The sequence below is a fragment of the Dermacentor andersoni genome, chromosome 6 (genome assembly GCF_023375885.2).
Source record: "Dermacentor andersoni chromosome 6, qqDerAnde1_hic_scaffold, whole genome shotgun sequence".
In the NCBI taxonomy this organism is placed as follows: Eukaryota; Metazoa; Arthropoda; class Arachnida; order Ixodida; family Ixodidae; genus Dermacentor; species Dermacentor andersoni.
This window is the reverse complement of record NC_092819.1, coordinates 151,839,920-151,911,420: the sequence shown is the minus strand read 5'-3', so window position 1 is coordinate 151,911,420 and position 71,501 is coordinate 151,839,920. Positions and strand designations below refer to the sequence as shown.

At 47.2% G+C, this 71,501-nt stretch overlaps 3 protein-coding genes across 4 annotated transcripts; 1 reads left to right on the top strand and 2 right to left on the bottom strand.

The window, feature by feature from the left end:
- The first annotated feature begins 18,870 nt into the window (after positions 1 to 18,870).
- On the top strand, positions 18,871 to 22,990 carry LOC126524327 (uncharacterized). The gene is made up of 6 exons (XM_050172662.3): positions 18,871 to 19,433; positions 19,501 to 19,664; positions 19,775 to 19,904; positions 20,844 to 20,987; positions 21,568 to 21,875; positions 22,342 to 22,990. The coding sequence occupies exons 1-6, from the start codon at positions 19,302 to 19,304 to the stop codon at positions 22,718 to 22,720; spliced, it is 1,257 nt and encodes a 418-aa protein (XP_050028619.2). The 5' UTR covers positions 18,871 to 19,301; the 3' UTR covers positions 22,721 to 22,990.
- Positions 22,991 to 24,744: 1,754 nt separating this feature from the next.
- Positions 24,745 to 26,473, bottom strand: LOC126524715 (uncharacterized). The gene is made up of 3 exons (XM_072288859.1): positions 26,030 to 26,473; positions 25,523 to 25,694; positions 24,745 to 25,236 (listed from the first exon to the last, which is right to left on the bottom strand). Exons 1-3 carry the CDS (start codon positions 26,184 to 26,186, stop codon positions 24,846 to 24,848), a joined length of 720 nt encoding a protein of 239 aa, XP_072144960.1. The 5' UTR covers positions 26,187 to 26,473; the 3' UTR covers positions 24,745 to 24,845.
- Positions 26,474 to 38,095: 11,622 nt separating this feature from the next.
- Positions 38,096 to 66,735, bottom strand: LOC129382727 (uncharacterized). Of its 2 annotated transcripts, none has more exons than XM_072288561.1 (3): positions 65,933 to 66,735; positions 57,355 to 57,460; positions 38,096 to 38,358 (listed from the first exon to the last, which is right to left on the bottom strand). In XM_072288561.1, the coding sequence occupies exons 1-3, from the start codon at positions 66,500 to 66,502 to the stop codon at positions 38,195 to 38,197; spliced, it is 840 nt and encodes a 279-aa protein (XP_072144662.1). In that variant the 5' UTR covers positions 66,503 to 66,735; the 3' UTR covers positions 38,096 to 38,194. The 2 variants fall into 2 exon arrangements, with proteins under 2 accessions (XP_072144662.1, XP_054922856.2); XM_055066881.2 differs by having other exon boundaries at positions 57,355 to 57,520; positions 65,933 to 66,568.
- Between the last annotated feature and the right edge of the window lie 4,766 nt (positions 66,736 to 71,501).

Sequence of the window (71,501 nt, the reverse complement as noted above, 5' to 3'; positions counted from 1 at the left end):
AATAATAAATATATATGCCTAACCGTAAGGAAAAAGAATTTGGCCTTTACTTTTGTGGGCGCCTACCTATCTCCGTCAAGTCGATTTGATTACAAAAGACTACAAGACATCCTTTCCTCAACATCCAATTCCTGGGTCATCATTGGAGATTTCAACGCCCATCATACACTCTGGGGAAGTCCGATGATCAACGCAAGAGGCAGAGCTCTGGTATCTTTCGCCTCCAGTAATGAACTTTGGCTGCTGAATGATGGAAGTTCTACCTTCTTACGTGGCTCCACGTACAGCAGCTGTCTTGACTTGGCTTTCGTCTCACGAAGCCTTGTCAGACGTGCAGGGTGGTTTGCGGACATAGAGACGCACGGAAGCGACCATATCCCCACGTACATCAAGATCAGAGGATTGTCCCCTTCCAAAATACGGGATACGATCAAAAGAGTGGACTGGCCTAAATTTCAATCTATTATGGAAGAACACTGCGACGCCAATCCACCTTTCGACTTGGAAGAGGCAATCAAGAGCGCAGTGCGAGACACTATGCGTACTCTCACATGCTCTTCGAAACTGAATGAATTTGATGTGGAACTAGAAGGACTTCGAGCAATCCGACGGCGTGCTGAACGAAGATACCGATGTACGAAGACAATGGACGATTTACGTACCGCCAGGCGCACGCAAAAGATGATACAGCGCTGGTTAGACAAGCACGAATCGCAACGTTGGACTGCCTTCTGTGAGTCACTAGATCCACGCAAGCCTTTATCGCAACTATGGAGAACGGTGCGCGGGCTCCGGACACTCCCCGTACAGCGATTCCCATTCAAGGCTCTTGCCCTCTCTCAAAAGAGATCGGAGATTGACGTGGCAGAGGATTTTTGCGCCAGGTTATCCGGCCAACTCACAGCTACCAACATTCCATCGCCTTCGAGTAGCGGTCCGCCACCACGTGATCACCGGATGGATATACCATTCTCAATCCACGAACTTAAGTCAGCATTTAGCTTTGTGTAGCCGCACATCAGAGCCAGGACCTGACGGAATTTCCTACCGAGCTTTGTGTCACCTGGGGGAGCGAGCGAGAGGAGTTCTCCTTGAGGTGTACAATGAATCTTGGAAAGATGGCACACTACCAACAACCTGGAAGACAAGTCGCTTTGTTCCACTGCTGAAGCCTGGCAAGTCGCCGTTGAAACTCTCATCATATAGCCCAATCGCTTTGGCGAGCTGTGTGTGCAAAGTAATGGAGAGGATGGTCCTAGGACGCCTGGAGTGGTACTTGGAGTACCACAACACCTACCCGGATGCCATGGCGGGCTTCCGACGCGGTCGATCATCGATCGATAACGTCGTCGACCTGGTCACCTACATTCAACATGAGAAATGCCGTAAGCGTCTCTACGCTTCTTTATTTCTCGACGTTAAAGGGGCATATGACAACGTTACGCATGAAGCCATCCTCTCTGCTCTCGCAGAGGTAGGTGTGGGTGGTCGGATGTTTCAGTGGATACGGAACTATCTATACATGCGATCCTTTCTTGTAAGCACCGAGGAAGGCCATACTTGTCTACATTATAGCTACCGCGGCGTCCCCCAGAGCGGTGTACTTAGCTCTGTGTTATTTAATCTAACGCTAATTGCTCTCCTTGAGCACGTGCCAACTACAGTCAGGCTATCAATGTACGCGGATGACATCTGCATATGGACGCCTGCAGTAACACGCCTACAGTTTCGAGCGAGAATTCAGAGAGCCGCCACACAAACTGTTGTCTACCTCCGTAAACGAGGCCTGGAAATTTCCTCCGAGAAATGCGCACTAGTGCCATTTACGCGCAAACCCATCGCAAACTACAGTGTAATGATAAATGACCAAATCATACGACGGGTTCGATCGTACAAGTTTCTAGGTGTCATAATCGACAGGGACTTGTCATGGAGCCCACACGTATCATACGTGAAAAAACGGTTGACAGGCATCTGTCACCTGTTCAAGTTTTTCGCTGGTGAGACCTGGGGAATGTCGCCAAGCGCCATGTTGCAACTGTACAGGGTGCTTTTTCTAGGATTTCTGCGATACGGCTTGCCAGCAATAAACAACACAGGTAAAACAAATCTACGCACAATACAAAGTCTTCAGGGTCAAATGCTCCGGATTGTCTTGGCCTGCCTCAGACTGCTTCAACAGTGGCTACGATAGCAATCGCTGCAGACCACTTTGTCAGGACCCACATTGAAATTAAAGTACTCTGTACCCATACAAGGCATCTGGCCAGGACTCCTCGCCACCACTTGGCCTCCCTAACAGCGGACAGACCACACACATCTTTCAGCCAAACGATAACCGCATATGATAAATCATTGCCAGCTTGTTTCACTCCGGCTGCGAGACCTTTGATTCCTCCGAGGTGCCTCGCTCAGCCAAAAATCAACCTCACAATACCTGGTATCTCGAAAAAAGCTGATCTATCATCGCCAGCTCACGCTACTATATTTGTACGAGAACTACCGTAACTCTACGCATATTTACACTGATGGATCTGTGCTTCCAAGCAGCTCCGCGGCGGCAATCGTCATACCAGCGAAAGCCACAACAATCAAATTTAAGACGTCCCACGCGACAACATCGACGGCAGCAGAGCTCGCAGCGCTCTTTACTGCCCTTCATCACATTGGTGATGAACCACCACACAAGTGGACAATATTCTGCGATTCAAAGGCGGCACTGCAGTCTCTACTGTCTACTTTACGACGCGGACCGCACCAACAACTAATATTCCATATTACAGAGACGTTACAACATATAAATGATGCCGGCCATGAAATAACCTTTCAGTGGCTTCCAAGTCACTGCGGGATTATCGGCAATGAACGGACGGATCACGCTGTCCGCTCAGCCCATACTGAGGAGCGCCACGTCCCAATTCCTCTTTCTAGAACTGACGCAGCACGGAAGCTCCGCCTACTTGCTCGGCAGCGCACCGCGTCGCAATGGAATGAGCCACATTTAAGAAATACGCGACTGTACTCACTTGATACCACACTAAGTCTTCGAGCGCGATCACAGCTTCGCCGTAGAGACGCCACGCTTTTATATCGACTTTGGTTGGGCGTTGCCTTTACCAAAGCCTATGCATTCCGCATAGGGATGACCGACCGTCCAACCTGTGACCACTGCGGCCATGAAGAATCAATTGGCCATATATTGTGCGCCTGCCCGCGGTACAGTCCACAGAGGGCATGCCTTCGCCGCGAACTTGACCAACTGCACGACCAACCGCTATTCGAAAAAAGAATTCTACAACATCGAAAGGACCTACCGTCACAGAAGAAGGCGGTGCAAGCGCTATTGCGCTTTTTGCGATCTACCGGCCTGTGTGAACGACTTTAACTGGAACGCCTTTTGTGTGTGTGTGTCCATGTGTGCGTGTTTTTTTTTTCTTTTTTTAGCGTTTTCCTCTCTGTCATGTTTCTAACCCCTATACCCTATCCCCAGTGTAGAGCAGCAAACCGGAGACTCATATCTGGTTAACCTCCCTGACTTTCCTCTTCATTCTCTCTCTCTCTCTCTCTCTTAACATCCACCTAAATTTAAGTATACGCGGGCGTTTTCGCACTTCGCCCCCATCGAATCGCGGCCGCTGTGGCCGGGATTTAGTCCCCCGACCTGGTGCCTAGCAGCGCAACACCAGAGCCACTAAGCAACCACGGCGGGTTGGAGATTTGATCGTGCCGCTGCAGTTAGGTGAAGGATGTATTGCGCATCTGGAAAACTGATATATAGAATCAGATCACGTATATATATATATATATATATATATATATATATATATATATATATATATATATATATATATATATATATATATATATATATATATATATATATATATATAGATATATTGCTACGGCATGAACCGGGCGAGGAGAGTTAGCTGGTGCAGCCTCGGGACGCCATCTTGACTTCACCATCAATCTCGTCCCTTAAATAAAGCCGGTTTAACGTTAACCGCAACAGGTGCTGGGTACTTCGACCAAGACGACGGAGCAGCTGCAGCAAGAGCCACGCCGGAGCCGACGCCTCGCTCGACTGCCTCCAACACCGCTTGAGATCCCGATGTCCCACAGCGGCGACCAACAGCCTTCTCTGACTGCTCCAGTGCGAACAACCGGCGCCTGGATGCATCAGATGGAGCCCCGCCCTTTCTCAGGAAAATTCGGTGAGGACGTGGAGGAATGGCTCACCCACTACAAGCGTGTGAGCAAGGACAACAGCTGGAACTCCACGGCTCAGCTCGACAATGTGGCTCTGTTCCTCACAGACACTGCGCTAGTGTGGTTCGAGAACCATGAAGATACCTGCACAACGTGGGACAGCTTCGTTACTCACCTCACAGAGTGCTTCGGCGATTCCACCACGAAAAGGAAGCGGGCGGAGAAGACATTGCTTCAGCGCGCTCAAGTACCAGGTGAGACCGGTACTACGTACATAGAGGCAATCCTGAAGCTTTGCAGAACGGTCAATCCTCGAATGTCCGAAGAGGACAAGGTTCAAAGACAAGGACCTCAAAGGCATAGCCGAGGATGTTTATAATTATTTAATTGGAAAGGAGAGTCTCGCCTCGGTCGCCGACCTCATCAAGCATTGCCGCACATTTGAGGCCTTGAAGCTGCGCCGTATCACGCCAAAGTTCGGCAGGTTAGCAAATGTCTCAACGGTGGCAAGCGTTGACGAAAGCGAATACTACGGTTTTCAATTTGACCTTACGTCAACTATAAGGCAAATTGTCCGCGAAGAACTTGAACGACACACCAAAGGGGCGGATGTCGAACAGCTTGGTTGTGCTTCCAACCAACCTCAAGCACATGCATCTGCTGTGTCCGCATTGTCTGCCATGCCAGGCGTTGCAGACTGTCGAGTCGATCAGCTGCGACAGCACCGACGTACCTTTCCCAACGACATGACGCACGATCAACAAACTCGTCGAGCTACCACCACGAATCGGAATTCGGAAGATCGCGTTTATTATTCGCAGCGTCCCAGGGTTGACCCCCAGGCTTACAACGTTGGTCGCGCATCGCCTGTTTGTTACAGCTGTGGCGCCTCAGGATACATTGCTCGTTTTTGTCGCCGGCGCCGACAGACAACAACATATGGCCCACCACCAACTTGGCCGAACTTCGAACGTGACAGTTATGACGACCGCTGGCCGACACACCCTGATACTGCCAACACCACAGGCGCGCCACCCCGGAATACCTTCCGTCAATATAGTAGAAGGAGTGGCTCGCCAGCTTCAGACCGCAGCCTGACGCCCCAACCAGTCGCCAACGCCGTTCACCGTCACCACGGCGACGTGCTACGTCTCCACCGCCATCGGGAAACTAGCCGGAGCGGCCGATGGAGGTAAGGTCGCCGGACAGTCTGCGTCTCTGCGAAATACTCCTCTGCCTATTATTATGGTGAGGAACAAATTGCGCGTATTAATTGATAGTATACCTTCAAAAGCATTAGTGGATACTGGTGCTACCGTTTCCGTCATGAATGTGACTTTCAAAGAGAGGCTGGGTCGGAAAGTTATGTTCCCGTGGAATGATGGTGTGACGTTTCGTGGTGTCAGTGGAGAGTGCCTAGTCCCCCCCGGTATTTGTGTTGCAAGTGTTTTATTCGGAGGAAAAGATCTTAAAACAGAATTTCTCGTATTACCGCGGTGTACTCACGATGTGATTCTCAGGATTGACTTTCGTCAGGATTGTGGTGCCTCCGTTAACTGTGGCACAGGCGAAATTACCTTGAATAGCGTGCTTCTCGCCACCCTTGCCGACACATCCTTACCAGTGAAAAACTATTGTGTTGTTTCGAACGATTTGCTGCTGCCGCCTTGGTCGCTGTCACGTATCCCGGTCAATTTCGCTGCTACCGACCTTTCATCGTTTGACGCGCAAGTCCAGCCACTTACGTCGAGCTGCGCAAAGAAAGATGTACTTGTACCACGCTCTGTCGTGAGAGTAGTGAATGGCGCCTCAAATTTGTGGGCTTTCAATTGTTCTTGCGTCCCTGCTGTTCTCCCGCGCGATATGAAGCTCGCTGAATTCGACGAGATTACTTACAGCTCCATTACAGTTCTAAGCGAGGAGGAGCAGTCTCATACTAGCGATCCCCACCGAAGCACTTCTGAAGAGCAGATCCTACGGATGATCAACAAGCCGCTACCCTCACATGAGTGTCACGCTCTCGCACAAGTTTTGTGGGCACACCTTTCTGTGTTTGATTTTACACAAGGCGACCAGTAGGCTTCACTGCCGCGTTCTCGTGCTCGCCACAGAATTGACACCGGATCTGCGCACCCCATTCGGCAAAAGCCTTACCGCGTTTCTTCAATAGAGAGGACAGTTATTGCTGAACAGGTGAAAGACATGTTGCGGAAAAGTGTTGTTCAAGAGTCTTCTAGTCCGTGGGCAGCACCAGTCATCTTAGTAAAGAAGAAGGATGGATAGTGGCGGTTTTGCGTTGATTACAGGAAACTGAATGCGGTCACCAAAAAGGATGTGTATCCGCTTCCTAGAATTGATGATGTCATCGATTGTCTACATTCCGCTGCCTACTTTTCATCACTGGATTTGCGATCAGGGTATTGGCAGATACCCATGCACCCAGACGATAAGGAGAAAACGGCCTTCGTGACACCAGACGGTCTTTATGAATTTAACGTTATGGCGTTCAGCCTTTGTAACGTGCCAGCAACATTCAAACGATTCATGGATACTATGCTCCGAGGTCTTAAATGGGAAATTTGTTTGTGCTACCTCGATGATGTGGTTATTTTTGGCAGCACATTGAGTGAGCATAACAGCCGTCTCAATCTTGATCTGGATTGTGTCAAACAAGCCGGCTTCATCCTAAATTCCAAGAAATGTCCTTTCGGAGAAACCGAGACGTTAGTACTTGGGCATCTGGTCGACAAAAACGGTGTGAGGCCAGATCCACGGAAGATTGAGGCAGTCAGCTTCTTCGAAGCACCGAAGTCAGTGCGGGAGTTAAGGAGTTTCTTGGGCCTGTGCTCGTATTTTCGTCGCTTCGTCCCAAGATTCGCCGACGTGGTGTACCCCTAACATGTCTTCTCCAAAAAGCCGTCCCTTTCAACTGGACATCGGCTTGCGACGACGCGTTCCGCCAGCTAAAATTTCTGCTAACATCAGGGCCCATATTGCGTCACTTCGATGCATCCGCACCTACGGAAGTGCACGCTGACGTCAGTGGCATCGGCATCGGTGCTGTACTAGTGCAACGTCATCAAGGAGCTGAACACGTTGTGGCTTACGCTAGTCGCTCTTTGACCAAGGCGGAACGCAATTACACTGTCACCGAGCAAGAATGCTTGGCAGCTGTTTTCGCTGTCCACAAATTTCGGCCTTATATCTACGGACGCCCGTTCACTACCGTTACTGACCACCACGCGTTATGCTGGTTGGTGAATCTCCGTGACCCGAGTGGTCGACTGGCACGTTGGGCTCTTCGACTGCAGGAGTACGACTTCGTTATTTCCTACAAGTCCGGGCGTCGCCACGCAGATGCGGACTGTCTCTCCCGCCTTCCTCTGACGACGACGGAATGTGACGAAGACAATTTTGATGACTGTTTTGCTCCCATTTCTTCTACATTCCCAGACTCGATGACTTTCAAAGCAGAGCAGGAATATGATATTAGTTTGGCACCTCTATTTGTAGCCGCATAGCGTCCTGGAGTCACTGGTCGATTTTGTGTCCGTGACGGCTTGCTTTACAAGACCAATTATTCGGCTACAGGCGCACGCTTCCTTCTGGTGGTGCCGCAGAGTCTGCGAACGGACATACTGAGAGCCATGCACGGCGATGTGACCTCTGGCCATTTAGGATTCATCAGAACATTGAACCGGACACAGGAGCGTTTTTACTGGCCTGAAGGCAAACGAAGGAGGAGGAGGAGGAGAAACATTTATTAAAAAGAAGAAAGGAAAAGCAGGTGTCTTTCTTCTTGTGCGGGAGGCGTCTTTAGTCCAGGGCTCCTGCGCCTGCGGCTCTTGCTTGTCTCCCGGGCCCGCCGCACCAGTTGCTGCTGGTTACGAGGGTCCGAACTAGTCAGCACGGCCTCGCACTGCTCGGGTGTGGGGTTGGGTATTTGCGGGGCCGCTTTCACGTTGGGCCACGCCCATGTGGTGTGATATAGGGAGGCGTAATCATTACAAAGGGGACATTTGTATGAATATAGTATAGGGTGTATTGCGTGTAGTCTGTTTAAAGGGGGGTATGTGTTGGTTTGTAGTTGTCGCCATGTTACGGCGTCTTCACGTGAGAGGGTCTTGTGTGGAGGCGGGTATTGTCGTCTGTTCAATCTGTGGTGTTGTAGTACGGCGTTGTATTGTAAAGGTACGGGCTCCATGGATGCAGGCGTATCCCTCTCTTGTGGCGCCCGGGAGGCATGAGCTCGGGCTACAGCGTGCGCACGCTGATTTCCACGGAGGGACTCGTGTCCTGGAGTCCAAACTATTTCAACGTCCGGGAATTGGGAGGCTTGTTTGAGGAGTCGGTGGGCGATTGAAGATATTCTGCCTCTCGCGTAGCTACGGCAAGCTGCCTGGGAGTCAGTAATAATTGTGACGTACTCGTTGGTCAGACTAGAGGTGATGGCCAAGGCGATGGCTGTCTCCTCCGCTACGAGGGCGCTGGCGGTGTGGACCGTCATCGAGACCACCTCTTGTAGGTTATAGTCGACAACGCTGGCCGTCATGGCTGCTTTTCGGGGGTACTGTGCGGCATCTGTGTATAGTGTGGTGGGGAGACTGCCCTATTTTGTCTGTAGAGTTTTTGCGCGAGCTTGGCGACGATCGGCATGATGTTCCGGGTGCATGCTTCTGGGGATAGGGTCTACATTGATGTGCTCCCGAAAGTTGGGGGCCAGATGTATTGCTTGTTCGTGGCCATTGCCGTGTCTGGGATAGCCTAGGCGCGCTAGGACTGTTCTTCCTGTTGGCGTGAGGGCTAGTCGTTCTCGTTGGCTTGTGAGTTGGGCGTCTATAATTTCTGTTATAGTATTATGGACTCCTAGGGCTTCAAGCTTGAGTGTCGCTGTTCCCGGTGGTAGGCCGAGCGCTTGCTTGTAGGCTTTCCGAAGAAGTACGTCTATTTGATCTATCTCCTTGGGAGTGAGGGGCAAGTACGGGGCAGCGTAGGCAATGCGGCTGATTATCAGGGCCTGGACGAGCTGTATTATGTCGTCTTCTTTCAGTCCGTATTGTTTGGTGGTGATACGGCTGATCATTCGCATGATTTAGAAGGTGCTCTGCTTGAGACGTTGGATGGTGTATGCGCCTCCGCCGTCCTGTTGTATGTGGAGTCCGAGAATGCGGACGCGGTTTACTGTGGGTATTTCTTTGTCGTCGAGGGTGAGTGTGATGTGGCGTAGTTCATTGAGTTTTCTTCATGACTTCTGTCGAACGACTAGTAGTTCTGAGTTCTCGGGGGAGCACCGGAGACCACTTGTTTTTGCATATTGCTGGACGACGTCGGTCGCTTGTTGAAGGGCGTCTTGCATCTCTCCTCCGGAACCAGTGGTGGCCCAGATAGTGAAGTCATCGGCGTATATTGCATGTCTGAATCCTGGTATTGCGTTGAGTTTGTCAGGTAATTCCATCATAGCAATATTGCAAAGGGTGGGTCATATAACAGCCCCTTGTGGCGTTCCTTTGTTGCGGGTAGGTAACGTCGGGGTTCTGAGTGAGCCAATGCCTATTGTGGCCGTGCGGTTGCTTAGAAAGGCGCGTATATAATTGTAAGTATTACGACCCCAGTTCGTGAGGCTTAGGTTTGTAAGGATGGTATGGTGAGCCACATTGTCAAAAGCGCCTTTCAGAGCGAGTGCTAAAATTGCTCCGGTGTTGTGCGATGAGATGTGTTCAAGGACTTGTTCCTTCAGCTGAAGAAGGATGTCGTGGGTAGAGAGGTGGGGCCGCAATCCGAACATTGTTTCGGGAAAGAGGTCGCTGAATTCTAGGTAAGGTTGAAGCCGGTTCAGAATGACATGTTCCAGAAGCTTGCCTAGGCATGAAGTCAGTGAGACTGGTCTGATATTTTCTAAGCTGGAGAGTTTGCCTGGCTTCGGAATGAGTATGATGTCCGCGTGCTTCCAGTCTGCTGGTAGCGTACCCGCTTCCCAGTGATTAAAGAGGTCAGTGAGAGATTGAATGGTGCCATCATCCAGATTGCGCAGGAGCTTATTTATTTTGTCCTTGCCTGGGCTGGTGTTTCGTGTGAGTGCATGGAGTACTTGTTGTACCTCAGTGATAGTGATCGGCTTGTCGAGGTCGTAATTGTCGCTCCCGCTGTAGGTTGGAGGTTGTCCTAGTGCGGGTTCGAAATCCCCTATGTGCCGCGCCCGCAACTTCTCCAGGATTTCGTCATCAGAACCCGCATGGCTGTGGAGGGTACGTTGAATTGTTTGCAGGCTAATTGCCTTGCTTTGTGTGGGATCAAGAAGATGGCGTAGCAGCGACCATGTTTTAGCCATGCCAAGATTACCCTGCAACTTGTTGCATAGTTGTCGCCAGTTGTGACGGGTGAGCTCCCCAGCATAAAATTCCGCGGTTGCCGTGAGTTTCGCTACACGTAGTTTCAATTTACAATTATGTTTTCGGCGCTTCCATCTCCTAACAAGGCCTCCACGTGCTTCCCAGGGGTGAAGAAGGCACGGGTCTACGGCCGGTATGTCTGTGGTGAGTGTGATCTGTTTTAAATATCTGGCTACGTCTTGTTGGAGCTGTCGTACCCACTGCTCGAGATCCGTAATACCCGTTGAGGAGTCATCCGCTCGCTCTTTGCGAAAAGCTGTCCAATCTGTGAGTGTTGTCTATCTTATCGGGTGGCGTGCATGCGTAACGTTCAATGTGGTGGCAAGTATGCAGTGGTCACTGCCCAGAGTTTCCTCCGTGTTGTGCCAGGCAGCTTGTTGGATCCCTTTAGTGAGGGTGAGGTCAGGGCATGTATCTCGGGAGACGCTGTTTCCTAGACGTGTGGGGTATGCGGGGTCTGTGAGGATGGTGAGACGGTGCTGCTGTATCGTGTACTGGAGTGCAGTGCCTTTTGATGTGGCTGTCGTGTAGCCCCATGCCTGGTGAGCCGCATTGAAGTCGCCTACAATCAGCATATTATTATTTTTGGCTATGCCAATCGCTTTAGTGATCAAGTAGTCGAACTTGGCCTGCTTCTGTTTGGGTGGGCTGTATATATTCAGTATGAAAAGGCTCTTTCGTCCTCATTGGAACGGCAGGATCTCAATTAGGTTATGATCGACGTCACTGCCATCTATTATGTGTTGTGTGCTTGTGAGTGTTTTAGCTGTAAGTGTGGCCACGCGGTTTTCAGGCGTGGTGGTATGTGTGTTGTAGCCAGTTTGAGTTGGGTGTGTGCCTGTTTCCTGTAGTGCGATTACGCTTGGTGTCGTTTTGGCGTTACTTATGTACTGTCTAAGTGATCCTTGCTTGCGTTGTAGCTGCGACAATTCCATTGCCAGATTATGAGTGGGTTTTCTTTCCTGTGGTTAGTTTTGCTATTCGTCCTGGCTGACGGGTGGATCGGCAGGGTGTCCCTGCTCTACTTCCTGTTGTACTAGTGTTCTAACTTTCTTGCGTCGTTGATCTTTTGCGAGCCGTGTTTCTTCAATAACACTTGCCAGTTGATGGATGCTTTGTTGCATTGCTAGAAGCTGCCGTTGCAGTACATCAACTTTCTCTTCGACTTGTGCGATTTCTGTCGGTTTTGCTGATTCCACGAGAATCATGGTTTCAGAACGTTCCGAAGATGATGGCATTGAGGGTGCGGTTATTGGTGTGGAATGCTGAGTGGCAGTGCGAGTGGCGTATACTTCTGCAATCTGCGTGCGGAGTTTGTTGTTTTCTTCATGAAGGCGTTTGTTTTCTTCTCTGATGGCCTTTAGTTCAGCTAGAATTTGCGGTTGAACATCAGCATTGTGCATGGTTGAAGAATTGTGTGGGGTGGGTGCTGTGTGTAGACGCGATGAGTGGGTGCTGTCTTGGTGGACTGTGTGAGAGGGGAAAAGCCGTGCTGACCAGCTCACCGCTTGTGATCCCGGTACAGCAGGTCCGGTGAGGTTCCGGGTCCCTCCTTGTTGGTTCCGCGAGCAGGAGTGAGATCTGGAGCGGGAACCCTTCCGTTGCTGGTCTGTACGTAACCGAGACTTCGACCGTGAGTAGTCCCTGCGGCTGGTCCTTTAGGATGCTGAAGATGCCTTCTTCAGTCGATCAGGACACTCCTTGGAAGCCGTAGGTTAAGGCCTCTGGCATAAGGCGCACCGGGGGTGACAGGGGTGGTCCTGAGAGGGGTTCCCTGTACCACACAGGGGGCATGCGTTTACTTCTGGAGTTGGGCATACATCGTTCCGGTGGGCGACTTCGTGGCAGATGCGGCAGAAATGAATGGTTGGTCGGTATGGTTTGCATCCTACTTCACCGCTTTAGTATCGCACGTAGAAGGGTACTACCTTGCCAGTGAATGTGATCACTGCCGCAGCGGTTTGTCCGAGCATACGGGCATGCAAGATTTCTCGGCCAGGTGCATAGAGCCCGTTAAGGAGGACTTCTGTGGGAGTTCCTGTGGGAATGCCGTGAATGACCCCTTTGACGGAGCTGTCGGGTGCCGCCACGTAGGCCGTGACTGCAAATTCTCGACCGCCCATGTGAATTGTAGTGATGCGACGGATGCTCATAGCTAGCTCTTCGTTTGGTGTGCTAGCAATAGCGATGTTTTTGTACAGGGTCAATTCTTACAGTAAGGGTCCGTACGTGCTCAGTACTGGGGTGCTGACATGCCAGCTTGATGCCTTCAGCAATCTGTGGCGTGGTCCAGGGGGCAAGGTTGAGTCCTTCTCGGGGGCGGATGATTACCTTGAGGTCACTTCGGGGCAGCGGTGGGAGTCGGGCTTGTCGGGGAACCGATGGGTGTCGGGGTTGGAGGGGTGGATTGGTGGGAGTCGATGTTTTCTTCCGACCGTACTTAACAGTGAGCCAGTCTCCGCCGGCAGGTTCATCAGGAAGTGGGGATTTGTGCGTGCTCAAGATTCATCTTGGTGCCATCATTGGTGGCCATTGGTGCGCCGAACTGGGTCAAGGTCTTCAGCTAGACCGCACCCGTCGTTAGGCTTAGCTGGGCGGGCGCCTCTTGCGAAGTTCAGAGTCCGGTAATTCGTGGAGAAAGCGACTCACAGTATAGCTTTGGGTGTCCACGTCTTCCGCTCGACGTAAGGAGTCGATTGAGGCTGGTTGTGGCGGCGCTGACATCAATTATCCAGGATTTAGCGATGTAAAGACGGAACCCATGTGCGATGAACCGTGCGCAGCCTCTTCTTCTTCCTGGAAAACGAAGGGCTGACCGCATAACAGAAATTATTGATGAGCTCTTGGATGATGGCAATTTGGAGTTTGCAGAACCTGTGTTAGAAGCACAAGGCAAGCAGTTGGATCAGGACGACTGTGTCGAAGAGCACAGTGACAGTAGGTTAGTATATTACATAGCTGGCTATGTTGTAAGAAAGTCCTTAAAAACATTTCCATGCCCAGAGTGTGCCTCTTGCCGTTGTATTTTGCCTCTACAAGCAAAACGTCATGAAAATTTCATTTTAACAAGATAGCTGTGATCGTGAAGGCTTGACCTAACCTTTCAAAGCTGTTGAAGAGCTTGTTTCTAATGTTGAGGACACATTTACTGTGTATTTCAGCAGGAATCAGCTTCATGTTGAGCGCATGGTTGGTGTGAGCGAAGCTTAATGAAGTGGGGTGCCGTGAGCATGGGCGGTGTTTGACAACAAATATAATTAAGTTCTATGCATTGATGAGGCTGCACGTCTTTGTGAAAGCAAAGAACATGGAACGGAACACACAAAGGGAAAAGCAGAAGCTCCTGAAAATGAGGCGATGCCAGTAGAACGACAGTCGCGAGAATGCTCCCTGCTTTTGCACATACATTCCTTCATGGTGCAATAAAAAAAAATTGTAAGATAGGCTTCGGAAGCGCTCATCAGTGTTTTTGTAGACCATAGTGTGCAAGACCATAGTGTTCAAAACTGTAATAAGCTATATGCACGAGACGAACAGAATGCATTCAATTTACTCTCTCCACACTTGTGGGCTGATTGGTGTCGCTTCTCTCGTCGGAAAAAAAAAGAGACTCCGTTTTATTAGAGCTGCTTGCGTAGCTTTCATCACTCTGGTTTAAATGACAGCGTAACAGAGACGAAGACGAGATACATAGAAACGCATGACAAGCGCACTTGTGTCTCTTCATATTTAAGTTGCGCTGCCGTTTGGTCCAGCTACGGGCAAACTCACCCAAAACAAAATTTTGTTTCATCGGTCATCGCGATAAGCCTGTTCGCTAATTTTGTAAGATTGACGGAACCTCAGAGATTATTGCATGCCTGCTTTCTGAACTTGCAAACAGTAGCGACCTGCGGAAAGCGCCGATCACTTGCGAGCGTCCGCTGAAAAGCGTGCCGGAGCCCGTAAGAGCACCCGCCAATGAGCGCCGGCGCCATCTGCCGGAGCACAGCAAAGTATTTCACGTTGTCTGGCGCCTTCACGACACCAGAAGAAACTTCTAGCCTCTATACAGTTACTCCACTTCTGAACTAGATTTGGCCACGCCACACAGAGCGCTAGTGTCGCACTGCACTTGCGGCACTTGCACTGACGACACCTGCACGACAGTTTTGTGAACTACGTGCAGAAAATGCAGCCAAATCGAGGAGACCTCATGTATTCTTCGAGCTGCGCTTCCCTGGGTATTTTGAAGTTGCCGAAGCGCTTCTTCCAGCCGTTCGTCACGCTGAATAAACCTCCAGGTACAAAGCATTTACCAGCGGTCTCCATGGCTAGCTGACGGTGTTCTCTCACACGCTGATTGTTTCCTCACGAGCTTCGCGTGCGGCGGCCGTCTCGGCGTGCCGCGGCGCCTACCAAATTGTTTCTCGTGGTCCCCGCACGATGGCGCCACAATGCATCGCAAAATAAAGCCCCTTAAACTTCTTAAAGTAGCGACACTTTCCTCCTCCGCCTTCACTCCTCGTTTCTCCTCTCTTTCACGCTCCCTCCTCAACCGTGGCGCAGCCTACGCTGCTCGAACGCAGCAGACCTTTCGCCAAGTGAATGCAAGCATAGCACGGCAGTGCGCTTTAGGCGTTCGCGTTGGCTTTCCAGCTCCGCGTAGCTTCGTATACAGCATAGAATTTCCATTCGGACGGTTATACAAATTCAGGGACGGCAGGTTTTGTCTCATATTTTAACAACTATTTCTTTAAAATATATCTGAAGAAGTGTTAACGCTGTGCGTCGACGACTGCGAATGTATCGCGTGCCCTACAATTAGGTACGCAACAATTCTCCAGCGCATGTCTCAAGATCTTGTTGCCAATGGTTGCAAACAACACGTTTACGATAGAACGCCAACATCTTGACTTCCAGCAAGCCCTCAGTAGCCTAAGGAATCCGCGCCGCCCTTACCATGTGAATTCGCGGCGCGTATCAGCTATGACGTACAAAGGCTGACGGAGATCGCTGCTCTGAAGGTTTAAAAGTGTATTACAAGCAACAGTGCCGCCAACGTGCGTGCTTGCCAATCTAAGCGCGCGCAAAGGCTCAGAGGTGGGCGCTCGTGCTATTATGTTTCTCGTGTCTCAACGTCAACAGAAATGCCACGGCCGATCACCGAGTCGGGACTCTGAGTACATAAGAAAATAAAATAAGTTTTTAGCATTCGCGCGCGAAGCGGCAGCGCGATAACGATGCTTAACTCAATCTCAAACAAGACCATAGTGGGCTTGAGTAATTTTTTTCAGGTTAGTGACTTATAACGAATAACACTTCATCGTGTGTTGGTTCGTCCGTTCACTAAGTGACGTACTGGTCGCGAACCAAGTTGCACTGAGGTGCATGCATTGAGGACGGTTGCGCTCCCTCTGAAGTAACATTTGCGAGACATGACTTTATATAGTGAAGTCATTATCGTGCAAAGAATCCCCCCGCCATGACGCGGCAGAAATTGCAGCAAGTGAAATGATGTTTTATATAGGTCAAAATGATATGAAACGGCATTCGAGTTGCAAGTTAACGGTTTATTTTCAGCATAGGAGCATTAAAGATTTGCCTTTGCAGTCACAAGTCCGTGTGCACCATTTATTGTCTTATTGCATAATTAAACGCACCAGCCTAAGATCCCTACAGCAAGCACGCCTCAATTAGAAATAGTGACTGCAGATACTAATAGTGGAATGAACGAGCAAGCGAACGACTAAACGAGCACGCGAACTAAACAAACGAGCAAACGACTAAACGACCGTGCGAACGAACGAGCAAACGACTAAGCACGTACGACGAGTAAACCAACCAGGGAACGGGCGGGCGATCGTACGTTTTCTTTGAGAGTGCTCCATCTTAAGCTTCGCACACTTTAAAGCTCACGCGAATCAGCACATACGTCTCAATTACCTATGATGCTGTCGCTCGGCGACGAACACACCGCCTAACAGGGTTTCGGGAGAGCACGCACGCTTTTCATCAGTGCCTCTGTACCACAAATCTACCGGGCGACTGCCAACGAGGGACACGAACAAATGGCGCAAGCAAAGATATTGTATCTAAAGAGCGCTAGTAAGTAACCACAAGAAGTACAGAGTTGCTCTCCTAAGAGGAGCTTTCATGATCGAGATTGAAATTTTGTCAACAGGACTGCGCCGAATCTTAAAAATTTCGTAATCATGTTATCGCACGCAGCCTCGCGTGCCCGCGAACTCAAGCCGGTCGGCGCACAAAACGATTAAGAGCACCAAATAAGACTAACGCGACCACGTAGTGCGTATATAAACAAAGAAGACGTCGCGTAAAAATCGTGTTAAAGCGTGCAGACAAATGACAACACACACAGGGAACTGTGCAATATCTACTACGTTATTCCCCGCAACAAAATATGCAAGCCTGGCACATACTATACTATGAGAGACTCACAACTTACCTCGCATATTCGCGTGGAGGATGTTGGTCGGAAGTTCTCCCTCCCGATTCGGTGAAGCCATGTCTTTCTTCTTAACCCGTCGCACCTACCGGACGGTATCGCGAATAGTTTCTTGCATTTGCTAAAACTATATTGGCATCCGAAGGTGCAGGAGGTCACGGTCACAGAAAATGACGCGACGCGACGTCGCACAAAGCCACAAAACTTCCTTCAAGGCGTTCACAAAATCAAAACAACACAGAATAGGAATGGAAGGAATGGTGAAGCCCCTTAAACTTTGTAATGTAGCGCCACGCTTTGAAGAATGCCGCCTCCTCTTCGCGAGCTCTCGCCGAGGCCAACGCCGCGTCGCTGTTGGCCTAATAGCATCACGTGAGACCTCGCGCCGTGCTTCAGCGCCATTTTCGCTCAAAAAGCGTCTACGGAGTGGCGAGGAGCGCATGGTGGCGCCGCTGCTACGCTCGAGCAGTGTAGGGGCGCCACGGTCGAGGAGGGAGCATGAAAGAGAGGAGAGACGAGAAGGAGTGAAGGCGGAGGAGGAGAGTGTCGCTACTTTACGACGTTTAAAGGGAAACTGAAGAGTGTCGAATTCAATAAGACGCTCATATACGCATGCGGGAAGCGTATAAACGATGCAAGTAAAATTTTGAGGTGGATTTTTCACTGAGGAGCGATGTAATCGTCGGTTAAAATTGTGCTCTGGCTCCGCCCCCCGTCGAGCACCGCGCGGTGCTGCTGACGCTGACGATGCGAGCGGAGACCGGAAACTGCGGCGTAGTGACGTCAGCACTGGTGTTCCGTTTCTTCGCAGTCTCCGCGGCCGTGCCTGACCATGCTTGTTTCTGCGTGCGTGCTGTAATAAGCTGCTTCGTTCGACCCTGCATTTCTTTGTGTCTATGTAGAGTGGTAGTTAACGTGCGCACCATCAATTGAAATGGTGGGCCGACAATGCCGGCGTTCTGTGCAGCCTTCGGTTGCATGAAAACCAGCGGCCGCGACGATGTTTTCCTTCATTACTTCCCGCAAGACAAGAAGCTTTCAGCTAAGTGGGAGGCTGCTGTAAAGCGAAAGAACTTTGAGCGCTCAAGAACAACACTGCTGTGCTCTAACCACTTCCGTGACGACGATTACTACCAGAGATTATCAATAATGCGTGCTTTGGGGTCTCCTTCGTGTTAGCACGCTGAACGGAAGGTGCATGTTTATCTCCCACCTTTGACGCAGGTTTCGTCGCCAAGCGCCGCAAATTTTCTATTCGCACTTGTCTTGTGAAATAGTCTGCATGCAGCAACCATAACGCAGTGCAAGTGTAAATTTTGCATGTGTTGGAAAGCCGGCTCACGCCAGCACGCTGCGCTCCCTCTTCTCTCGCGCACATAGAGAAACCGACCACCTCACGTAGCCGACGGAATTCGCCGGTTACGAGTAGCGTGCGGATGGCGCGCTGATGAAGGTTCTACACTACATGTGCTACAAGAGGCGGTAAACTTCTCCCGCATTTAAACCGTCTGTGTAGATTGCCGACAACTTTGGGGCAGGGCACAAATGCCGAAGATCGCATCACCGCTTACGTTCTACGAGGAGGCATGCAGGAACATAACACTACAGTTGTTTGCCCGGATAACGAACTCACTGGATTTCTGAGTGCAGCTTACCAAAAACATACTCACCAAAGAACATTTTCAACACGAAGAGATGCTAACACTTCGCCTTCGTTCGCGTCAAAAGCACTGCTTACACAAGCATTTTTTGCTTCCTGGAGAGGCTGGCTCTTCGCAATCGGCTCGTACATGTAGGCAGTAAAGTATAAACCCCATAAAGTATAAACCCCATGCAAGCGATCTTGCACGCGACAGCGACAAGCGACGCGATGGAGGTGGCTGTCGCGTTCGCTCGTCGCCCAGAAGTCAAGCTCCAAGCGAGCGACCGCTTCGCGCGACGGCTTTCCAGTGTTGCCGGTATTAGAGGATCGAGTTAGCGCCAAACTTGGTGTGGCACTTGCTACAATAACTTAAATTGATTTGTTTGGCTGTACAAAGCAACATAAAGTATTTCTGAAGGTCTTGCAGTAGGTTTTTTTTTTCGTTTACATATCAAAATTCGGTAGTTTGCTCGATCCGTCTGCGACGCGCGGCGCGGCCAACACTGTCCGCTTCCTCTTCCCGCCCGCGCTACCTGAACCGCCGGTGTCATTTTGCTGTTCGAGCCTGCGTGCATTTCTTTCTGTCCCCGCTGTAAAGTTTTCTGTGCGTGTGATGGAGCGGCGTAGAAAACTAGCTGCTTTACAGCTACTTTTGATAATGAAGAGGAAGCAGGCGCTGTCCCGCAAGCACTGGGTTCGACCGGTCTGGACCAAGCGAGCGGACGAAAGCGAGTTCTTCACAGCGGTAAGAGACAAAGGACTTAATGCGTCAACGCAGTACAACTTCATGCGCTTTCATTGCCTTTTTACAGATGAAGCTCATGAAGAACGGCGACGACTCGCTGTTCTTCAAGTTCTACAGGACGTCGCCGGAGACATTCGACGCGCTCCACGACATGGTGCGGGACCGGCTGACGAAGGAATGGGTCTGCCGGGAACCGATTTCATCTGGCGAGCGCCTCGCACTGACGCTGCGGTAGGACCATTTTGTCACTTCAGTACTTCTTAGATTCGGAAGAAATTCGCCGTTCACCAGCACAAAACTTTACTGCGTCGATCGTGCTATATGATCTTGTGTGCTTTCAGATACCTGTCGTCCGGTATGCTCGTGCGAGATGCAGCAATGGCCTTCAGAGTGGGGCTGGAGACTGCACGCAAGGCGATCCACCTGACGTGCAATGTGCTATGGGAGGTGCTGTCCCCTGTGTACATGAAGGTGCGCCTAAAATATTTTCATAACGTGGTACAAAGTGGAGTGCTACCAATAAGCATGGTCTTACGTTCACACTTACTGAACAATGGCTCAGTATTAGTTGCCTTTCTCAGTATTTTGAGTGGATTTCAATCAATGTTGTTTGTTCAGTATTATTTAGCATGAACGTCTGAGATGGTACAACACATACATGTCCTTAGAAAATGGATCATGGCTTAAAATACTACATGCATATAAGAAGCCAACAAACACTGACACTAAGGACAACATAGGGGAAATTACTTGTGTTTTAATAAACGAAATAAAGAAACCATAAATTAATGGAAATGAAAGTGGATGAAGAAACAGCTTGGCGCAGGTGGGGGACGATCCCACAACCTTCACATTTTGCATGCGATGCTCCACCAATTGAGCTACAGCGGCGCCATTTCCCCATACACTTTCTTGGGTATTTACTTTCTTAGTAGAACCTTGGGAGTGGTAGCAAGTGGCACCACTCACAAACCTTGGCGGTGGATGTGGAACATCCTTTGTGCCGCAGGCGTCACGAGAACGTGTTTTTTTTTGTGTGAATGCAATCGGTCAACATCACACCCTAAAAGATCACATTCTCGTGACGCCTGCGGCAGAAAAGATGTCCCACATCCGCCGGTGTCAGTGTTTGTTGGCTTCTTATGGTATGACTAATAAAAATCGGGCCCCTCAGTTAACCCCCTTTCTTCTCGTTTACATGCATATACAAAGACATCAGATTAAATTAAGTGAAACCAGCAGCAGTAAAGTGTACTGTGTGTGACAGTGAGATTTGCAGTAGCTGAAGTTGCGGCATAACTTAAATAACACATGCATATAGACAGAGCATGAGGGTACATAGGTGAATAATGCAGCAGTAAAGTCTGCCGGTGATTGGTGTGCATCAAAGTTCAAATCTGTGTTATGCAGCCTCCAACAGAGGGAGAATGGAGGGACATCGCCTCAGGATTTGGCAGTCGCTGGCAGTTCCCGAATTGCCTGGGTGCTGTGGACGGCAAGCACGTGAGGATTAGATGTCCAAGAAAGGCTGGGAGCCTGTACTTCAACTATAAGGTATGGAACAGAACATTGCAGTATTGCATGCAGAATATTTGCTGCTGAAGGGTCAGCTTTGCAAATGCAAACACTCCTAAATTTGACAGGAGTATTGTATGGGAATAACCTTGTGCATAAGACACAGCCTACTGCTTTTAAATGACTTTGAGAAGAGCCTGTTCGTACGCTTTGTTAAAAGGGGGAATACAATTCCATCCTTCTCTTTTTGCAACCTGCAAGCAGAGGACTGCAGCAAGTAATTTATCTGATATGAGAATGTAACATTTACAGCATTATTCGTTATTGTGGGGAAGTAAGGGAGAGTTTTTTTTTTTTTTTTCAGAAATGCAATGATGACAAAGGAGAGTGTCTTGTGGGTGCCGTTTGACTAGTTGTAGCATAGAGGGGATGGTATATGCGAGTAGCAGAGGAGGACGAGAAGATGGAAAAATCATGTAGATACTCTAGGGAAAGCTTGTAGTATAGTAATACGGTAACCATTTTTCATGTGTGCCTTGCAACACTGCAATGAAGCAAAGTGTAATGAAAGATTCCAATTACAAAAATTCTTTGTTATTCTTATTTCCAATGCTTCTAGGGCACCCACTCCATTGTCCTCATGGCTGTGGCAGACAGCCAGTACCTGTTTCGCCTTATTGATGTGGGCGCACCTGGGAGGTTTAGTGATGGTGGAATTTTCAAGGATTCCCCCATTGGCAAACGACTGCACGAGGGCAAGCTCAATCTGCCTCGGGCAGCTAAGCTACCAGGCTCTGAGAGAATTTGCCCTCATGTGTTTGTTGGCGATGAAGCCTTCCAGCTGCGCCCCGACTTCATGCGGCCACTACCAGGCACCCGGACTAAAGCTGAGGAGATCATCTTCAACTACCGCCTCAGTCGTGCCAGGTCTGTACCATATCAGGTTTAAAATCGTAATTGTTAAACTGTAATCGTTAAAAACCGTACTTAGAACTGAGGTGAAACAGCGCAAAAAAGACGAGGACACAAGGAAACAAATACCAGACAGCGCTTGTCTGTGCTATTTGTTTCCTTGTGTCCTCGTCTTTTTCGCGCTGTTTCACCTCAGTTCTAAGTATGAACCAACTAGCCCTCATCAAGATCTTACTAAAACCGTAATCCTGCAATAATACCTCTGTTTAACTACGTGAATGTTTTTTCACATTTATAAATTGTAACATTGCCTATACAATATTGGTGTTTGGTGTCTTTGTGCACCACAGTGCACAACATGTCATCGCCATTTAGTGCTCTATTTTTTTTAATTTGGTGCAGGCTTCTATTGCACATTTACAACCGTAATTTTTAAAGAATCACGTGCATTTTTAAGTCAGAATATGTTTGTCTTTTTCAGACGATGTATAGAGAACGCCTTCGGGATTCTCGTTTCCCGCTGGCGGATATACGAGAGGCAGATGAACCTGCAGCCGGAAAATGTGGAGAGTGTTGTGAAGGCAACCTGCGTACTTCACAACTTCTTATCTGTAACGTCTAGCGCTTCAGCGACCTACTGCCCACCTGGATATGGAGACTGCCAGGACATGTTCGGGTGTGTCCGTGACGGCACTTGGCGACAAGAGGCGGCAACTGCTGCTGTGTTCGGTTTGCAGGGAGCAAAGGCCCGCAACTGCACGAATGCTGCTAATTCGGTGCGCAAGCAGTTCATCGAGTACTTCAAGGATGAAGGGCAGGTGTCTTGGCAGTGGAACCTGCCAGGGGTGACAAGCTTGTAGGATGGTGTAGACCTGGCCGCCTCAAGGCCAAGAACACGTGCTGCTGGACTCCATGAAGAACCCAACAGCCCTCTTCAGGGCTACCTACTTAATGCTTTGGCAGCGAGCCGCTGGATTTACGATATTCTGTTCTGTGGCCCTTCTGTGTATTTCATTTCGTATTGCTTATTTCTGGAATGCAGTGATATCGGTTAGGTGAACGAGTGCAATTCAGTGTAGTTGTGTTAAAAGATCATTCAAGGAATACAGGCATTATGAAGGTGGAACTAAATTTTTACTTGCGTTATTTAGGTGTCTCGCATCATCGCAACAGTGACAAGTATCTGAAATTCGTTTATTGGCCCGAACGCATTACAAAACTTGCCTGAATTTGACATGGTAAACAGGAAGCACTATAGTCGTAAATGACAAAGACAATGGTGTTCACAAGGTCCTGTGCAAGGAAACAAAAGTAATCAATGCAGTGGTAACCTAAAAAGTAAGTGGGGTGGTCTGCTGGTCAAGTTGGTGCGTTGTGAAAGTGTGATGGTTCCAGTAACACAAAAAATATGGCAGCACAAGTACAAGGAACAAAGATTTAAATCAAACAATATGCCCCCAATACCTGCCACGCAGGTGGTCAACATGGTATCTTTAGTGCCTTGTTTAAACACACAATCCTTTATCGGTGAGTTGGACCAAAAACTAGTTACGAAGGGTAAACTAGAAATATTTTCCAAATACCACAGGAATGGCCTTAATATTGCACAACAGTGCATATATACAGCAAACCATTACGGTCTACTTAATAAGGCCTAGTTCACATTATCACAGCATTACCAAATTGGGAGATGCAGTTCACGTGTACGAAGAAACAGGCGAGGCAAGGAAACAACACAGTAATGGCCTTGCTATTGCACGAAAGTGTATATATAAAGCACACCATTACAGTGTACTTAATAAGCCCTAGTTCACATTATCACAGCATTGCCAAAGTGAGAGATCCAATGACCGTAATACTGCACAACAGTGCATATATACAGCAAACCATTACGGTCTACTTAATAAGGCCTAGTTCACATTATCACAGCATTACCAAATTGGGAGATGCAGTTCACGTGTACGAAGAAACAGGCGAGGCAAGGAAACAACACAGTAATGGCCTTGCTATTGCACGAAAGTGTATATATAAAGCACACCATTACAGTGTACTTAATAAGCCCTAGTTCACATTATCACAGCATTGCCAAAGTGAGAGATCCAATGACCGTAATACTGCACAACAGTGCATATATACAGCAAACCATTACGGTCTACTTAATAAGGCCTAGTTCACATTATCACAGCATTACCAAATTGGGAGATGCAGTTCACGTGTACGAAGAAACAGGCGAGGCAAGGAAACAACACAGTAATGGCCTTGCTATTGCACGAAAGTGTATATATAAAGCACACCATTACAGTGTACTTAATAAGCCCTAGTTCACATTATCACAGCATTGCCAAAGTGAGAGATCCAATGACCGTAATACTGCACAACAGTGCATATATACAGCAAACCATTACGGTCTACTTAATAAGGCCTTGTTCACATTATCACAGCATTACCAAATTGACAGATGCAGTTTGCCTGCATGAAAATACAGGGAAGGCACGCAAACATACAAAATTTGAATGACAGGTAATTCCACAACATTGCATACCACCAGAAGAATCCAGCGTTATGAAACAAGTTTGGTCACAGCAGTAAAACATGACAACAAACCTTTTCAGTATAGATTTTCTCCACTGATTGGGTGACTAGTTCAATAAATAGTAACGCTTGAAAATAATTTATCAACTCTTCCCAGGTAACAACAGTTGAATGAAAAATATATAGATATATATATCGCAACTTGCTGTAGTGACTTAGTGGTCGTGGAGTTGTGTTGCTAAGCATGCTGTTGCGGTTTCGATTACCGTTTGCACTGGCCGCATGTTATAAGGGGGGTGGAACGCAAAAACTTTGTGCACTTGGATTTAGGTACATGTTAAAGAACCCGAGGCTGAGAAAACTGAAAAAAACTGAAAATTGTGTACTAAAAAGGATACTTTCCTTGCCTAAACACTGAAGTATGCAATGAAAAAGAAAACATTAAATTAAATTTCAAGCGCTATTAGTGTACTTATTAACATCTCGCAGCATCTCCACCTGCATTTCGTCACGCAGCCTCAGAGGTACACGCTTCATTTTTTCTCCCAGAAATGCGGCAAAGTGATCAATTTCATCATACTCCTTCTCCAGAATTTTGGTGATGTTGTCAATTTGCTCATCGTATTTATCTTTCTTCCTTTTCTTTTTTGGTGGCTGTGGCTCCGGCACTTCGACACACACGTCAACAAGGCTCGCTGCCTCTGTTCGGTCACATGCACTGGCCTCGTCATTACCCTCGTCCTGGTACATCGCCGTAAAAATTTCTTGAGCTGACTCGACGTGGCCATTTGCACTGGCACTTTGCCATTCATCTGCTGGTGGAGCCGTGAGGTTTCCCGATGTCCTGGAGAAAACAATGTTGCATGTTTTAAGTTAGGTCTACTAAGCACTGCTTTCATCAGAAAAAGCTCAATTGTCATGTGTCACTTATTAAACATTCCACACATAAGGTCACTGTAAATATGCTTGTCTGTGCATTTCTTTTATTTCTATGAACCTTTTTGTTCATAATTAGCTCGTTTATACATGCACGTATATTTGCTGTCAGGCACAACATTCGTTGTAATGCTGGCATGAGGCCACAGAAAAAATACCACTAAATGTACTACAACTTTCTATTATGAACTTACGGTCTTCCTATCATGCCGTCTTTCAGAAAAAGAAGCCGGACGAAAAACATCCACTGCTTGTCCTCGTCGAGGCTGTCGTCTGCGGCCGCGCCGCTCTTTGCCTCGTTGCGCCCTTTCAACACACGGCGGAAAGTGTCCCGCAAGTTTTTCCACCGGGCTTTCACGTCGGGAACTGCGTATAAAAAGAATGAGTACATAGCACCCATTGTAGTACGCGCACATGCCATGATGAATGCAACATTCGCTCTATACATGCATGCCTGCGGTTGTCACATGTAATTTCAATGCGAGATAGATCGCACTGCTTTTTAGCAATTACAGGGCCGCAATTTTGCAGTGGTGCCTTTTCCCGCGCTATTATTTTTCGCGCTTGGTTAAAAGTGGTGATCAAGCAGCGCTTCGCCCCGCGTTTTATGAAAGGGCTGGATCAGCAGCATAGAATGCAGCAGAAGTAAGTCAAATTTGAAACCAAGCACACAACGTAAATAGCGACAAAGCACAACTCACCGGTCGCTCCGAGTTCCGCTGCTACACGCCGCCACGCTGCCTCGCATACGCCACGGGACTTGTAGTCTTTCTGCTGCAGGTCCCACAGGCAGCGCTCTCGCTCAACAGCGTCTATCAGACGCTCACTGAATTCGTTCTTGTTGTCCGCATTCGCCATACTCAACGTAGATGCGGCAGTACGCTCGACTCAGGAAGGCCGTCTGCTCAGCTCGTCCGAAAAGCGCGCGAAAGCAAACCGGTAGTACGTCACTAATGTACATCCTGTTCCGGCTGCCTACTATTGGCTAGTCGCTCATAGCACTTCCGGGCGACGAGCGACGGATTCTAGATTTGCAAAACCGAGCGATCGCGCGACAAGACCGAGCGATCTGTTCAAGCGACGGCCCGATCCGTCGCGCGAAGCCGTCGCTCGTCGCTGTCGCGCACAAAATCGCGCCAATGGGGTTTAGCCTTAAAAGTGATCTTGCACGCGACAGCGACAAGCGAGGCGATTGAGATGACTTTCGGTTTCACTGGTCGCCTACAAGCCAAACTCCATGCGAGCGACGGCTTTGAGCGACGATTTCCTCGTATGAAGGCAGCAATATACGCGCCGAAACTAGCGTGACGCGTGCTTTATTAATTTAAGTTGATATATTTTACTGTAAAAAGGAGCACAAGATATTTCTGAAGGTCTTGCACTAGGTTCTTATTCTTGCACGTATAAAATTCAATAGTTTGCTCGTGCCGTGAGACAATCAGTAGTATTTGAGTTGTGTACATCCAGTTCCGGCTTCGCGCTATTGGCTAGTCGCTCATAGCACTTCCGAGCGACGAGTTCTAGATATCTAGAAACGAGCGATCGAGCGACAACACCGAGCGATCTGTGCAAGCGACGGCCCGTTTTGTCGCTCGAAGCCGTCGCCGTCGCGCGCAAAATGGCTCTCATGGGGTTTGGACTTAACGCCGAACTCCTAAGGGAAACGCAAGCTCTGCAAATTTTCCATTACCGTCTCGGCAAAGCAGCACCAAACTACCTTGCAGCACCAAACTACCTTGTTTTGTCGCTCGAAGCCGTCGCCGTCGCGCCCAAAATGGCTCTCGTGGGGTTTGTACTTAACGCCGAACTCCTAAGGGAAACGCAAGCTCTGCAAATTTTCCATTACCGTCTCGGCAAAGCAGCACCAAACTACCTTGCACCGTGCTTCACGTGTAGCGGCAGCGGTCGGTCCGGACGAACACCATTGTTGACGTCACGAGGCGCCCTACCAATCACAGGCGGAAACGAGGCGCGCGAGCTGCCCCGAGTCTGCTGCTGCACTTTTCGTCGAAATAAAATCTGTTTGCGCTTCTTTCGCTCAATTTAGATGCGATATTCGAATTCGGAGGGTTTGAAACCATGACGTACAGCTCTTAGCTCATTTTTTCTGGAAAACCTTTCAGCTTCCCTTTAAGGCGCTTTAAGGAATGGCGCCAACAAGCGCCGCTTCTCGAGCAAAAATGGCACTGAAGCGCGGCTGTAAACAAACGAAGCCAGCACAAGGGGCCAAGTGATGCCATTAAGCCAATAGCGATGCGGCGTCGGCTTCGGCCAGAGCGCTCGAGGAGGAGGCGGCATTCTTCATAGCGTGGCGCTACTTTACGAAGTTTAAGGGGCTTTATCGCAAAAGGTGTATTCCTTCCATGCGTTCTCTTATTGGGGGCGAGGAGTTACGGAGCCGCCATCTGCCGGAAGCGCCTCCCTTATGTAGTATGAGGGATCACGCGGCGCGCTCCTCATAGGTTTCGCTTACGGCGCTCAATAAAAACACCACGTGGCAGCCCTCTTGGACATTTATGTAGGTACTCTCAAAACGAGGAATCTTTTTGACTGTCGATGTAATAATCTTGGGCAAACTTAAAGCACAGAATCGTTTACAGACCCTATCTCTTTACCGAATACGTACAGCGAACGCCATTACGCGCGGTCGCCGCGATGGAGTCTCCCGAACCGGCTTCTTGTGTGAAAGGTAGGCAAACGCTGAAAGTAAACTATGTGAAATATGTTCTTATAGTAGGATGTCTGTAAAACCAAATGGGGCATAACAGAATGAAGCCTCAGTGCAGCGATCGCACGAGTTCGCAGCGACCGACTGCGCGTCTGCATGCTTGTCCGCGCAGAATGTTTTGCTTTCGCTGTGAGCGCGTTTTCGCACCGTGCCGTGAGCTTTAGGCCGTAGCATATGAGCATTTGACAGTACATTTGCAACTATTGTTGCGTGGACGCTATCGAAACTGTTCAAAAATAATTTTGTTATAGAGACTGCGACGCCTACGGCGACTGTGATGTGCAATCGCGATGATTCATTCCTTTTTGTCTTGTAAATTCTTGGACGTTTATATTATTTCTCAAGTTGCATCGCGCAGTATGTTTATCGGTCTTCTCAGCGTGCGATTTCCCTCTGCTTCTTTTTTGTAATCCGGTGCATTAATTCTTAACGCAAACATGACCATATGCCATATCTTTCTTTAATGTGCGTCTGACCATTCCCTTTCCGTTCCAGTGAACTTGCCAGTATCTAGCATCAACAAGTTCATAGACCAAACCGTCCTGACATTAGCCGGGCAGCAGGCGAGCGTCTCAGTGCGCGTTTCCTGCTACTCACCGAACATCGCGCAGTCCCAGCGCTGTAGCAGAAATCTTCCTTGTGTCTTTGCTTGCTGCATACCCGAGTTGTAGCCGATGGCTGTCTGCTGGTTCTAAGTTTCGCTCACCAAGCTTCACGCAGCTCTTTGCCCTGCGGCTACGTGTGAATGAAGCTGACACCGCGCTCCCTTGCGTACGTCCGGCACTGCAGCACCGAGCAGTAGCCTACCATGCTGCACGCCTCCAAAGGCAGCCACTACCTATTATAGTAGTTTCAGGTGTTGTCAAGTTGGCACCCAAGGCGGTGAAGCCTCACCACTTAATGAGATACTTGGCGCAAGTGGAATTTTCGTTTTCAGCTCGCTTCGGCGCTTCCGAAGCAACCGACGCGACCGCTGTGTCCACGTAATCCCTCATGCCACGTCACGCCGACGGTGGCGCCAGCTTTTCTAGTGGTGGAGCTCGCCGCCAATACTGGACCTCGAGGATCGCGTGATGCATACGTCACGGGATCTGCCTTCACTTATGACTTTTTTCCCCTCGACTTTTCTTGGGCGCGTCGCACATTTGCTGACGGCGTCGCGCGCGAGCTGTTGGGGTTGTCTTGTTTCGCGCAGCGCACGATTTTGCGCGCTGTGCACTAGACCACATGACTAGCGGTATAAGTTAGTGCTACATGAATACTGACGCAGACACAGGCGGATCAGAGAGCATGATCCGGCGCTGGAACGCGGTAGAAAATGACATAGTTCCAGTGTCTGCGCGCGCGACTGCACGACGTGGGAACAAGCAGACTAAACGGAAGTACATCTGTCTTGCTGGTATGCGAAGTGAAACAGAAACACGCAGACACTCCGTTTGTGTGCTATATTATTTCTTTAAGCTTGAATTCGTCTCTTCAAACAACATATTACTCAAATAACAGAGGCTGTCTGGAATAATTCTGAGAGTCACGTGTAACCACGAGTGAAGTCATAGTGCAAACACGTCTACGTAGGCGCACTAGCGCGTGTATGTCATCCTCCAGCTCGAAGCTTGGCGGCCGCGAGGAGAAGGAAAAACAGCGTTAGGTTTAAAATTTCAGGTCCTTCTGTGGCGCACAACAATTTAATACTTTGCAGACATGATCTATACCGCGCAATGTGTCGTCTGCGCTTGTCAGCTCAACATGGCCAGACCTGGTGAGGGACCCAATAAATATGAAATGTATATGTCATTCGCGGTCGTCTTAACGAGCGAAAAACGAGAGTTTAGCAATGTTCATGTTACTTCTGGTTAAGGCTCACACACTTGGAAATTCGCTCTAACGTTTCCCATATTTTCTACAAAATGTAAAATTGGTGAGTGGTCCAGACTTGTTTTCAAAAGCCTAGAAAAGAGCCTGATGATGTTTTTGAACGCTAGCTTCTAGTCACATGACCAGCTTCGCTGTAAATTTGATAACGGCACAATCACCCTGGAGGACAGCAGGCGTTACAATAGCATGTATGGTATGCAACCAGTGAAATCAAAAAAGAGGATTCTGTTAGGGTGATATGATTAAATTGACTGACAATACTGTGATCCAGAACCTTTCCTGTTAGCTCTGAGCAATAAACTTGGTCCCACGCTTAAGACATACAAAACAAATCCATAAATCTGGTGCTTTTCTTTCAACACTTCAGAAAAATCGCGCGCTACCTCCAATAGTTCAGTAACTTTTGACAGTTTCCGTCTAAAGCCATCTTGGTAATGAGTCAACATATTAGTCAATTTAAGGTAGTTAGAAAAAAACTTTTCGATAGAGTGTTCTAGTAACACAAATTATGTGCGTGTGATTGAAGGAGCTCGGTAGCTCTCTGTAGAGCCAAAAACCAGCCTTTAGGCAAAATACGAAGTTCTTTTTCTATTTTAAGAAATGGCGCTTGGCAGTATCTGTAGGATGCATAACAAGGAATCGACTGAAAATTTAACTTATATAGAACTGCCCATCGTGCGTGTTCACGTGGATATATTTTCGAATAATTTTAGAAATATCTATACTTTCTAAGCCTGTAGGTCACAACAAGATTAGAAATGGAGAAGCACCACCTTGCTGAAAAATGGAAAAACGCCTTGCGTGAGCGTGCAAGTTTACCTGCAAGCAAGTTACTTGCAAGCCTAACATATCAGAGTTCAGCAATATTGGTTCCCCGTGTTTCATGATTGTATACGGCAGGAATTGTTGGTGTCATTATTAAGGAAAAACTAAATCTGTGCAGTACCACGACCCAAAAATTGCGCTTTCATTCCTGCACTTACCGGAAATTAGTCGACGTCACCCCATTATGTTCTGACACTAAGAGGGATAGTTACACTGTAGTAGCACTTACTGGTGGATAGCTAAATCCTCCTCTATACTACTCTAGTACCTGCGGAAAGGCAGATTTCCGGAGACCAAAGTCACCAGAAGGCTGTGTGGCAACTCAAACATACGCGCAAGGCTCGGGAAGATACAAGAAAGAACGTCCTTTTAGAGAACATGTTGTACGCCGTGACGTGGACAAAGTCCGTCGTGGTAGCGCGAGACACACGGCGCAGCGCGTCGACAACTCAGCTCATCCAGGCTGATCCGCCGCTCTCACGTGCTTCCACTTTCTGAATGAGGAGGGCAAGGAACGTCGTCGTGCCGGCTCCATTTGACCGACTCGTTGCATTGAAGATCGCACCAGCGCCGATGCAACCTGGGAGGTTGTGGACGCACTCGTCTTTCGCACTGTGGACGCGCATCACCATGGCCCTCGCAATTCTCAATGTGGTGCGTTGCGCAGGCTATCGCAGGTTTAGCGCCCCTAGGCGAGACAACAGAGATTGCACTGGGCGCAATCTCTATGGCCACGACTAGCTGCACCAGCCTGCACATCGCCGCAGTGAAAGAGAGGAGTGCGATGGCCAAAGTGAGCGACTGCTTACGAGCAGCTAGGCGCAGTGTTGATAAAGACCAGGGGCGGAATTCACTAAGCGAACTTACGAACAATTTTTTTGTAAGAAAGAAAATATTACAAAAGAAAGCGTATTCGCAAAGCCGAACCCATTAATTCGTAAGATCTGCAAAAATTTCGATGCCCGCCGTCGCAATGATGAACGTTGTAGTCGAAAAAAAAAATGTGTATATGTAAGAGTAGCACAAGTGCGAGCTTCAGTACTGCACCCAATAGTAAGCGTAAGTTCATTCAGAAAACCTAAACAGCTGTCGCAGATGATGACTTCAGAACAAATTTCTACGATGGGGTTGTAGCAGTTTTACGAACACAATTATCTCTATCTACGCCGCTCGAGCTGACGCGGGTTAGCTTTGGAACGCGCTGTTGCGGCTGATTGGTCAAAGGCCACAACTGATGGCCGAGGATGGCGCGTGCTTATATAAACATAAAAGAACGCTGATGACGTTTTATAATGTGCAAAATTTGTAGGTAATTTTTACGGAGTGTTGCTCTTGAGCCGCAATTCACTTTGTGCGGCGAGCTCGCATTCGCATGTTTACAGAACTCTCTCGGGCGCCACTTGCCCCTCTCCCCCTCGGAATCGTACTATATGTGCTGTGACTACTGTGAACAAAGTCCGTCAGCGTGGCAACATCGACGCCTTGATCCAAGTAGATACGGAACCAAGCTAGAGTGTTGAACCGCTAGGTGCTTCGTGTACGCTGCTGTGCAGTATTAGAGAGCTTTAGCAGAGCGTTTACGGTGCGCTCCGCTCAGACCGGCCTATCACAACAATTGGCACGCAGCCGCTCAGCAAAACGCTACTGGGAACACTGACGCGCGTGCGCACACCACACATAGCGGCAGCGGAACGTGGGACGCTGACTACGTTCCGCGAACCTGATTTAGCGGTGCGTCAGGGAGCGTGTAGTTGCTTTCGTAATCGTTTTACCGCCAAGCTGAGAGCACGTCAGTGGCATCTCTGGAAGACGCTCTTGTTAGATAAGCGAAATCAATGCATTCTGTGCAGCCACCGGTGCGCGTGAAATGTGTGCGGAGCGGAGCGCAAGCAAACGCTCTGTTAAAACTGTCTAGTTTTAGCAGAGCGTTTCTGTATAAAGCCTATTAGAATTTCAAGGGGAACTTCAAATAAATGATTACAACATCGCTTCTTTATTTTGCTGAACTATACGAAAGCTTTAAGAACGAGTTGTGCGAGAAGCTGTAGATATTGCTCGCACTGTAAATTGAAATGCGTTTGAAAACTCAGAGAATTCTCTCTGATCTCTTGAGTTATCCACTTTCATGTTTTGTCGTTTCTTTATTAGGTCATTCGTTAGTTGGCAGAGCTTACCTGCTAGTGGCCTGGGTGCCTTACCTCTTCTTTCCATTGCTACTACTGATACCAGCCTAGTTAGTGCTTCAGTCATTTCCTCTATGTTATCTTCATATGCCTGTTCTAAGGCTGCATATGTCATTGTGAGCTCCAGCCTGGATTCACGAATGAAGCGAAGAATTTTCGTATTAGTCCACAAACGCACACACACACACACACACGCACGCACGCACGCACGCACGCACGCACGCACGCACACACACACACACACACACACACACACACACACACACACACACACACACACGCGCGCGCGCGCGCGCGCACGCACGCACGCACGCACGCACGCACGCACGCACACACACGCTCTACTGATAAGAGCATCGCATGCGTAATGCGGAGACGTGTGTTCATGTCGCACCAGCGCCCAGTTATTTTTCATCCACTTTCCTTTCCAATACATCGTCATTTCTTTAATTAAGTTAATAAGTACAAGTAATTCCTCCAATGTTGTCCTTGCGCTCTTTGTTTGCTGGCTTCATATGATATGATTAATAAAAATCGTGCTCCTCATTTCCCTTTCTTCTCGTTCATATACATGTAGCGCAGGAGACATTGCGGTCGAGTGAAGCCCTGTTTATTCCAAACCTCTTCTTGCTCCTTCACCACTATTGCGGCGCACCGTGCTGGTGCGGTTCGTCACGCGCTCATTCTGCCCCCAAGAGAGTCGTAGGTGTAAGGGCGGATGATATCGTCTTGTACTACCCACATGAATGATTTCAATCTCGCGACCGAGGGGGGTCACGCTGCGGTCGATCTCGTAGTTTACAGCAGATATTTTGCGTATGATCGTAATAGGTCCTTCCATTATCGCACTGAGTTTACCGCGGTTGGGGTGCCAGGGTGTCTCGTATGGAACACAGTCCCCGACTTGAAGCTCTAAGGGAAGAAATTTATTCTCATATATGAGTTTGTTTTTCTCGTGATATGCTATGGAATTGTGGACCGCGTTTGCGCGAGGTTCCTGCCGCCTCTCAGTAACGTTGTAGAGGAACTAGAGGTAAGATGGCGTGCGATACATAAGGAAGCAGGGTGGGCAGCCCGTGACCTCGTGGGGTGTTTGTTGTACTCGTCGACAACGTCAGAGAGGGCACGCGCACATGGTTTTCGGGGTTCCTCGCTGATCTTGCAGTGGAGACGAGTGACTATTGACTGATTAGTGCACTCATTTAAGCCATTACACTGTGGCCATGTGAGCTTGTATAAAACTGATGAATGTTGTTGTGTTTCAGGAACTACTAGAATTTGCCAGCGGTGAGTCTTGTGCCGCGGTTGGAAAAGAACTTCCGAGGCCATCCAGCAATGAAAAAACTCTTCAGGCAGGAAATGTAGGCATCGCAGGTCTCATTTCTATGGGCAAATCCTACACATAACGGGTGGCATGGTTAACGGCTAAGTGAATGAATCTTTTGGGGAAACCGTAGTTGGCAAAACCTCCGATAGTATCCAGGGCCAGAAGATCAAATGGTTGCTCTGCGGGTGGTAACGATTCCAAGGAACCAAAACGTTTAGTTTTCTTCCTCTTGCAGCGCTGGCAAATATTGTGGTGTCGAATGTATGCGGTAACGTCGGTGACAATGTCAGGTCAATAATATCGTGGAGAGAGAAGTCGCAATCTCTTCTTTACTCCTACATGACCGAAACGCCATGAGCCTTCTTAAGAAGAGAAGATTGTAGAGCAAAAGGAAAGCAGACTTTTCGTATTCCTCTGGGCATCACTATGGTCACTCCATTCTCAATAGTATGTTTGCAAGGTGGTTTGTCGGAGAAGTGCTCTCGCAGTTGTTCAGCAGATAGGAGCTGAATAATAGGGTTTCTAGTGAGTGCATCGGCTTCGGTGTTGTTAAGGCCCTTTTGGTGCTGGATGTTTACAGCTTCAAGTACCATCGGAACAGACGGCCTCGAGGATTTTTGATGTTTTTAAGCCACTGCAATGCCGCGTGATCGGTGATCACAGTGAAAGGTTTTCTATGTAACTAACAATGCCATTTATCGATGGCATCAATAATTGCTAAACGTTCAAGTTCTGCGATGGCGTAATCGATTTCCGATTTCCTGTTTCCGCAGCTTGCGTGAATGACATGCAACTGGATGCTCTCGAACGTCATCATCAGCTTTGCTTTAAGACGGCGCCGATACCTTTCTTGGACGCATCGCAGTACACAAGGTTTTGTGGTATCGTAGATGGCAAGGATGGGTTCTTCTGTTACACATTTCTTAAGCAGAGTGAAAGCCATTTTACGGTGAGGGTCCCAGTTGAGGTGGTGTCTTTGCTGAGTAGGCGTGTTAGGGGATGAACAATTTCACTGAAGCGGGCGAGGTATGGACGGTAAACATTTACGGTACCAAGGAAGGACTGTAACTCTTTAGGGCGTGATGGCGTGGGAAACCGCAGGATTGCCTCCACGTTGCTTTGTTTCGGAGTGACTGTGCTGTTTGAAACCCTGTGTCCCAGGTGCTCAATGGAAGTCTTTGCGAACTGACATTTTTTCAATTTCAGTTTAACGCATTCGCTTGTAAAAGCGTTTAGAAGGGCATCTAGATGCTTCAAATTGTCTGGGAAAGTGTCAGAATAGACGACAATGTCATCAAAGTAGTTCGTGACGTGCGTCAAGTGGTGTTTGGTCAAGATTGACTTGGCAGCCCGTTAGAAATTGGCTGGAGCTTTCCGGAGACCAAAATGCATGACAAGCTACTCGTAGTGACCGGTACTTGTGACAAAGTGCGTTTTCGGTATGTCTTCCGGATGCATCCTCACGCGCCAGTAACTTGACGGTATGTCTAACGTCGAGCCATACGTCGATTTCCCGCGAGAGACGAAGCCGTCTTCGATGCGAGGGATGGATTGATAGTTGGGCACCATCACTGCTTTTAGTTTGCGGTAATCTGCGCAGAAACGCGTGCGTCCTTCTTTTTTCTCTGCCAGAAGCACCGGCGCAGACGTGAGACACTCATGTCACTCCTTGTGTGAGAAGGTCGTTTATTTGTCTGTCCATTTCAATGCTATCGGCTTCTGAGCATCGATAGGGAACATTGTTGATGAGAGGAATGTGATGCCTTTCGCTAGTGATGCACACAATGTCAGTCTGTGATTTGTAAAAAAAAAACGTACTCGTACTTATCAACAAGCTGCTTCACTGCCATACTCTGAGATTTATTTAGATGCACGAATTCACAAACTTCAATTTCCTGCAAACAATCGTTCATGTTAGACGTGGAATGGTTTTGTGGACGAGGGTGGACGATGTCATTCGCTTGGCGTAGAGTCAGGGTATCAAGATCTAGCCACGAAGTAGATTGCTCTACATGCGTTTTAGAACATGCGTCTAAATTTCCTTTGTGATTTTTCGATCTGTATCTTTAGATTGACGCGACCCAATGTTTTGAAAGATGAAATAACTTGTTGAACATTGATGCATGAATCTCACATTATTTGTAGGTGAAGAGCCGCCAGCACTGCTTCGCTGATACAGGTAATCGTGGCTCCTGTATCAAGCGTCGCGCTGACACGGTACCCGTTAGTGAGAGCATAAATTGAATTAACAGTGCTTTGGGTCGCCGTCCTCGTATCCCTGGTTGGTAACGAAGACGGAAATTCTTGTGCGTCGTGGACATTCATTGTGCCAGTGCATCTGTCTGGGCAAGCCATTAATTGCGCAGTGTCTGCATTCGAACGCAGGTGCTCATATCGGCGTATTTGGTGGACGCTGATGGGCGCTGCTGCTTGCTGCGTCGATCTGCGTATTTCCGCATGGTAGAACGCGCTGTGATTTAACTCGCTGCATAGTTGACTCTACTCGCAGCACAGCTGAAAACCACGTCTCTGGTGTAGACGGGTCAAGCCCAGAAATAGCCATCTCCATATCGGCGGAAAGGCGTCGATGAGCCCTGATATAAGGGGCGCGTCCTTTAAGTCGGCAAGGCGCCCCAGACACATATTTCATCGCAGTAGTCCTTCAGGCTCTGGCCCGGTTTTAGCCGACAATGAGTGAACTGACGGAAAGGATCCGCGATGATGCTTCAAAAGCGTTCTCTCATGCCTTAAGTGATGGTCTCCCAAGATGTGTCAGTGTCAAGCACCTCGGTAAAGTACCATCGGAAGGCCTCACCTTCAAAGTAATCGGAGAAATGGCATAGCTTGTCTCGCTCCGTCCATGCAGCGGCCGCAACCTTCGCCTCGAAGAGTCGGAGCCCCTTGACAAAGGGAACGTCCTCGGGTACTCCCGAGTACTTCGGGATGTTGATGGTTTTCTTGGATGCTTTCATGATGTAGGGCACGGTCGATCCTTTCCACTAGTGTAACGCAGCAGACATGGCGGTGGTGCGAAGCCCTGTTTATTCCAAACCTCTTCTTCCTCCTTCACCACTATTGCACCGCACATTCCTGGTGCGTTTCGTGCATCCCTGGTTCATGTGAATTGACTGACGCAATCCGGCTTGGCTTCCTGGAAGGGTTGTTTAGCAGCCATCCACGTACGGCGCTTGATGTAGATGAAATTGTAATAATCCTGAAGCGAACTGCAAAGCATGTGACTAGAATGTAATTTGGTTCAAATGAGACAATCGACATAATCATTTGGCCTACGGGCAATACGTACTCGCAGTCTGTCCCTGTGACACTGGCGGTGTGAAACCATTACAGGTGTGGACATTCTACTGCGATGCCCCTCGCTATTCCCACTGAGTAGCACTGTTAGTGTGCAGTATCACAATGCTTGTGTTGTAGCGTACTTAAGAACAGGCAAGTAGTTCGTTGCAGCCGCTAACTTGAACATGCTAGTAGGTATATCGTTATGGGGCTGTGACGCTTTTAAGTTGACCACTTTGGTAGCAGCCAAATTTTTCTGCAGTTTGCTGGAGAAAAACAGCAAACTTGTGTAGAGTTGCAGCGACAGGATTGCGTAATTCCTAAACGTTGATGCGAACTGCTGATAACTTGCAAGATTTTTTTTTTTTGTAATTTACTCTACAAAGGCTATCTCGGCCATGGCGGCCACATTCCGATGGAGACGAAATGCGAGAACACCCGTGTACTTAGATTTAGGTGCCCGTTAATGAACCCCTGGTGGTCCAAATTATTCCATAGTGCGCAATACGGCGTGCGCCTCATAACGAAGTCTGGGTTTTGACACGTAAAACCCCAAAGTTTAATTTTTTAACATTACAAAAGCTAACAGAAAGACTGTATGGTCACAATGATTGACGTAACAATTCCAAACGCATCACGGTTTTTGCATGTGCGTGACCATGACATCATATGTAAGGCTGACTCCGCCGTATGTTATCGTCGATTTTTGAAGGAGAGCAGTCTTCAGTGCGTTCCAGAATGCATTGATACGGTCTTCTGGCACCGCTCTGCCCAACTGGAATACCCGTACGTAGTTTTCTGTGAGAAACGAAACAAAAGAAACGAAATCAAGCTTTGAGGGGGCACGCGAGAATACTGTCACACACAAATAAAGTAACCCTGCATGTGGTACACAAGCAATGCGCACATTCAAGAAATGAGAATGCTCATGCACGTTTTATCTTCCTTGTTTGATGATAAACATCTTCGTCGCTTTCTTTGCAAATGAGCTTTCGTGTTCTGCTGATTGCTTTTCTTTCTATCGCCAAATTTCTGCTCACTCCTGTGGAACTTTGCCAAGGCCGAGAATGCCTACCCAAAAAGTAACCGAGAGGCCGATCAAAAATACCTAATGTTTGCAGCAAAGAATTCATAAAAGCACATAAATTCGAGGTGCACATGAAGTTTTCGGGCAATCCTGGAGGCTTGTCAGCTTAGAAATAGTGCTGTAAGCCATTGAGCTTAGAAGAATAACCTGTATAAGGTCCAGAATAACATTAAAAGATAAATTCCGACGGCTGTTTAAGTCATGTTTTTAGAAAGTAACAGCGCTAAACGGATAAGGACATAGGAAAAGAAGAACACGACCTGGGTCGTGTCCTTGTCTTTGTACGTTTAGCGCTGTTACTTTCCAAAAACATGAATTGCCATCAACTCGACCAACTTTCCTTTCATGCATTGTAAGACGGATAAATCTGTTTCAAAAGAGTTCTTTCATAGAAATTGTTCCCTTCTCCACTTGCTAGGTCCCAGATTTCAAATCAACTTTCATTCCCTGTCACCATGCGGGTTTCCTGTCGCTATTCTACCGTCATGCGAGCACGCACTCGCCAAATCAGATCAGATGCTTTGTACGTAGCTGTACTTCCCAAAGACACCGGCTCACCGTAAATAGGCGCAACGTTTGCAGGCGCGCCAAATGAAAGAGAAACTGGTAACGTTTACGTCATCACCGCCCGCGCAATTGGTAAATTCTAGAAGCCACATATAAAATTGGCCATAAGGCGCGGATGCAGTACGGCGTAACGCGGGCGCGCGTCAAGCCAAATTTTTTTCTAGGTGGCATTGGTCAAGCGTGCCGCAGTTACGCTATGCCGGCGCAAAGTGCACGTTCTAGGGTTTAGCATCACTGGCCGACGGGAGGCCTTTGGTGCGCGTTGGCGTGACCTGCGTGGGAATCGAGCATGTCCTATCTCACGCCAGAGCCGCTAGACCAGAGTGCATCGGGTGCTATCGGGGACGGCCGGCAGCACCCTGGCCTACAGTTCGGAGCCGCAAAAGTGATTGCGCTGAGTTTGCACCTTCGCCAAACGCAATATCGCTCGGTCATCGGGCACTCATAGAGAAAGATATTTAACAAAAGCGGTCACTCGGCGAAAACGGGGGGGGGGGGGGGGGGCGCATTCTACAAGTGTCCACCTAGTGGATAAGTCCGTTTTGTCTGTGGCTGGAGTTCTGATTGGGAGGGCTGGGTACGTGTCAGAAGGCAACAGGCGCCCTTAGCCAATCAGCACTACAACAGTAGATGAATTGGACATGTCCACTAGGTGGACACTTACAGAATAACTCCCTTGGCAACAGGAAACACTTGACGCCTACAGTTCAGTTCAGTTAAGTTTATTATTCTTTATTATTCTTTTAGTTAACTATTATTAGTTATTATTCTTTAAATACATTGTTGACATCAGCCGTTAGATGGCGCGAGCATCGAAAAAAAAGAATGTGGTATGAACACACAATTTGATGTTTTCTCCTTTCCCACTAAAACAAAAGAACCTCTGCGTATAAACAAAGGTATACTTAGCGACGTATGTTTTCTTTGCGTTACCTAGCGACAAGCCAAGCACACGCCAGACGCGCCACCGAAGCGAGCGAGGCCGGCTGCGCATGCGAGCGTTCGCGCGTTCAGCGTCCCGTTTGGCTTTTCTTTAGTAGCTTTGGACTCTTGCGCTCTCGACATATTTTTACGTTCCTGCTGCACTTCGACACTGCACTCCTGTGCTATTAGACCACAGCATGGTGTGAAATTTTGTTTGACAGTCTGAGCTGTATTTCAAGCAATTTAGGCTTAGTGCATGCTAGCCGCACTGGGTGTTGTGACGCAATTAGCGAAAGACAGCTCAGTGGTTGTGGCGATGTTTGGCGTCTAATAAATCTTACCGTGACATATTTGGTAAAATACCTATTGGCGAAACATTATTGTAGCCTATTTCGGTACTTTAGCGAGTCTTTTTCGGCATGCTGGCCTCACCGGGTGTTGTGACACAATTGGCGAAAAACAGCTCAATGATTGTGGCGCAGTTTGGCGTCTAGTGAATCTTACCGGGACATATTTGTGACAATAACTATTGGCGAAACACTACTGTAGCTTATTGCGGCAGTCTTTTGGATTCTCTTCGGGCATGCTGGCCGCACCGAGCTTTTTGGCATAGATACCGAAAAGCAGGTTCGAGCGAAAGACAAGTAGACCGCGCTGTGGCGCAGTTGCTGCATGATTCTTACGGAGCGAAGTTTTTTACCGTTTTTATGCCCACTCAAGAACATTTGCTTTCTTTTTGTACTCAGGTTTATATAAAATGCGGCGAGAGGTTGCAAGAAATTGTAACAAGGGAGTGGTGCTTGCGCTGGCAGAAAACGCAAACGATAACGCCGAGGACCTGAATAATCAGGATCTTTTACCTCGATATTTTGGTACTCTTAAAGACTCAGAACAGGCTTTAGACCCTTGAGTACGCGTACAAGGCATATTGCGAACGTGTGGCATGGTCTGGCAAGTAGCCTGTGTTTTGGTTACCTCTATATACGTGGCGTACCACCGCGCCGACTGAGGCTAAGATGTGCCGAAAATGCGCAATCGCCCGTATATTTGGCGGTGTTAACAGCAAATCATGCCCGGGAAAGAGGGATGCTTGGAAGGGAGACGTTTTAGCCGTATTTTATGCATAATATATTGTTTGGTATGCGTCAAAAATTTTCTTTCGCCATGGTTGTAAAAGCGAAAATTGCCTTTGTTCGCAGTGCCGCCTTTCACCACTTTCGGACGTTTAGCCTCTACGCACAGTTTTTCTATAATATCTAAATACAAAAATTACGCATGTTTGTGATCTACTTTTTCTCTGATGATGCTGTTCGGTGGAGTTTCGTACGGGAACTAGTTTGGCTTACCCGGTGGCACAACAATGGAAGAACGCACAAAAAGCTCGGAACCAGGATTTTTATGGAGCATTATAAACATATCTCACAAGGTGTCTTGCGTCTACTTCATGAAATTGCTCGTTGCACAGAGGGCAACTTCGATGGAGGTTTGTAAAGATTCCTGGCAATCGCATTCATTTTACTACATAATAAAAACCATTACGCACCAAGACAGAGTGGGGTTAAGCAGTAGAAGTAAGAACATATGCAGTGCCGGTAAGTGCAGGCAGCTAATACGTACCTACCAGCGCTCAAACTTCGCGCGCCCAAAACCAAACCCGGCAGTGGGGTTCAATTAGTTGTTCACATCAGCCACTTGGTGCGCTACAGTCAACTCTGCCGCTGACCTCTTTGGGAGTGTTCACTCTTCTTGAATTTGTTTCTCTGTGGCGCACTTGTGCGCATGCGCTGCGGCAACAGCTGATCAGCGCGGTTTCAGACGTTATTCAGACGCTCATTTGGGGGTTCGTCCAACGTTCGTGCGCAGGGGCGAGTAAGAGCGGGCGTGAGAGAGAAAATCTGGGGGCTTCTGCTAATTTAATATATGACTCTGGCTAGGCACTATGGAGGAGGCTTGCTAGCACGCGTTTCATGCATTTGTCCCTAGACGTGCCGGAATTGCGGACTGGGGTCGTGTTTGTTTAGGCTCGGACGTTGGCTGCCGGCGCGGTGACATAGGTGAAGCAGCGGTCACTTACGCCCCATTTGGCGACCGCTGTGTTGGAAAGACTGTCTCACACCTACAGCGCTCGTGCTAAGAGTCGTGCGAGACCATAGCTTTCTCGCGCCTCACGGCGATGTACCTTGCAAATAAAAATTGGAGGACGCTTAAGCTTCGCCTTCAAGAATGGAACGTGATAGCGTTATCGCACCCCGTTCGCATCGCCCATTATTAAACGCAAGGGTATTTGGGGCATCCTCGCACCGGTCCCCGCACGGCCCCAACGCGCTCAGAAGAGACGAAGGGGAGAAGTGGGCGAGTGGCGCGCCACCTGTCGGGGCAGCGCCGTACATTGCGAGAAGGGGGCCTTCTGTTTGCCGCAAGGTGGCTCTGTGTGTGCGCCAAGCGCAGAAGAAATGTAGTGGAAACGTACTTCGCTACTCGTTTAACTGCGACTTCTGTAACTTACATGCTCATAATTACCGATATACACCGCAGTATGACTTTCTACGGCACGTTTCTAAGGCAACACTGCATTCACTAGAGGCGCTTTTGTCCCGCTTTGAACCATCGAGCTCATGGCGGAGTGGTAGTGTCTCTGTCACACTCCGCAGACCCTGGTTCGATTCCCACCGAGCCCATCTTGCAAGTTGTTTTTATTTATGAATTACCTTCCGGGATTTTTCGCTCGCGGCCAACGCCGCCGACGACACCGGCTTTTCTGCGACGCGAGCTCCTTAACGCTGTCGTGTTAATAACACAGATGTTTCTGTGGGAGCAGTAGGAACTGTAGTAGAGGCTGGGCCGCATATATTGAAAATCTAGAAGTCAGAGTGCCCTAGCAACCACGTTTGAAAGCAAGTGGCTGAAAGGCCGCCGGTGACACTCGACGCCGCTGTCCGACGTGCCTTCAGACACAGCGATCACCAAATGGGGCGTCCGTGCCGACTGCCTCACCGCGCGGGCAGCCAGCGTCGGAGCGTAAACAAACTCGACCCCACTCCGCGATGCCGGCAGGCCTAGGGGACAAACGCATAGAACACGTGCCAAGAACTCTCCTCCGTAGTGCCTACACAGAGTCATATATTCAAGGCACAAAAGTCCCCAGATGTTCTCTCTCGCGCCCGCTTTTACTCGCGCCTGCGCACAAACGGCTGGTTATACCTCAAATGAACGTCTCGTCACGTCAACTGTGCCGAACTATTCAGGGCGCAAATTCTCGGCGATCCTCATCCTGTTCGCATACAGTATGTGAGTTCACCGGCCACTGCGTGGCACGCTGGAAACGACTGACTGTAAGAGCCGTCATTTGATTCGCCGACCGCTGGCCACAGTCAGCGTTATCGCTCTAGCCAAACAGTTTGTTAAGTCTTGAAAACACAAGTTCGCCCTGTATCGGCTTACAAATTATTTGCGTGCCTTCTTTCTTGTAAGCCTGCCTGCGCACTGTGACAGTAACGGGAGGACGTGTTCATTACAGCCGACATTCCAAAATATGGATTATTAAGATTGCCACCGCCACCAGCTACTTTAGAATACTTAAACACACATTTGGACTCTTGACACGTAAGCTCTAGCGCTACGCGTCGTGGTTTTGTTGGTTTAATCAAGCGCAGACTTGACACATTGGAGAAAGAATGACCGACACTTGACAGAATGACCGACCGAATGACCGAAGAATGACCGACCTTCACGCATCTGTATTTCGTTCATGTGCGACATCCGCACTTGTGTTAACCGCCAAGTGTATGTTCTGAGCCTTGAAACGGCGTTCTCCAGGCTACAACGATGGTTGTCGTCTCTGTAGTTGGAACCAGCACTGAACAAAACTAGTGTGACTTTACTAGGAGGTTTCAATACGCGTGTTGGGTGTCAGGGAAAGAATAGTACTGAACGTGCGAATGCATTCCTTCATGAGTTGGGTACAAAAATATATGGAGAGGGCAGGTAGAGTACCACTCTATCAAATTAAAGTAAAATAAAAGTGACCACTCGAGAGATTTCATCAAATTGCGTGACGTAAATGCGGCACAAAGCAACGTACTGCGAGAAGAAAATAGGTCTACGGTTGATGGAAAGAACTACAAACCTAGGCACTGTGTTTGAATTGTGTGAGAAGTGTGTCCTATTGTTTCCGAAACTCTATTTGCTGTCGATGAAAACAATGACATCGAAGAAACAGCCCGACCACTCTCACAGTAGCCACCGCGTGTGGCAAAGCACGACATTGAAGCGCTCATTATCGTGTCAGCATGAAAACGCGACCACCATTTTTGTGTTGAATAGAAAGGAAGCAGATTGTCGCGATGCGAACACAGATGAGCCTTTCCCGCACATGTCTTACATAAATTTTATAGGGTAAATAACACAGATAAGTAGGGATATTACAGGCTCAAAGGCAATCAAAACGGCAAGTTGGGGTCAGTTGGTTAGCATTCACAGCAAGGTTCGCTACAGCGCAAGCCAGGGACAAAACAAGGTATAAAACGGCGACACTGCGCTGTGTCGTCGTTTTATGCTCTCTTTTGTCCGTGACTTGTGTTGCGCTGTAACGAACCTTACTATCAATCAAAGGCAATACTTGCAAGCCGGGTTCCCAGTTTCAGTTCAGCTCAGTTTATTACCTTAAAAGTCCCCCGCCGGGGCATTACACAAGGGGTAGGTTTTTATAGAACAGCAAAGACATCGTGAGAAATAATCATTTAACAAAATGGTTGGTTACAAGTTCTATAAACGAAGATAGACAAGTGGTAGTAGTGATGTTGGGGGAAAGGCCGTTCCAGTCTGTGGCGGTTCGGAAGAAAAAAGAGGCAGTAAAGGTGGTTGTCCGAGCACGTGGGTACGCTGCCTTTAAGTGGATGGCTGGTGTGATGAGATATGCGTGCTGACGCTGTTATGTAGGGCTCTTGATTAAGGGAAGAGACGAAGATCTTGAGCTACAGAGAAAGAACGGAAATGCGACGTCGACATGAAAGCATTGACAAGCCAGATTCTGATTTCAGAGATGAAATGCTGACGTCGTATGAGTATGAGGTATGAATGAATCTAACGGCATGATTTCGGACTGATTCTGTGGCATCGGTGAGATGTGTTTGATGCGGGTTCCAGATGGCTGACGCGTATTCTAGTCTCAGCCTGACAAGTGACTTATATGCTAGTAATTTTACATCTGGTGGGACGTTCTGTAGATTCCGTTTTAGAAAACCTAAGGTTTAGTTGGCTGTGAAGATAATATGAATGACATGTGCGCGCCAAGACAAATCGTGAGATAAGGCTACACCTAGATACTTATAGGATTGTACTAGTTCTAATGGCGTGTTATTAATTGTTTATGGGAAAAAGTAATGGTTGCGGCGGCGGGAGAAGGACATGAATTTGCATTTCTTGGCGTTAAGGGTCGTCAACAAATAACTGCACCATCCTAAAACACTATTAACATCATTCTGGAGAGCGGTATGGTCAGATGAGTTGATAGAGTGGTACATGACGCAGTGGTCTGCAAACATGCGTGTATTACAGGAGACACACATAGATAAATCATTAATATATATTAAAAAAACAGCCGACCAAGAACAGATCCTTGGGTGACGTTGGAGGTTACTGGGAGGGGCTTTTCCTATGCACTCATATGCATTTATGCTTATAACATTCTCTCTAACGGACTAAACATAAACTCTACTAAAATCGCGCGGGTGACATCTTCTTCCTTGCGCGAAAGGTCAGAAACGTTTCATTTTTGTGTGGAGTCATTAACTCCCATTCTCGTTGCGCTACAAAAATGAATAACTCATGTTTTATGAATCAATGAAAAGTGTAAAAGAAGGGTCATAGCAATCGCTTTATTACCTGCAATTTACACACATCTGAACCTTTCAATTTGTCATAAGCTTACCGTCTCGGTAATTTTCACTAATATGTGCTGTTCCTTTGTATTCGCCACTCAATGTCTAATGCTCTCTCCTCTTATGGATGTAACATGTTGCTAAGCAAGACTTGTCTATAAATTGGTGGCTTTGATGCCGAACTCAACGGCGACCTACTGGGCTTTCTTTTCATCCGAAAGGATCAGCAACCCTTGACGGGTGCCGGTTTCCTTCCTCTAATAGGAATGACATATTGTTAGCTGTTAATGGCCCGAGCGAGTATGAAACATTGGGACTACTTATGTGCGCAACCACGCAAGCAATCATAATTGTCGTTTGCTGCCACTGACCACGCAGTCATACAGATTTTGTCGTTCAACTGAATACCATACCAGATCATATTAAGAGGCAACGGACTAACGCTCAAGCTTCCCTATTTAATCATCATCATCATCAGCCTGGTTACGCCCACTGCAGGGCAAAGGCCTCTCCCATACTTCTCCAACTACCCCGGTCACGTATTAATTGTGGCCATATTGTCCGTGCAAACTTCTTAATCTCATCCACCCACATAAATTTCTACCGTCCCCTGCTACGCTTCCCTTCCCTTGGAATTCAGTTCGTAACCCTTAATGATCATCGGTTATCTTCCCTCCTCATTACATGTCCTGCCCATGACCATTTCTTTTTCTTGATTTCAACTAAGATCTCTAATTCGCGTTTGTTCCCTTACCCAATCTGCTCTTTTCTTATCCCTTAGCGTTACACCTATCATTCTTTCCAAAGCTCGTTGCGTCGTCCTCAATTTAAGTAGAACCCTTTTCGTAAGCCTCAAGGTTTCTGCCCCGTACGTGAGTACTGGTAAGGCACAGCTGTTATCCTATTTATTAATAATTCCTTTCTTCACATAGACCATCATCCATCTTGAGTCATTAACAATGCAGGCAGTAGTTTTCTTTCTGTTTGTTTCAACTTTATTTTAGGCAGGATGACTTCTATGAGAACATGCGTCACGCATGATTCTGAGAGCGTTTTTTTATGTAGCAATATGGAACAATCCTAATGGTCCGTATTCTATATACGATCTCCGTGAAGTTATCGGCGAACAGTTTAATCATGCTGTTTTCGGATTGATAGGGCATTTAAAAATCTGAAGAGCCATCCACCGACTTGTAGTAAAGCGGTTATTCGACATCTTATTGACGGCGCGGCAAAACGGCGCTGCTCGCTAGACAGAATCGCTACACGCATATCCACTGCCTTCACCCGTGTTCTGCGGCGTGTTCCCATTCCTGGCCGCTACTGTGAGTGAAGCAGTAGATCGCAGGCAACGCGAGCAATAACTTGGCCAGTTTTTCTTCGAAAATTAGCGCAATAAATTCAGCGAATAAATCCAGTCCGCACATTGAACAATGGCTGACCCTGAGCACGCTGCAGAAGTGGTGCTGCTGCTAGCGCACAGCAGTAAAGCGTTTAATTCGCATATCCGTCCCACGCGTATTTATTGGAACTGGTACGTTATTTAGATAATAATGTTTCACCCCGTAGGGCGCGTGCAGAATATGCATGGCCGTCTGCATCGCTGTCAGTTTCATTGAGGTAGACTGTGCTACCATGTTTAATAAATATATACCGGTTCCTCGATACCTTATGGAATATGTGATTGGTGATGCTCACGTGTGGGCGGTGAATGTGTCGTCGGAGCAAATTTTTTGTCTTCTAGGCTCAAACTGGCTGCATTTGAATCTATCTATCTATCTATCTATCTATCTATCTATCTATCTATCTATCTATCTATCTATCTATCTATCTATCTATCTATCTATCTATCTATCTATCTATCTGTCTGTCTATCTATCTATCTATCTATCTAATCTTCATACGTCGACCCAGTGACGCAAGCAATCTACCAGCTTGGGCCACTAGGTATGTGCTTGTGATCGTTAAGCCGTCGTGGTCATTTCATTATCGTTATTCCAGCTTTGTGATCTGATTCTCGTTATGCCGTCCTCATCACGCCTTCTACGCCGACCCAGTGGCTCAAGTTCTCTAATGGCTTTGACCACTGGGTATGCGCAAATGAACATAACCTTAGGGGGAAGGGGGGGCAGCGTAACCCGGATGAAGGACCACGAGAAAAAGACAATACGAGCGCTGACTGCAAACGGATTTGACGCAGTCTATCAGCGTCCTGACCTGGCTCACCCATCTCATCCATGCGGTTTTGTGAAACAAGAGGGCGCGAAGAAGCAAGTCGTCGGGCGTCTTCAGGAAGACAGACTGTCTCGGATATACAAAGATTATCGTGGCTTGAAAACGGGAAGATAGTGTCTAGTGTATAACGAGGTGGACGAGCATAAAGAAGACAGAAGGAACTGTAGCCTGTAATTTCATACTGTGTGGTGTTAAATGCGTACGTAATGAAAGGTAGCACGTTGTCCTAGTTCTTATGATCTGACGCGACATACATGGGTCCCATGTTAGTAAGAGTTCTATTCGTGCGTTCCGTAAGGCCATTTGTTTGTGGAGGATACGGGGTGGAATGTCGAAAACTTGAAGCACATAGACGAAGCATTTCTTCGACCACGTCTGCAGTGAACTGCCGCCCACAATCACTGATGATGACTATTAGAGGTTCATGTCGGAAAATGACAAAACGCAGCAGAAACATGCACACTTCGGTTGCAGTAGCCGGTGGTATCGCAGCTGTCTCACAGTAGCGTGTCACGTGATTGGCACACACGACAATCCAGCGATTCCCATCAGATGACCGCGAGAAAGGACCGAGAAGGTCGATGCCGACTTGTGCAAATGGAGTGCTGGAGGGTGGCATGGATGTAGTCGACCAAGAGGAGCGAGCACTCGTCGGACGCTTGTGACGTTGACACTCGCTACAGCTGGTCACGTACTGGTCATTCATAGAGCGAAAGATGGAGACACGGAGACTCTCCGGGACCACCAGAAGATATCGTGGGCCCGTAGCAGAATAGTTCTTTTTGTAAAGAACCCCATCACGAACGCAGAAACGAGTGGACGGTGCTAATTTCCTATCAGTAATTAGCAGGGGCTCACAGCTGCGACTTTTGGTTGCTCGACCTTGAAGGTGTTTATATCGGAAAATCCCGGCTCCAGTGATGCGATATAGCGGTTGAAGTTGTCCGCGTCGCAGTCCATCGTTGGAAGCGGCATGCGCGAGAGGCAGTTAGCGTCGGCGTGCCGTCGGCCGCTGTTATAAGAAACGGTAAGCCATATTCCTGTAAACGAAGTGTCCCACGTGCAAGCCGGCCTGACGGATCACGGAGATTAACCAGGCAGCAGAGAGAGTGATGGTCTCTCAACACAGTGAAGGGACGCCCTTACAGGTATGACTGGAAGCACGGTAGGGCGAAAATCACTGCAAGACATTCTTGCTCGGTGACCGTGTAGTTGCGCTCGGACTTACTTAAAAAGCGACTCGCATAGGCGACAACGTGTTCTTTGGTGTCCAGGTGTTCAATAAGGACAGCCCCCATGCCAATACCATTACCGTCCGTATGAACTTCTGTGGGAGCCGCGTGGTCAAAGTGTCGGAGAATGGGTAGGGACGTCAGAAGAAACTTCAGTTGACGAAAACTAGCCTCACATTCAGAAGTCCATTCAAAGGGAACGCCCTTCTAGAGGAGGCTTGTCAGTGGGTACTCGAGGTTGGCAAATCCATGAATAAACCGGCGGGAGTACGAGCAACGCCCCAGAAAACTGCGGAGCTCTTTTACATGGTGATGAAGCTTGAAAGCTTCTGCAGTAGCAGTCATTGCTGGATCGGATCGTATACCGTCCTTATCCAGTAGATGACCCAGAACAATTGATTGGCGCTCTCGAAAATGACATTTCTTCGAACTGACCACCAAAGCCACTTTTCCCAAGCAGTCTAGCACAAGGTCGAGACGTATGTTGTGCTCACTGAACGTGCACCCGAAAATCACTACATTATTTAGATAGCACTTCCATACTTCCCACTTTAAACCATGCAGGATGTAGTCCATAAAGCGCTAAAAAGTTGCAGGCGTATTACAGAGTCCAAACGGCATCACATTAAATTCAAAAAGTCCATCTGGTGTTACAAATGCTGTTTTCTCCTTGTCTGGCTTGTGCACTGGAATCTGCCAGTACCCCGACCTCAAGTCAACAGACGAAAAGTAAGACGCTGATGAGAGGCAGTCGATAGCATCATCAATACGCGGAGGAGGATATCCGTCCTTTTTAGTGATGGTGTTGAGGCGGCGGTAGTCCACCCAAAATCGCCATGTACCATCTTTCTTTCTAACCAGAATCACTGGCACTGCCCATGGACTACAGGATTCTTGGATTACATTCTTATTTAGCATTTCGTGGACTTGGTCATTGATCACCTTGCGTTCCGATGGTGGGACTCTGTATGGTTTCTGTCGCAACGGTTGGGCAGATCCCGTATCTATGCGATGGTGTATACGAGAAGGAGGAAACAATGATGGTCCATCTTGCTGGAAGAAGTCAAACAGTCGGGCATGTTTTAGCAGAATATTCGCCACTTCGTGACGCTGCTTAGTGCTGAGTGACTTGTTTACCATAGTCAGAAATGAGGAGTGCGCCGCAGGGCAGAGATTAACGAAATCGCGTTCATCCGCAGAATCAGGAGTTTCTGTAAGAATGGCGGGCGACATCACTTGATCTTCATGGTAGGGTAGTTTCAGACCCTTTGGTAGTATTGCAAGTTAACTGGAACAGTTTAGGGTCCATAAGTTAGTGCGTCCCTGAAAAATTGACAGCGTGCAATACGGTATCAGCAAATTCATCTTGATACAACTCAGATAAACGGGCTCCACGGTAGCGTCAAACGTTCCGTCGGTGTTTGGGAAGCAGGCGACTGAAACATATGTTGCTGACAACGGAGGCACAGCTCTATCCCTGCATAGACAAAGCACACTTTCATGATACAGTGGGCCTTCCGTAAACGCAGCAGAAAAGCTCATACCTACACTGGTTTCTCCCGCTCTGCTGTCGACAGTGGCACCACACAGTTTCAAACAATCAAGGCCCAGGGTTATGTCATGCGTAGAATCAGGTAGAACAGCAAACTCTGCATGAAATATTTGACCACCTAAGGTAACGTCTACATTGCACACACCGACAGGATGCAACAACTCCCCACTCACTCCGCGAAACGTATGGGCACGGTCCCAGCGAAACGTCATTTTTCGTCCTAGGAGGCTTTTAAACGCAAGACTCACTACTGAAACGGTTGCTCACATGGCCACCAAGGCCATTGATGAAACTCCGTCAATCAATACAGACACCTATTCTTAAACATACAAATGGGTGGAGGCATCTCTGTCGACATCGCAGATTGTCCAGTGACCTTACCTCCAACGGCCGCGCTGGCTAGTTTTCCGTAGGTGGCGACGGGTAGCGACGCCGCGGACAGGGCGACCGGCTTACGCGAGGAGCGGGTGGTGGTGTCAAGCTGCGATCGGATGCTGGAGAACGGTTACGCAGCGGCTCCGGGTGGTGGTGAGGCAAGCTTCCTGGATATGTGTGCGAGGGCGAATACGTTTCGCCAAGGGGAGCGTGGTACCGCCTAGACATCGTCGATCGGTCGAACCTCGGTGGTTGGCGGCGATTGCAGTACCTGGCAACGTGACCCATGTCGCCACAGCTATAACGCAGAGGTAAACGACGATCGATGAACTCCTTCTCGAAGTGGTCAGCCATGGGGGGTCGGCAGCAGAGTGAAGCGCCTCAGCCTGCTGCACAAGGGAACGGTTGCATGATGTTGCGCGCAAGTACCTGGTGTCGCAGCAGTACTTCACGCACGATCTGCCGTATAGTAGACGAAAGATCGGTGGACGGGCTCTCATCAACGCTGGCAACGGTTGTCACATTCGCCAGGCGTCCAAACTTTGGCGCAATGCGACGTGTCTTCAACGTCTCAAACGTACAGCAATGACGTAGGACATCTGAGATGGAATCAATGTGTTCCCTGCTTATAAGGAAATTGTAGACATCTTCTGCAATTTCTTTGAGCATATGTCCGACTCGGTCTTTCTCAGACATTTGCGAATTAACTATTTTGCACAGCATGAGGATTTCTTTTATGTGTGTAGTGCATATTTCTCCAGGAGTTGGAGCTAGTGTTCTTTCCGCGCGTTGCTGTTTGGCGTAGGAGTCGCCAAAACACTTCTTAATTTTCTCGACGAAGCGCTCCCACTTTGTTAGGGAGTCTTCGTGGTTTTCAAACCACATCAGCACTGTCTCACTCAGAAACAGTACGACATATTTCAGCCGAGTGACAGAATCCCAACGGTTGTAGCGGCTCACCCTTGCGTAGTGCGTCAGCCACTCGTCAATGACTTCGCCCGCTTTTTCCGCGAACGAGCGTGGTTCCATGCAGTGCTGCAAAGGTCCAACTGGCGCTGACCTTGGAGCAGGTCAAACTAGAGCTGGCATTCCTCTACCTCCGTCCTGAGCCATAGGGAAAGTCGTTGGCAAGAGACCGGCAAGACGACGGCTCCGGCGAAGTTCTAGGTGTTGCGACTCCGTGGTACTTGTGTCGTACTCCACACCTCCACCACTCTGTTGCGCCAACGAAAGGCGTTTATTGACAAGCCAGGTAGAGTTAGACGCAATGGCTTTAACCAACTGAGTGCCTATCGAGATTCAGCTAGCCACCCGCACGTCATCTTTCTCGTTCACCTCTCTTGGATGCCGCCTATGTGTTGAGGCGTAAAACCACTACGTACTTAAGAGTGTCACAAGATATATATATCTCAAAGACCTAGGGACAGGGATGCTCGGAATTTCAGCTCGTCTCCTAGAAATGATTCTTCTAATCCTGTTCGGCAACCAGACAAGCCCTTTGTAGGTATACACGATATAGACAACCAGCGGTACGATTTAAGGATTATGTCTCCAAGTAGCCCTACTCCCTTGGTGGACTGGACACAGGTTCATATTCTTCCTATCTTCTACAGAGGTCTAAAACTTCCCCTACGAATTCGGCTTTTTACGCCAAAAGCGTTTCTTCCATGAGACTTAAGTCAGATGCGATACCTTAAATAGGAGATTTCTTTGAACATTCCCGCAGGTTATACGTGCCATATGTACACTGCCACGTGAACGACAGTCAAGGACCGTCACTCTTGACCCAGGCTCAGAGCGAATGAGCCGAACATCATTGTTATCCGAAACGTATACATGGATGTTCACATTGACTTTCTTTTGCGTTCAGTGTTCATATTGCGTGAATTTACGTGCTGTGTATTTTCCACACGCATGTCCTATTTAAGTTCATATCTTTACATTATGTAAACTGTCTTGTATGCAATATATTTCAGGATGCTTATTTTAGTATTACGTTTCATGCATTCGTTCGAAAAGAAATGGTATTAATTGTGTAACGTATACTGTTCCTCCTTGTCATCTGTACGACATTTGCTTGTCTTTTAGTACAGTTTCATAAGCGAAGTAACAGTCCACTCTTCTTTTAAGGGTGAGATGATGCTACATCCTCAGCTTCAGTTTCCGATTGTTCTGACCGCTAACGTCACGTCGCACTCAACTTTGTAAGTGCATTGCACCGTGTTGCCTACCCTTCTTTCGAAATAAACGTCAATCTTTGGTCCTCGTGAGCGGAAATCCCTTTCCTTCTACGGTGCTCCGCGCCCGCCGTTACGCTCACTCCGTAGACCTCGTGCCGACGCCACTTCACTACATCACTACAAGTATACAGAGACGAGATTGCAGGTAGACAGACGCCATCTACTCCATAAGGAATTCTTCAATGTCTTCTTTTGCTCCGCCTCGCAGCGTAAGATTTTGTTCCAAGGAAGACGAAACTCGCGAAGCAAGTTATGCATACACATGATGATTTCGCAATCATTTGGGAACCACATAATGGCAGCGCTTAAGTAGTGGTACTTCTACTACTTATGTCATCTGCAAAATGTGCCTACTGGACGTCAGTTTTGCTGTCACGTAGTATTGCGAAGAGACCGCTGTACGCTGCAATGAATTTGCGATACGAGCCTTTACACGTGGAGGCATGCACAGCACAACGCAGTCGCCTGGATTGAAACTTACAGGCATCTGCATGCCGAGCGTCATTGCACGCTTAGAAACTAGTAAAGAGAGTGTTTCTGGCGAGCAAGTCAGCGCGCTACTTGAGCACAATACAACGTCTGCGCAATGGAAGCGATTTTCAGTAGTGAAATGCCCACACTCTGTTAAAATAAATTACGACAGAACTCACCTCACGATGACTGTCGGCGGTAACGCGATCACCATTCGAGCGATGTAGCGACACAACATATTTTTGCATCAAACTTTTGATTATGATACTTGCCTTGCCTCGTTTATATGCGATATAATCCAATATTGTATCAATTCATTGTGGCACTTCACTGGCAAGGTCGCGCGTGAGCACGTTGGTATGATGATGCACCAACGCAGTGACGACCATGGAATTCCGAAGAATTAATCATATCGATGAAGCGACAAAGACAGTATGACGACAAAGACTTGACAAACAATGAGATGACGATTACTAAATCAAGACGATGGTAAATGACAGCAACGTGATGACAACAACATGAGGACGATGGCATGACGACTAGTCTGTGACGACGATAACGTGACGAAGATAGCATGAGGGCAACCGGATGACGAAGTTGGAGTGACGATGATGGAAAGCTCGCGACGGCATCAAAACGACGGCTGACTACGGATACACGATACCATGAGAACGTCGGCCTAATTACAAAAAATAACGACAATATGATAACAAAATTATGACGAAGTGGGAAGGATGTCGATGGGCGAACGAAGGTGGTATGACGACAATGAGATAATGTTACTCAAGCCATGAAGACGATAAAATGACACCATGACTTCGACGGTTTGATGGCAATCGCATGACGATTCCTATGTAACGACGATTGCGTGATGACGACAGCATGACGAGAGTCGGGGGCTGAGGTTAGACTGTGGCCGCCATGAAACGACCGCGACGGCATCACAATGACGGCACTACGAGAAATGCCCGACGACTGCTGTATGATAACGAAAAGGCGACAATGAAATGACAATGGTATGTGTACAACGGGATGGTGACGAGTGTATGCGGACAGTGGCGTGACGACGCATGTATCACGAATCTTGCATAACGATGAGGGCATGACGATGACGACATCACGAGGCTCGGATGTCAAAGCTTGAGTGACGACGATGGCACGACCACGACGGCGTGACGGTGTGCTAACGGATGCGTGATACTGAGTGTAGGACGAGGCTACAATGACGACGTTGATGTGGACGTGGCAGTCTAATCTCAAAAAGTTGACGTTATCATAATAACGATACATTGACGAAGGAGAATTGACATAAATGGAATGACGAATGTTGAGCGATGGCGATTGCATGAATACGATGAGCAGATGCTTCCGAAGTAATGACAATACTAAAACGACAGCATGGCAATGACAGAATGGTGACAATGGTATGACGGCGACTGTGTGATGTCGACGGCGTGGCGACTGCGGTATGGTGAGAGTTGAATGACAAAGTTAGAATGGCGTTACGGAACGACTGCAATGGTAGCACGATTACGGTATGACAATGAATGCATAAGAACGACTGTATGACGACGATGGCTTAAGAGGAAGCTTTAGCTCGGGCCCAACTCCGACGCGGCCTATTCAAATACATGTAAAAACGCAAAAACGTTTTTCTGAGATAACCCCTGGACCGATTTTAATGAAATTTGTTGCATTTGAGAGAGAAAGGTAAATTCTAGTGACTGTTGGAAGCGGAATTTTGATTTGGGGCTTGAATTTTGTTAAAAGGATTTTCAAAAATTCAGACATTTGAAAAAAATAGAAGCACGAAGTTTACAAATTCATAGCTCTGCATCAAGAAGAGATATCGCGGTTCTGTAAACGGCATCCATTAGATCATTCAAAGCGGACAAATTTTATATGTCATTTTACATCTTACGTGAATTTGTTACCTTGTTTACGAGGGTTCTGCAAAAGTTGTAATTACATATTAATAAATTTTTTGAGATTCATGTATAAGATGTCAAATTTGTCCGCTTTAGATGTGCTATTAGGTACAATTCACAGAATTGCGATATCACCTATTCTTGCTGAGTTACAGAGTTGTAAACTTCATAGTTTCGTTTTCTGAAAATTTGCGATTTTTGCCAATTTTTAATAAAAAATTGACGACATAAATCGAAAATTCGAAACCAACAGTCACTAGATTTTAAGTTTTTCTTTTAAATGCAACAAACCCCGTCAAATTTGGTGCTGTGGTTGCCAAGAAAAACGAATTCTCCTTTTACATGTATTTAGATAGGAGCACCCGAGCTAAAGCTTCCTCTTAACGACAAAGCCATGACGAGAGTCGGATGACAAAGCTAGAGTGACGAAGGTGCTACGGCCCTGACGGCATCTTGATTACTTGCTCATACCTAGTGCTCAAATCCATTAAAATCTTGGGCTTCTGGGTCAGGGTAGACGGCGTGACGAGGACGGCATGACGAGAGTCACATTACAAAGCTGGAATGACGACAATGGGGTGACCATGACGACATAACGATGACGAGCACATACCTAGCGGCACAAGGTGGTAAATTACTTCGGTCACTGTGTCGGCGTATGAAGACAGACAGACAGACAGACGGACAGACAGACAGACAGACAGACAGACAGACAGACAGACAGACAGACAGACGGACGGACGGACGGACGGACGGACGGACGGACAGACAGACAGACAGACAGACAGACAGACAGACAGACAGACAGACAGACAGACAGACAGACAGACGGACGGACGGACGGACGGACGGACGGACGGACGGACGGACGGACGGACGGACGGACGGACGGACGGATAGGCTCAAAACGGCTGAAGACCAAGAATGCTAACCGCTTTTTTTTTTCAACAAATGCTATTACTGCAATTCTTTCTGCTTTTGTTTTCCTGAATAGAGTAGCTAACTTACTCGGCATGGAAAAGTAACATTGACTGCTTGCTCTGCTATATCTTTTAAATTGTGCGAAAGGCGCTCAATGTAAGTAACAGAAGCAACAATTATCTTAGTGATGTTGCGCCTCCGGTCGTTATAAGGACATGTCCTGGCTCTGCTGTGTATACTTGAAGAAGCTTCGGACGCCGTTGCCAGGTAAGTGTGTTCATATGCATCCTGATGTGGGCTCTTTGCTTCGGCTACACTAGCATTCCACCTCTGTTTAGAGTTATACCTAATAGCATTTGCTATTCCGAAGTGGTCCCACTTACCGAGCCATACATCTGCAGTTGGGAAGGTCCATTCACTGGTGTACGTGTGGCAAGCAACGACGTCCAGTCCAGCAGCAGTCACAGCGTTCTTCTCGTCAGTCACCAACTGTTCATGAGGTACCAGTTCGTTGAATCGGAATCTCTTCGACAGAACCTCAACTGGGCTCTACACAAAGAGAGTTAAGAGGTCAGTGTTTCCCCAACCACTATATTGGACTTGTAAAAACGAAAAAACATCCTTGAATTCCTCTTGACATAAGCTGTATTACTACAACTCCCAGTGTTCTTGCAGTAGACACTCTCCACATATAAAAAAAATTGCGGTATAAACAGCACTTTTATCATCTAATATAGTACAGCCTCCTGTGATACCAAATTTGCCATAAAAGGTAATACAACTAGTGTAGTTTGTATTGCATGCAAAACGACAAAAAAATTTGCAATCGCGCACGTGGCCGCGATAGCTAAATGGTCCGCGCTTCTGACTCCGACCAGGTAGTTGTCAGAGCGGCCTCTACCCCTCTTCATAATAATGTGCAAAATGTTGTTCTCCAACTGGATATAAAGAGCAGGAAGCTGAAAATGATCACGTGAGTGGTCGACAGCAACACATCGATGGAGTAAGTAAGAGCCGGTGCATTGTCACATGGTGGACCGGGAAAAGTTAAGCTTCGGTCTCCTGAATGCAGCCCTTTTAAAACTGGCAGACTCGGTTTCGTATGTTTACTTCTAGGCGCATTCTTTAGAGGCCCCTTACCTGCGGGTATTAAACAAAGGGCTGAAATAACCCAAAAAATATTCTGATGATGATAGTGTTGCAGAAAACCATGACGGCGCCAACTGAGAATGATGCACTGGTCAGCTTTGATGGTGACGGAAAGCCGGCACAATCGGTTTCTCTGCGAAAGAAGAGCGGTAACTGAAAGGTAACTGAACAGGGGCGAGTGAAGCGGTGAGATTGGCTTATGCGAAGTGACGTGCGCCTAAGTGGCGAATAGTATAAAGTGCGTTGTTTAAAGGGTTCTAGAAAAAAATCACAGGCCTGCGCGGCCCACGCAGCAAAGTCACAGCTGCGTATGCTGGAAGAGCGGCTCCATAGGAGCTCCATTTTTGGCACCACGCAATACAAGGTTTTCACGGCGAAATTTCGCCTCAACGTATATAAGCCGTCGGGGCGGGGTCGATGGTGAGCTGTGTCTTGTGCTGCGTCTTGCCCTGCTCTCTGCACAGTGGTCGGCTTAGCCTGATGTTGCCTGGTTCGCACCTTCAGCGGCTGGTGCCTGGCTCGTACCTTTAGCAGCGATTGGTACCTTGCGAGGAGGCGCCGTAACCTGTTCCGAAGAGTAAACACAGGTACCCAGAATACGTGGCGCACATGTCACATCCCTGGGCCCGTGGCATGGTACGTTGCTGTTGTTGATGATAATGGTGCTTTATTGGCATCATCTTCGAAACTGGGTGGTGACAAATAGTCACATAGTCGGCTTGAGTTAACCAGGTCCAGCTACGTGCAGCATGGAACCGCGATATGCAGCTGCTACATGTCGAGAATTGTCATAACAAAGGAGATGAGCTTGTCTCTATTTTTAATGCGTTCTTTAGTTTTAATGCTCGTTTGGTAGCAACGGATGATGTCACTATTGATGCAAGTAACGTTGATTCTTCTTCTTGTTGTGAGTATGCCTCTTGTTTTGCTAGTTATTGTTACTCAATGCTTGTAGATAAACCAACGCGTGCAACAGAACAAAGTAGTGCACATATAGACCCTGTGTTGTCTAACACTCCTCCTTGCACAAATGCGCAAGATTTACACGTTATTGTTATTGATCACTACCCTATGCTTTTTGTAATGTCAAACTGCCTGAAATCAAGCAACAACTGTTCTATCCAGACATAAGTTAACGCTGACGTATTTGCAAATAATGTACGTGCAATTGATTCTTCGCGTGTATACTTTTTGAACTGTTCCAGCAATAGTTACAGCATGTTTGTATATCTATAGACATGTCTACTGAGGCGATGGTAACCGCCTCCACCACTTACTGTGTGCGTAATAGATGTGCAATCCCGCGAGCTCCTTGGGTAACGGGCAAGCTCTTGTCTTCTATTAAAACAAGATATAACATGTATATAAAATTAAAACGGGAACCTTATAATACTTCTTTCAAGGAAAGATACTCTAGGTATTCGCAAACACTTCATGGAACACTTTATGCAGCAAAGAAAATTTCTGTAGCAATCGCATTCAAGAGAACCGGAAGGATTCGAAAAAAAATACTGGTGCCTTGTCAATCAGTTTATCGGGCGAGACGTGAAGCAACATCCCCCAGAAAAAGAAAATTACAATGACGCTGCGTACACCAGACCCGGAAGTAGCTATAGTGCTTTCAGTGCCTATTTTTCGTCCACCATTACCTCAATATGCGAGGCGTTGATTGCGATAGAAAATTAGTAGACAGCTATACACAGTAAGGATAATAGTTTTATCGCCCACATACACTTGCAAACATTCGCTTATTAACTAATTTAACAAGCATGATGCCACGCGCATGCAAGCAAATATGAACACGTATCACTCGGTGATCGGGTACACCCGCTTTGAAAACACTGCAGTGAAAAAGCAGGGCAGCAGCAGCAGCAGCGAGCGAATTTACCCTCATGCTGCCTCTACCTTCAACACGAGCTAAGTGCCGAGAACACAGGGAACTCGAAGCTATCAACACCTGCCGCACTCTGTCCCATCGCAAATCCCTTTCGAGATACAACAGTAGGAAGCCGCCTTCAGAGTAGAACGCCCCTCTTCCCTACCCTTGTGCTTAGAGCGCAACGGAAGGCGGCGCGCTTCCTTCCCGCTTTCCTCCCTTCCACCGCACACTCGCATGGTTGGACTGGCACATACAGCGCAGGACACGATGTTAATGACGTTTGACTTTGTACAGGGCATGACGTCAACGCCAGCGACAGAAATGCGCCTGGAGTGCATATATAATGGCCACCGCATTAATATTTGCCAACGCGTCTGCTTGTTCCGTTTCTGCACCTTATACATCCCTGTGGGTAGCCCGTGGTATGCAATAGTGAATTTGTATATTTGTTGTGCATGTCATGCTTGTGAACGTCATAAGCACTTGCGAGTTTGAAGCTGACAAACTTCATGGATCTCTTTATTATTTCAGGTAATGAGAGCACATTTTTAACCAAAATACCTCGCACTTCTGTTTTCGACTTGCTATCGCAAAATGGTAGCTTGTGCTGCCTCAACCAGTCACATTTTTGGAACTCGTAGAAACAAAATTCTCGAATTTCTAAAGTCGATGAAGTCCAATTTTGTAGTATAAGAATACAATGGCTGCGATTAGGAATTCATACATGCTTTAAAAATTCACGCACCCAAACTGAACTTACTGTTTTGCTCGTTTTATCAAAAGTTCGGTTTAACACAACAAAGAGTACAGCGAAAGAAAACTTGTTGAAAAACACGCGTCAACTGTCTTAGAAAACAGAGAGCTGGTAAGCGTTCATGGTGTACTTTGGTGCAAAGCCTTTCGTCTAATTGCGAGCACTGCGCAAAAATACGTAATCAACTGTTAGTTTGTTACACTTGAAGCGCGGTAACCTGTTTGTTCGCTTTCATTAGACTTGCTATGCGAGGCACTACATTTTAACGCATTGCAGCTAATTTAGCAAACTTAAAATTTCTCCTTGTTTGCAAACTACTCGGTTTATCTCCTTTGAAAGCAATCCTGGGGATAACCCTAGGTCGGGAATCAAAATAAAAGTCTGAACCCCGGGCTAAGATGGAAACGAGTTGCTGAACCTTGAGCCTCACATCATAGAAGAAAACTGACATACTTTGACGTGATATTTTCTTCCTCAATCACCATTCTTGAAGGGGAATTTCTTTTAGTGCCAAGTCTGAAGGCGCAGTGCACAAAAATTTGCAGTGACGTTTCACTTAGCTCACGCGACTCACGTGCAAGCGTGTGGGTCCAGTTCCCCTTTTCTGCACTGCGCACACAGTGTTTGCTTTGTGGCAAACTGCCTAGTACATTCCTCGGCAGTCTCCTGGGCCCGCCAGCCTTCTGTCAGACATGTTCAGCTCGTGTCAACTTGCGCTCGGCCTGCCGCCGCTTGCGTAGCTCCTCCATCTTTCTCGCTCAGTGCTCGCCCTCTCGATCACCATACGAACCCGGTACGTCCATTATAATGGACGTACCGGACATAATGGACGTAGCCGTTCTGTGTGCGTATACGCACACAGAACGGGTAGCTACTGACATACGAGGTCAACCCAGCGTACCTCCGCACCCTCCTCCTACGCCATGCCTTCGCCTACTTTCTCCTTCGCTAAAGCTCACCTAGACTTCCTTTCTTGGTGGCGTTGCTTTGTCGAGTGCATATTGCTATAAATGCAAGGAAGAGGCGCCGCGAACGCGCACAGCAAGCACCGCGGCGTCGAAACGTAAACAGAAAAAGCGCGAATGCGGTCGCGAACGCTACATTGATCTTGACGGTGCGATGACTGGCACCCCGGCTAGCGATTATCTTCTCCACCTGTAGGCATCTTCCTCATCCGGCGCTCCCTTCCCTCTCGGACACAATTCTGCAGCAAACACGTGAAGGCGGAAAACTGTTGCACACTTGGTAATGCGCCGGCTCGCATCGTCGCGATGCTGCTTTAGTTATTTGTCTGCCTTCGGCTCGATTTCTACGCTGAGCTGCGGCTTCGCTCGCTCGTATAGTTGGGCCAGACTCGCGCAAATGATGTTTCTTTTCGACTTTATCTTCCAACATCTCAGCAGTGGATTGAAACGTAGGCTGTTCTGTGTGTTGTGTGAGTGACTCCAAAGAATGTATGCACTGTTCGCTTCACTGGGCTGAGAAATTGTAGCCTTAGTCTTACGTGGGTATGAGCCATTGCATTGTTTGCTTGCTTCTGGCGGTATGAGAAGGTCACGTGGTTTTTCAGTACCACTTGACTAGACGCCTTATTCATGTGCATAGTATGTGCAGTTCCGATGAATGTATGCGCTGTACGCTTCAATTTGATGAGTACTTGTAACCTCTAAAATACGAGAGGGATGAGTCATTGCATTTCTTGCTTGCTTAGTGGGTGGGGGATTATGAGCCATTGGTGATGATGATACTGTAGTAGTATTGAAACGGACGACGGAATTTTTCAAGGTCATGGGGGTATAACCCACTTAAGGCTTGCGCCTTAACAACGCCGATTTCACAGACGGGGCATGTACACTTGAGTAAAAAAATTTCTTACTCCAAATCATACTCTGTCTTCATTTTCTGCACCAGCGCTCAAGCATTTTGTGATTGTCGAGCGTGAGCTTCACCGATATGTAAACTATAGTCTCCAATGCCTACTAACGGAAAAGCATTAACGGCCCCGCGTCGCAGAATATCCGGTGTCTGCGTCTAGCATCGGCTGTCCTGTGAGCGATTATTTCCGTATACATCTTATACGACGCTAAAGGTCATCTTCTATCCCGAAAGTTGCTGACAGCTTGTCTTATATTGGCTACACATTTATTTCGCGCAATTCTGAGAATGACAGACCGCATATAAATGTTATGAAACAAAACAGCGCCAACGCGCATACCTTTTATGTTAAAGCTTCTCGGACTGAAATATTATAATTTCAGTCAAGAGGACACGTTTCAACCGGAAAGCTCGCCTTCGTGTACTGCTTTCGCCGCCAGCTTTTCCGCGTAAACACTACGTCTACATAAGCTCTAGTTGCCGGGAAGCATGAGAAGAAGTCAAATATGTTTGAATGCTATCGCGTTTCACGTTTAAAGCCGAAGCATAAGGGTCCTCTAACTTCCTTTTTCTGCTGCACTGCCATCAAATTGTTTTGCACAATAAACCAGTTATGTTCTAGTTTATCAGCTATTAAGCACAGTTTAAGCCACCTGATGCCAACCTGCATCGGCAGTTTTCCAGAATGGGGTGCTAGCTCAAGGTTTCACTGCTGTTTGTAGGGCGTACACACCAAAGTTATTCTGTGCTTTTCATCTTGTGCATAGTGCGGGGTCCAGATAATGTAACGTTTATGTCAAGAAAGAGCAATAATAAGCTTAAGAATTTCGTGCTACGTTGTTCAGTCACACTGGTGGACGCATTACATACTGTTCTAGAAAATGTACGCGTTAACTTTCTTTGTCAATGACATATATTGGTATTTATTGATGCCCTGTAGCCCACAACACTTGACCATTATACTGGTTCATTTTTCTTTTATCAATTTTGCTTGCGTATTCGTTTAGATTTCTTCCCCTTTTCTCGCTTAAACTATAGTAACTACTGGTGAAGTTAAGTTTGACTACCTTCGCTAGCGCTTGCGCCGACTAAGGTGCCGGCCTATGTGGCTCCTGCCGTTCATCATGGTTATCGCCCCAAGCGGTCATGGAATTTGGAGAAAAGATAAAAAGGAGGGGCTCCAGCAGGGGCGTACCTTGTGACGCTAAGGAACAGATAATTCAGGCAGGCTTCGCCACATTGAGAAGCGAGCTGTCCTTTTTTGAGCAAATGATGGGGCACTAAATCAATACACAAAATCAGTTTAGAATGATAAAGCGTTCTTGAAAACCTCTTCTGCCATGAATTTCGCGACTATGGGTAGATGAGTGAAAGAGAAAATGAAGGTTAAGGCTTTATATATTGAATTTTGCGCCGGGAACTCTACGCCGGCATGTCACTGTCACTTCAGAGATATAATACGGTTTTCTTTTTATTTGGTTCACGTTGGCTCTATCGAAGTTCTCACAACTTGCCATATGCAGGCTACGCCTCCTTTAGCATCCAATGTAGTCGATCTTTATCCGTCAAGACTTAACTAGGCCCTGGCAGACGCCGCCGAAATATGTGACGTCATGGCAAGCTGGTGTGGGAACCCCCAGGCGGCGGCGCCGCCAGCATTTTCTTTTTGCGCCTTCTCGGGCTTGGCAAGCGCATTCTGCTTGCATAAATGGCTTTTGACACTGTGGAAGTGTAACTTACAAACACAGGTGAAATGCTCTTTCTCTTTAGTGTGCCTTTAAACGACACGTCTTCCACTATGCACTCTGCTGGAGTGCATGGCTAGGGGAACCAATAGGAACCAACAGGAGTGGGCGGAAAAGACCAGTTGCGCTCGTTTGCACTAACGATTGGCTCGTGACAATTGCGTACTTGTATAACCCCACTTCTGATTTGTCGAGTGATCCGGTGCTACACTATCGAGGGGTGTATAAGTTGAATTCTTGTGTGAGTCGAATTCAGTCGTGTGAGCCGGAAATTCAGTTTCTTTCAGGAGAGGCAACAGTAAGAGCTTGTGGAGCTCGTCACTCGACAAGCTGTTGGCGTGTATATTTGTGAATAAACCTGTGCGTACGGAGGATTTGTTTCGAGCCTTGTTTGAGAAACGAACGGAAAATTGAGGACCGGGAGCCCGGATCACAAGGCTCCCATTGGAAGCGACGGCCAAGCAACGACTTAAAATCGGTGCCAAACACAACTAATACACTTCACATACGGCTAATATATTTTGTGTAGGCAGAACTGATTCTCTGGTTTTATTCCCAACTCTCATTTCTCAAGGTGTCAGTTTTTCATGCTTCAGTTGGAATGTATGACAAGGCTCTGCCGCAATGGGTAAAAGGAACACATTTTGAGAAAACAGCATGCTTTATGCGCGCTGAGTGAAGAAGGCATGTTTCTAACGAAAAGCACTGTTCAAGAACAGAAAGAAAAATTGCTGGAATTACTGTAAACATAACGACATGTAACTTTTGTCCAGTGGAAGGAAATCAACTGCTGTAATATGACCACCTTTTGTTGCAATCCTATGGAATGAAATATGCATCTGCGCGGTATTCTGCGAGTCTCCAGCTAGTGGACATGTGAATTTTGTCTGGTGCTGAAGTGTTGCTTGGCTGGGGGCGTCTATGTCCTTACGCGTACCCTATCCCAGCCAATCAGAATTTCAGCAGCAGAGAAAACGGGCTTATGCACTATGGCACACTACAGAATACACCCCCCTCCTTTATTTCTTACATCAAATCACTGTAAATGTGACGACGTGCGCTTAGAAACGAGTATTCCTAATTGGAAATTGTTAATATAATGGCGCACTTTTAATGATGTGGAAATAAATTACGCACACCTTTATTTTCTACGCGAAATAGCTGGCAGCTGATGCTGCCAGGAAAGGCTCGTCAAGAATAGTGAAATTTCCTTGCAGCGACGGGTTCTCTGTAGATAACGGAGCCTACATTCGTGACAATACGTGTTACAGCGTTAATGTGTGTACATTTTTGCTTCATGGTAAAGCTAGCGCAAAAAACAAGGCCGACAACTACCAGATAAATACTCAGGACATGCTCCCGTGCTGCTTTACATTCTCTTACAGATTTATGCTACCTGTTAAACAAAAAATAAAGAAAGCAAGCGACGCAAACGAAGAATCAAAACGGCAATGTTTCCTTGTTAAACATGCGCCTAAATCTAGGTCCACCACCCTCAAGCTTAGCCGCATGACGTCACATATCCACTGAACCACTGCCCAAGGAAAGCGAACACTCACCGGCACGTAGTCCTTCCACTCGTCCATCTCGTAAATCTGATGCCACGCATCCGTGATGCCGGTTCTCGTGAAGTTCACTGCCAGACACTCTCCACCTGATCTCAGTAGCTCGTATACGTTTCGGTAGGCTCGCCCCAAGTCCTTTACGAAGTGGAATATAAGGAACGCGTAGACACGGTCAATCCGTCCATACTGGGCCAGGATAGCATCGGGTTTGTCATGCTCTATATCCAGGAGTTCAAAAAAGACCTCCGGTGCATGATTGTGCTCTCGGGCGTAGTCCAGCATGTCACGTGATGAATCAGCAGCGATGACGCACGCACATGGCCGCAAATGTGATAGCAACTTTTCTTTAAGGAAGTTACCTGGTCCGCAGCCCAAGTCTAGGTATCTCCAATCATCGCCAGCTGGCTGCCTAAATTTCACTATATCCAGTGCCTTGAAATGCTCTTTATATAAGTTCACTTTTAAGTGCGTGAATGCCACAGGGTCAAGCCTGCACTCGGTCCTTTCCGTCTGCTCATAGTCCCCGTTTGCACCAGCGTTAGTGGAAATGGGAAAAGTGGGCATCGCCAGCTCACAGGAAGCGATGCGTTGGGCTTATGTTATAGTGCGTCTTTGCCGAAGATATATGCGGTGCTGGAGTAATCAGCGATGGGGAATTCTTGCTTACAAAGTGCGGTCTTGAACAATACATCTGGATTTGCACATAACAGACTCAATAACTTCTATTGTAGCCTAATCGGTCTAGCTCAGTTTGGAGTGCGGCAGAGATAGAAGCCGGGTAAATTACCCGCATTCGCGATAAGCACTTTTGGGCGCGAAACAAACGATATCCGTATCCTATCAGCTGTGGCGAGGTGCCGCCGACACCGAAACCAGATGCGCAGAACGTTGTTGTTCGCTTCGCTTCACAAAGGAAGCTTGGTGAATTGCTCGCCATGGCCAGAAAGAAGTGGCTGGCATTTAAAGAAGTCAGCCTATATTCTAAAAACCGGGTATATAAATGAACACCTGGCACAAAAAAAAACAAGAAACTGTTCGCAGCTATGCGCAAGAAATCCGGGGTGAACTGGTAGTTCGCTTCGACATCAAAAGGACTGGTCATCGTTGGCACGGAAAACTGAGACTTCAACGGTCATCCGCCTAGCTTCCAAAAATGACGCATAAAAATCACATAAGAGAGCGAATAGGTTGTCAGGCACGAATACATTGCCTCTAAAATCTATTAACTTGGGATATGAATCGTTTAGTGACACTTATTATGAAATCGTTCGTCTCAACGAAAAGAAAACCACGGAGTTAAAAGTTTTTCAACTATGAATATGACTGCCAGGTATATAAGGTGCAAAGTAGGGGAAAATGACAATCTGAAGTCTTCAGTAGAAGATAACTGTGATGTTATTTGTTTCACCAAAACATGATTATCACAAAATACAAACATACCTTATGTAGGGTTTCGCTCGCCCCACATCAATAGAATCAATCAAAGGGGAAGTGGTGCAGCTATGTACATAAAAGAAAGTATGCGTTTACCATAGTGGAAAAATTATCTATAGTTACTGAAGACGTAGAATGCCTTACTGTACATTTAGAAAACACCATCGCATCTGTTATATATAGAACTCCTACAGGAGACAAAGAAAGTTCGGACAATTTTTTAGACCTGTTCCCACCGCATGCCGGTTCTAGCAATAGACCTGTGAAAATCATGTGAGATGTAAACATACACATGAACTCACAAGACGCATGGACCCGGGAAATGAAATAAATTGTAGCTTGCCTCGCCTGCACAAACCACGTTAAGTTATCAACCAGAGTTACTTAGAATAGTGCCACCTTCTGGGGACATCAGTGTTACAAACTTAAATGAAGATGAACTATTTGCCGGCGTTCTCACAAGTGATATAAGTGACCATAAATTTACAACTATTTCCTTTACCAATTTCGCTAGCAACAATCGTGCTACGCGTGCACCTTGTTATCGCTGAATAATAAAAAAAATTTTTCAAACATTTTCGGGAAAAAACTGCAGCTATATACTGGCAGGCGGTCTACAGTGAAAGTGATGTTAACGCAGCTTTTGACGTTTTTCTTTCAAGCGTACAAATCTCTTGTGAATCGGCTTTTCGGCTACGATATGAACTCAAGTACGAAAACCTAGGATAAACCGTCATCAGTATACGACTGAAAAAAGAAAATTGCGATGTATCACCTTTCTACAAAAACACGTGATGAAGAACAGCTTGCGACATTCAAAAGGTTCAGGAATACAAAGCCTGTGCCTGCAAAGCAAACTGAAGAAAGCTAAGCAAGAATACTGCTAACAACTTCTTTCTGGCGTACGCAATGAAGCAAAACTGATATGAACGCTGTGAATAAAATAACAAGCAGAAAATCGAGTATCGCCTCACAGTATCATTGCTGAACAAAAGCCAAATGACGAGCAGGAACGAACATTTTGTACAGGCTGGGTCATGTGCCTCGAAACGAGGCGAAAGAAACTTTCATGCACTCATATCCCACCGGTGACCAGTTCTTTCTGCAATCCACAGATGGCACTGAGATGCAAAATCTTATAGATAAAATGAAGAGTACAGCCTCGGCAGGACCTGACTAAATTCGGCCGGAGCTGATTAAACGTGTCTCAAGCGAAGTAAGGGTCGATCTAGCTTATATTTTGAACTTGTGAAGAACTTCAAAAAATGGTCTTGTTGCTCTAAAAACCAATTGCATAACACCAATTCATAAAGGTGGTGCGATAGATCAAGTTTGCAATTACCGACCAATATCGGTCCTATGTACACGTTCAAAGGTTTTTGAAAGTGTCGCGGTTAACCCGCTGAGGTGCTTCTTGACTAAACGTAATCTTATGTCAAAGTACCAATACGGTTTCCAAAAATATAAGTGACCAGAGGAACCGCTTCTAGATATCAAGGATAAAATATTTCAGAATATAGAAAAATAAAAGGTTGCACTCGCCCTTTTTTAGACTTGTGGAAGGTTTTAGACTCGATCGACCATAAAATATAAATGCAATAACTAGAAGTCTACGGGATACGCGGCGTCGCTAATTATTTATTAGGAAGTTGTTTAAGAAGCCGAAACCGATTTGTTTAGATAAACTCTATTGCCTCTGACATTTTGCCTGTATGGCAGGGTGTGCCTCGGGGCTCAAGACTGCGCCCACTATTCTTAATTTACGTAAATGATATTCTACGAAAACCTAACTCACCTGACTTGACAATGTATGCCGATTATACCAACGTGTTTTTTACTTCCAATGACGCTTCTGAAGTTAATGCCAGCGTTAATGTGCATATTGTTCGCTTCTCAGAATGGCTGAGAGAAACTAGTCTGGAGTCTAGAATTAAATATTTGCAAAAACAACGTACGTTTATTCACGGCGGGTAACAAGAACGTACCCAATAACATTAACATTTATTTCAATGGCATGGCGATTAACCATGTTCAAGAAGAAAATTTCTTAGGCTTATTTCGATTCTTAAGAACTGCAGGACGACCGTAACCGCGTAAATGAATGATGTATTAATTGGTGCACGCAACTTAATTGAAATAAATGTAAGGCCATGAGAATATAAGCTGTTTTACATTCTGCAGCTAGAACGACGATAATCGGTGCCGTCGCACGCGTCGCATTGCGATTTTTAGGGGACACATTTCACGCGATTTCAACAATGCGACTGGTGTGGCACCCAGTGTGGCTGGCGGCCTGTTTTTGTGGCACACGCCGCATAATTGTTATAATGTACTGAAGAAAACGTGCACCTTAAAATATTATTCATCTGTCTTTATCAAGAGCATATAATACGCGTCTCTTGTAATTTAGGATTGTTTTGAAGTTTAAATTTGTTTTGGAATACGCAACGGTGGTTTCTGAAGTTCAGTGCGAAGAGAGACTAACGCACATCAACAACAGCTGCTTGTAGCTGGTGTTGTCTCATGTGCCTTCTATGTCCGTGTCATTCTGCCTGCGCTGCAGCAAATAACAATATGACCTATAAAAGCCCATATAGCTACCCTTACCGCGTATGCAGTATACGGAATTCGGCTGCAGCGAGGTCGTCGTGTCAGTGCAACGAGATCCTCACGATATCCGTGCTCAGCATCAGCTTCTGGAAAAACGATGTGCGTATATTGATCGGGATTGTGCATAAGTGGTGTCTGCTCCCAGCCATATTCTTGCACCACACGCAGCAACAAGCACCAAAGCGAAAGCCCACGTCTGTGCCTAAAGGAAGTCGAAAATGATCTCTGTGCATTACTGAACGTGGAATGGAAATTATGCTGCGAAATTCAACCTTAGCGCTAGCCTAGTATATAAGTTCGAGTGGGGGCTGTGAATATATGTAGAAGTCCTCTCCAAATATTTCTAAAGGCACAAAAGCCGACACATCACATTTTTTGAGCAGCTACCGTTAATTGTGTAGAAACGTCTACGTGGCATCATGGCATTCTAAAAGGCACGCCTGTCGACCACTTTGTTGTCCTGTGTCTCGGGCTTTTAGTATACTATGTACCTCTCAAAAGAAGACCGTATCAATACGTGCTATGCATAATGCAGGACCGTAGGACCACGGCAGGCGCTCTTGCCGTAGTTCTCCTTTCATCTCAGCCTCGCACGCCGCTCATGCTTAGCCTGTTTTGTGGAAATAATAATAATAATAATAATAATAATAATATTATTATTATTATTATTATTATTATTATTATTATTATTATTATTATTATTATTATTATTATTATTATTATTATTATTACTACAGTTCCTTCGTTGTTACTTATAGCAATCATCCAGATTTCTTAAGCTAGTCATGTATTTAACCGGTATTAGATCAACATTGTAACGACATGGTAATGGCCGTTGCGTCAACCTATATTACTCAGCCAAAGAAAGTACAAAAGAAAGCCTTAATGTTCATTCCTACCTGGCATTCTTAAACAGATTCTATTTGTGAATTGCCCGTTTGTTGATGCCCGCTTCAATTACCTGCAATTCGATGCTTAAAGATGGAAAAACTTATTCATTTTCTTGCTGTGGAAAGGCTACTTTAATGTCGATAGCAAGCTATAATTATTCGTTTCGAAAGTGTTAAGCAATGGCTTTATATTTACGCTAATCAATACAATTTTTTTTCATGAATGCATTAGGTTTTATTTCTCCCTGTCATTAGCAGCCACGGAAAGAAACTTTACTTTTATAAGGTTAAGAATCCAAAAATCCCAGAATTTCTCCTGAGCACTTGTCCGCATCCTATAGTGTGCGTGTTTGTATCAAGTGCTGGTTTTGCAAAAGCAATGATGTACGCATTTTTTAAAATATGATCAACAAAGTAATTTATGAATGTAACGAATACATAAATAAGCAAAAAATTAAAAATGCAGACTAAGTGCACGTGTTACAATCTATCTGAAGTGAAGTTTTTGTCAAGTGGTCAGCTAAATGCTGTGAGAGTAACTGCGATATGTATAATTCTCGTTATTTTCAACTCTTAAACGAGTCATCTTTTGCAAGGTTTGTTTATGCACCTCATAGGTCACAACCCTA

Excerpts from the sequence above, each read along its gene's own strand:
- LOC126524327 (XM_050172662.3), top strand. The coding sequence starts at position 19,302 with ATGGAGCGGCGTAGAAAACTAGCTGCTTTACAGCTACTTTTGATAATG. Across the intron at positions 19,665-19,774 it reads CGCCTCGCACTGACGCTGCG|ATACCTGTCGTCCGGTATGC; the intron begins GTAGGACCATTT and ends GTGTGCTTTCAG. Across the intron at positions 19,905-20,843 it reads TGTCCCCTGTGTACATGAAG|CCTCCAACAGAGGGAGAATG; the intron begins GTGCGCCTAAAA and ends TGTGTTATGCAG.
- LOC126524715 (XM_072288859.1), bottom strand. The coding sequence starts at position 26,186 with ATGGCGAATGCGGACAACAAGAACGAATTCAGTGAGCGTCTGATAGAC. Across the intron at positions 25,695-26,029 it reads AGCGGAACTCGGAGCGACCG|TTCCCGACGTGAAAGCCCGG; the intron begins GTGAGTTGTGCT and ends TTTTATACGCAG. Across the intron at positions 25,237-25,522 it reads GACGGCATGATAGGAAGACC|GACATCGGGAAACCTCACGG; the intron begins GTAAGTTCATAA and ends TGTTTTCTCCAG.
- LOC129382727 (XM_055066881.2), bottom strand. The coding sequence starts at position 66,502 with ATGCCCACTTTTCCCATTTCCACTAACGCTGGTGCAAACGGGGACTAT. Across the intron at positions 57,521-65,932 it reads AGTGGAAGGACTACGTGCCG|AGCCCAGTTGAGGTTCTGTC; the intron begins GTGAGTGTTCGC and ends CTCTTTGTGTAG. Across the intron at positions 38,359-57,354 it reads AACTGCAGATGTATGGCTCG|AAAACTACGTACGGGTATTC; the intron begins GTAAGTGGGACC and ends CGTTTCTCACAG.